We start from the raw sequence: 60,948 nt of genomic DNA, 5'->3' as shown, positions 1-60,948 counted from the left end.
GGACATTTTCTGGCAGAAGAACTGCCACGTCAGCGAGTTAACGGAGTTTTTGGACAGAAAGTAACGGAATGGAAACCACGTGGTGTGGTGTGTTGGTCGAATGGCCTAGTCTGGAACCCCTAGGTCTAGCGTTCGAATCCCAGCTCCATCCCGTGGCCAGCAGATTTGAGGGACCATTTGGGTTCGTGCGTCTGCGGTGCAGTAGATTAGTCTGGCTTTGCCAGGCTTTCGCCGCAATGTCGGTGCATGTGTCCTGGCGCTGGGATACCACTGCATGGGTGTGTGAGTTACTAACAACTAACCCGATCAAAAAAAAAAAGTAACGGAATGGACCTATTAGTTCAAAATTTAAGAGTACAAGGACTAAATATGTGGAATTAGAAGGCCAGGGACTGAAGTGTTTTTCAGGCAAAGTTCAAGGACTAAACAGTATTTAATCCTAAGCTAAAGGATTTGGCTTCTCTGCTATAACTATAATTTGCTAGAAAAAAAAGTGCATCATCTGGCCCTTAAAACTTCTTGATGTTTCTTGATGTGGCATCAGCTGGCCCTTAAAACTATATCTGACGGCTATGATGAAATCTAAGCAAATTATAGCAAAGTAAATTATAGCAGAGAAGCCAAGTCCTAAGCTAAAATACCAACCAATGCAATCTGTGTGTGAGTCATAAAAAATTATGGGTCTTTCTAAATGTACCCAACAAATTTCTACGTAGACCTAGCAAATTTATTTGTTTATAAATATTTTTAATTAAACCACCTAATTTCCCAAACTGCCCTTATCTTATCTTATCTTGTACCCAGCAAAAAAACGAAGTGATGGAAACTTCGCGTCGTCTTCCTCGTGATTCGCTTAACCCTAATTGCAGATTGCTTATCTGCTAATTCAGATACATAAATTTCAAGCTCAGTTTGATTAAAGAGGAAGAGAGAGGGTTGAGGAAGGGACCGGATGGTTTGCGAAGAAGGGCTTCACAACAAACATAAACAATTCAATTCTGAGACCAAATTTTGAATTTTGAATTTTGAATTGCAGAGAAAGAAGAAAAAAGAAGAGAGGTACCTCAGTGAAGGCGTCCGAAGCAGACGGGAGGGCAGAGGTATTGGAGGAGGTGGGTCGGGACGACTCAAACGGGGGAGGATGCTACTTTGTGCTCCATGCCGTCGTCGTCCGATGAGTTATGGTAATGGAGGCCATTTTGGCCTTCTTCTGCTTCTGCTTCTTCTTCTTCGGAGGAAGAATAGCCCTGGACGAGTGCTAAGCTCATTGTCTCCTATTCAAACTTTTACAAGAGAATCAATCAAATGGGTGCCAAATGATCAACGTGATCTTCCACACCAAAATGATGAGAACTATGCAAGCAACTCAAGATCTTAATGTAGAAAGGGTTGTCTGATCCAAAGGAAAAAAAAAAAAAAATTAGAGTGATTAAACAAAAATCTGCAGTTGGATCATGGCATAAAACCAAGAAATTGAGATCAGCCGCAAATAATAGCTGTACAAGAATGATTCCACATGCACATTACACTTGGACACAGATTGTGTTTCCCGCCAATTCACGGTAGCCAAACAAAAAGCAACTACAGAGAATAGCAATATTTCGAGAAACAGAGAGGAGAAAAACAGAGATTCATTTATGCATGCAAATGATTCTGAAGAAGTCGAACCCGATTCTTAGACCAAAGAATGGCTTGTTCTGGGTGTTATGGTGTATACAGGTGCCAAATGGGTTTCGATATGCTCTGGGGCATTGCAGCTCATCTTGTTGGGAAGAAGATTAATTGGTATGAAGCTGGGAAGTTTTCTATCGCCTTGTTGGCTGTTGTTTCTTTAGCTGGGTACAAGAAAAGGTTAGTATGGGAATTTAGGTGGTTTAATTAGAAATATTTATAAACAAATAAATTTGCTAGGTTTTTTTTTAATGAGAGAGGAAAATTCCCCCCAAATTTATTAATAAAAGAAGAAAGAAGAAATACTAACTAGATAGGGGGGGACATGAACCTAACCCCTCCAGTAAGAAAATTGAAAGACATCTGACCAAACAACCAAGCAAAAACTACCGAAAGCGAAAATTAGGAAGCCCCATAAAATCTCTATTGCAAAAAGAAGCAACAAAATCGGAGGGCGAGTCCCACCAAACCATAGTATCTGAAGTGAGACCAAAGTTTGCAAGAGCATCTGCAACTTGATTCCCTTCCCGAAATATATGAGAGCACCGGAATTGCATTTGAGAGATGCGGTGTAAGCAGTTACCCCATTCCACTCGAATTTGCCAAGGCACCAAATTGGGTGATTTAAGAAAATGAAGAACTAGAGTTGAGTCAACCTCCAACCACACATGTTTCCAATCTCGAATCCAAGCTAGCTCAATTGCTTTAATAACCGCCATTACCTCAGTTGCCACTGAACTTGGAATGTCAAGATTAGAACAAAAGCAACCAAGAAATGTACCCTTGAAATCCCGAAACACACCACCATAGCCAGCCTGACCTGAGGCACTCCTCCAAGAGCCATCTGTATTAATTTTCACCCAACCCATTATAGGAGGGATCCAATTAACCTCAATGATTGAAGGAGCTCTACGTGGCCTGCATGTAGCCCCAAACCTTTTCAAAACAATTAGCTCTTGCACATTATTAAACATAGTACCTGAACCAAGCTTACTGGAAGCTAAGATCTGTCCATTAATCAATTGATATGCCTTGGGTAGCTCGACAATAATTCCATCATATTTTACCTTGTTTCTGAAGTGCCAGATACACCATAGCACCACCACAAATGATGCAAGCCAAAGTTCACGTAGTTGGGGACTACGACCAGCCAACCCATGATGCAATATGTCCACAAGAGAACCATGAAGCCCACCCAAATCAAACAACTCTGCCATACGCCGCCAAATTGTTGTCGCGAAGGAACAAGACAAAAAAATATGATCAATGGACTCACCGTGATGATGACAAAGAACACATCTTGATGCAAGAGATACCCCACGTCTTTGAAGAAAATCCTCTGAAAGAACACGTCCTTTTAAAACTTTCCAAGCCAAGAGGGACATGCGGGGAGGAATAAATTTAGACCATATTAATTTTCCCCAACTTACTGTAGGAAATTTGTGACGCAAGAAACTATATGCATCACGAGCCGTTAGCTGCCCCGAAGGTTTAGCAGAGGAACATGCTCTTGAATAAAAGCACAGAGACCAGGAAAGTGAAGAAGAAGTAGCTGGGTTTGTTGCTGGGTACATTTAGAAAAACCCAAAATCATTTAAGTCGCTCTTTTGTCATTTTTGTTCCAGAATATGAATATGAACATCGCAAAAGATAAAAGACCTGGTAATAGCCATGTTGGGTGATCAGTACTCAATTAATTTGTGGGATTAATCAAATCAGTAAATCACTAGGGAGCTTTTGAAGTTCTATCACCTTCTTTGGTTCCTGGCTAGCTTTTTGTTTCCAGCAGAACACAGACCTCTAGTACCTATTGTTTTTTTCCCAAAGCTATATAACCATTTTCATTTCTGCAATTCTGCATTCTCTAATTTCCCATTTAGAGGTTACTTATTTACCAAGCAAGTGGGCCAGAAAATGAATGAATGCCCTTTGTTTTTTTGCAACTAAATAGTCAAGAGTGGAGGGTTATTGTCAATAATAAATATTCAAGCAAAGGCCATACCAGGCTGTTAACCTTTTAACTTTATGCATAAGCAGAGATGCTTCCTTTGAATCTGTCCAAGACCTTTGTATTACCCTTCCAAGTTTTCTTTGGTCCATTTCCCTTTTGGGTCAAGAATTACTTAAGCTTATCGATCAGAAGCAATATAATCCTTCCAGTAAAGTATGGAACATCTAAATTGAAGTATATATATATTAATTCACCAAAATCAAATATATATAGTTAGTAAGCTAAAATTTCATCAATCATTAGATAATCTACTAAAATCATTAAGACAATAAGACTGCCAACATGGGTATCTAAATCTATTTCGTGTGATCCACATGAAGGTTGACATTGAAAGCTAGCTTGACTTCGCAACACATATTTTCGTAATTTCCCACCTCTTTCATGAACTTGACCCCAGTCTCCAAGCTATTGGTCCTCAAAAAAAAAAAAAAAAAATACTTGGCCACCAACAACCCTTATGCTGTTTATAAAAAGATCATTTTCTTGATCCATAATTCAATAATAATAGAGTCATCGATCTCTAGCTCGATCAACATGTTAATCCTCAGTTGATCTTTGGTCAGCCTCCTCATCTTCTCTCTTTCTCCAGAAAATATGACCAGCCCAATAAGTTCAGTAGTACTTGGTTTCCTATGCCTTCTCTGTGTTCTGAATGACCAGGGAATATCGATAACAGTGGCCGCGGCTAAGACTAATAGCCGTGTATGTAATACATCATTATATATATATATATTTATCAACATCATATCTTCTTCTTAATTTAAGCCTGAATAGGGTGTCCTAATACCTGCATATGTTCTTTAACTAATTGCAGGTTCACATTGTTTATCTGGGAGAGAGGCAGCATGACAATCCCAAGTTGATCACGGATTCTCATCATGATTTGCTTGCCACCATAGTTGGAAGGTAATTAATTTACAGGTAGTTAATTATATATCCGATGAATTTGAGTTCTAGGATGCTTCAATTTATGAGTAACATGTATGTTGGTTCTTATGCTACAGTAAGAGCTTGGCCTCGGAATTGATGGTATACAGTTACAGACATGGTTTCTCTGGATTTGCAGCCAAGCTTACGGAGGCTCAAGCCCAAAAATGTGCAGGTATCTTTCTAACTTGATGAAATAAAGATATCTGAATTTGCAGTGATCAGAAAATTCATGAAATATTTTAACTTCAGCTCATGTACTGGTCATTAATATGTACTGTTCTAAACTTATTTTCATGAGCTTAATGAAATTATTCTAGAGTTGCCTGATGTTGTTCGAGTCATACCAAATACTCTATACAAGCTGCAAACTACTAGGAGTTGGGATTTTCTTGGCCTCTCTCCTCAGTCACCTTCAAGTAATATTCTTCCCAGTAGCAACATGGGTGATGGAGTTATCATAGGTGTCCTTGACACAGGTGACTTCTCTCTTCCTCTAGCTCTCTCATACGCACGCACACTCGCGCTCATATGAAAACGTACACCTACTTATGTAACACAATGACTTAAGCAGGTATATGGCCAGAGTCTAAATCTTTCAATGAAGAAGGCCTAGGGCCAGTTCCATCCCACTGGAAGGGTATCTGTGAATCTGGTGAAAAATTTAATGCCACATTGCATTGCAATAGAAAAATCATCGGAGCACGTTGGTTCAACGATGGAATACTTGCTGAGTATGGACAGCCGTTGAACACATCTGAAAGAACTGAATTCATGTCCCCAAGAGATGCACATGGACATGGCACTCACACTGCTAGCACTGCAGCTGGTTCTTTTGTGACTAATGTTAGTTACAAGGGCCTTGGTCATGGGACAGTTAGAGGGGGTGCCCCAAATGCTCGATTGGCTGTTTACAAGGTTTGCTGGAATGTGCTTGGCGGTCAATGCTCAGGAGCTGATATGCTCAAAGCTTTTGATGAAGCCATACATGATGGAGTTGATGTGTTGTCACTCTCGATTGGGGGTTCAGTTCCACTCTATTCGGATGTGGATGAACGTGATGGCATTGCAACTGGCTCCTTTCATGCTGTGGCCAGGGGAATTACTGTTGTTTGTGCAGCTTCAAATGATGGACCTTCGGCGCAGACAGTTCAGAACACATCACCTTGGATCATAACTGTTGCAGCAAGCACCACGGATCGAGCATTTCCTACTTCCATAACTTTAGGAAATAACAAAACTTTCCTGGTACTGTTTCTTTTCTTCGATTGTGTGGCAAGTTACATTTTTGGGATTTTGAACCATAGTAATGGATTTTCTACAGCAATTCATATACTTAATTGTTCTTCTAGGGTCAAGCTATGTTTACAGGACTTGAGATTGGTTTTACAAGCTTGATATATCCGGAGTCTGGAGGGCTTCAACCTACTGCTACAGGGTACCATGATCTGCCAAGTTCTGTTTACTTGCTTAAAACAATGTTTCATTCTGTTAATTAACTGCTTATAACATTTTGATGAAGTACCCTTTTGCAGTGTCTGTGAATCCCTCTCACTTAACAAAACCATGGTATCTGGAAAGGTGGTTCTATGCTTCACTTCACTCGGTCGTAGGAGAGCTGTAACAAGTGCTTCAGCTACTGTGAAAGAAGCTGGCGGTGTTGGCCTAATCGTAGGAAAGAATCCAACTGAAGGCTTGTATCCATGTAGTGATGACTTTCCTTGTATTGAAGTTGACTATGAGATAGGCACCCGAATAGCGTTTTATATCCGATCTACCAGGTAACACTTGGACATTCTCACCATTTTTGGCATTGATTAGTATTGAAAGGTTTATTTCTGACCCTCAAATTTTGAATGGGATGCAAAGATATCCTCTTGTGAAGTTGAACCGTTCTAAAACAATTGTGGGCAAGCCAATATTAGCCAAGGTTGCCTATTTTTCATCTCGGGGACCAAACTCCGCAGCACCAGCAATTCTCAAGGTATCCATTTCGATTTTGAGTATAGTTCACAGTGGAACTTCTGGCCTCTGCTTATAGTACATTTTCTTTCTTATTTCTTGGTGGACAGCCAGATATAGCTGCGCCTGGTGTGAACATATTAGCTGCAACTTCTCCACTTGATTCATTTGTGGATGCTGGATATGTCATGCACTCGGGAACATCGATGGCAACTCCTCATGTCTCAGGCATTGTGGCTCTCCTCAAAGCACTGCATCCTAACTGGTCTCCAGCAGCCATTCGATCAGCACTAGTCACAAGTGGTATACACATTTTCATGACTCTAAATCTTTAATACTGTGTCATTGTTTTTGACTTACAGTACATTTGCAAGTTAATTATATTCTCATATTTCCTGCAGCATGGAGGAATGGTCCATCTGGTTTACCAATTTTTGCCGAGGGATCTCCTCAAAAGTTGACCAATCCTTTCGACTTTGGAGGTGGCATTGTGCACCCGAATGCAGCAGCAAACCCGGGTCTTGTATATGACATGGGTGCAGCAGACTACATGCATTATCTATGTGCCATGGGCTACAACAACTCTGCCATATCAAGGCTCACAGGCCAGGCCACAACATGTCCCATAATGAGACCTTCTATTTTGGACATTAACCTACCTTCCATAACCATACCAAGCCTCAGAAATTCCATTACTGTAACAAGAACTGTCACAAATGTAGGAGACCCTAAATCCGTTTATGAAGCTACAATTGATCCTCCATTGGGAACAGTGGTATCTGTAAAACCCAATCCTTTGGTATTCAACTCCACGGTTCAGAAACTCACTTTCGAGATTACAATTTCCACAACCCACCAGATGAACACAGGGTACTACTTTGGAAGCCTTACATGGACTGATAGAGTGCATGCTGTGAGAATTCCCTTGTCTATGAGGACAGAGTTTTTACAACATTTTGCTGATGATCACTGAAGTGACTAGTGAAATATTCCCTATTACACTTTAGTTTTCAGATCTTTCTATTCATTCACATATATATGAAAATACGATTTTAATTATCAATTATTCATGGTTTTTTTTTGTCGTTCAATGTTAGCTGAAATAGGAATATTGTTCAGCACTTAAAACAACATTCTGCTATAGTTTTCGGATGGCATTGTTGTCAATCTCTGCAAAACAAATGACACATATCAAAGGTTTAAAAACATATGATTGGAGAAACCCACAGAAAGTCCCGCTCCAATGTTAGAGAGGCATCCAATACCAGAATAAGGTGGAGAAACCAACAAAGGATTGGAGGTAGTCTGGTGCACCCAAATGATATGGCAAGTGAGGCTAACGATGTCCATGACAAGTGAGGTTAACAATGTCCATGGTAAGTGAGGTTAACAATGCCAATGTCTAATGAAGCTAACAACGTCCACGACTAATGAGGGTAACACTAAACATGCTTAATGAGGCTAACGGTGCTCATGCATGCTCGGGCCTATGAAAGCTATGTTAACGGTGTCCATGAAACGAGACGTCATTTGTTTTTTCAACCTCATGGAATCTCTCAAATAAAAGTTTTTATTTGAAACCATGATTTTTCACCAAAAATTGTGAACTATACCACACGGTTTTTTGGCCTAAAATACATGTTCTTATTTTTTGATCAAAAAAATTTCCACCCCTTAGTCATGATTTTGAAGCAATTTTAGAACTGACAGAATTCGAAAAATCTAAACCCTGTTTAAGGATATCTCTATTTGTGTTTGGCCCAAACTCTAGGTTACTTGACCTAGTGGTAATAGGGTTAAATTAGAAGGATCTAGATTCCTATTCAATGTACGATTACTTTCCTTGTACGATTGAGATTCTATGCATTGTAATCCTCTATATAAAGAGGCCCCTATTATCAATGAGAATACACAGCAAATTCCTCTCAATTTCAGTTTCCCTACAACACGTTATCAGCACGAAGCCCTCCCTGAAACCTAATATTCGTAGCCTTCAAATCCTAGAAACCTCCGCCGCCCACCTTGAAGATCTTACCTCCAGAAGCCCAGAACCGGCGGCGCTGCCCCCAGAACCGGTCGGAAAATACCTGGACCGGCCCCTGGAAATACCGAAAACCTCTCTGCCCGGTTCGAAGTCTTCCTCATAGCCTACTGCCTCCATACTCCACCAGAAGCTGTAGCCTGACCCCAGATCACCAGAGCCGAAAATTCACCACCGGAACCGGCCGCCTGAAGCAACTGAACCACCGAACCGCCGCCTGCATCATCTGCCTCTGCTTCAGTCAACCGAGCCCATATCTGGTCAACCCTAGGCCCAGAACTCAGCTCGGCCCAACAGCAGGAGAAGACAGCTCGGCCCAGAAGACCTGAAGCCCAACCTCTCAGCCCACTGACGTCAGCCTGCCACGTCAGCGCTCACGCAAGCGTCCAGTCAGCAGCCCACGTCAGCGTCAGAGTGCCACATCAGCAACCGGCCGCCACGTCAGCACCTCGGTCAACGTCAGTCAACCCTCCGGTCAACGACCGGTCAACCTTTTTCCGGTCGATTTCTGGCAACTTTTCCGGCCACTTCCGGCAACTTTTCCGACCACTTTTTCCGGGCGACTTTTTCCGACCAAATTTCCCGGAGACTTATTTCGAGGTATTTTTTACTAAACGTTCCCGTTTTTTAGAGTTTTTAAATTCAATTTCTCTTCTTTTCTCGGGGACTTTCAACCTCCCTTCTTCTACCCCCCTTTCTTCTTCATAGGGGAGACCAAAAGCCGAACTGTGGGGGTTCGTGCTCACTCCAAGCTTGGAGCTTGTAGAGTCCTCCAAACTTAGAGTTTGTTGAGATAAAACGATCGACTGTAAACATCATCGTTTCGATCTAATCCAACCCATCTTGGAATCGAATTTCTTGGAAGCGACTACGCTCGGAAATTCCTAATTTCTTGGAAGCGAATACGTTCAGAAATTTTATATGTTTTCGTGGTAGCTTTTTCCGCTCCGAAACTAACCCTTTTCTTGTTCTCTTTCAGGATGAGTAACCTGAACAAATTGGACTTTGCTCCATTGGGAACAACTGACTCTGAATATCACAGGTGGGTTCGTGATATCCGCCAGCATCTCAAGGTCGATGGAATCTTGAATACGATTCTCGAGCCTAGCCAGGACGTGCTAACTGTTGAGCAAGCTCAAGCTTTGGAAGCAAATAGAGCAGCCTTAGAGGCAAATAAGGCGAAAGCCGTTATCCTAATGACTCGTCATATGGATGATTCGCTCCAGTACGAGTGTATGAATGAAGAAGACCCCAGAAGGTTGTGGGTCTCACTCGAAGAAAGATTTGGCAACGTCCGTGACTCCCTGCTTCCTGACCTAGAAGTGAGATGGCATAGCCTCCGCTCCTATGTTTTCAAGTCAGTTCTTGACTATAACTCGGAAGCACTTCGCATTAAATCCTTAATGGAATTCTGTGGTAAAGAGATCACAGATGCGATGTTGATTGAGAAGACTCTCTCTACCTTCCCCGTTTCTGTATTGATGGTTGCTAAGAACTATCGAATTGATGTTACTGCAGGACAGATCACAAGGTTTCATGAGCTTATTGGAGCTATGAATGTCGCTGAAAAGCATGACCATATCCTTGTGAAGAACTATAATTCGAGATCCGTGGAAACAGAACATATTCCAGAATCCAATTATAGTCGCGCCTCTAAGAGAAGGCGCCAAGAGCGAAACCCTAACATTAGGGATACTTCTGGACTTTCTGGTCCATATAATCGCTCTACTTGGGAAGGTAATCGCCGAAATAGGCGAACACGGAACCGAAGAGGTCAACGTGGAAAGAGAGAGGGAGGCAACGCCTCTGGCCATGTTGGTGTCGCCACCAACACTAAGAGCCATCTTAATGACGCTTTCAAAGCGCCTCAATCAATGAAGTTCGAGCAAAGAGATGTATGTTCTCGATGTGGAGTGTCTGATCATTGGGCACACATTTGTAAAGCTCGTGAAGAACTTGTCACCGCCTACAAAGCATATTTGTGAAGCAAGAGAAGCTCACTATGTAGAACAAGAAGATCAAGAAGATCAAGAAGATGATCTAGAGTGAAGGGTTGAAGACTACGAATCTGGCTGAGATCAATAGATCGTCAATTCTGTTTAAGTCTTTATTTTCCAAGAGATGTAGGCAATTGCCATATTATTTTTGTAGTAGATGCCTATGGTTTAGTCTTTCTTCAAAGTAGGCGTACTCAATGTAAATGTGATGTCTAGGAAGGTTTTGAGATAAGTGGTAATTAAGCGAGCTTTGCTCCACCGACATCTCCCTACTTACCTGGTCACATTTGCGTTGGAATTACCGAAAGAAGTTAGACGACTACCATTGTTTTGCATTAGCTAAGCATTTGGATTAGATTCTCCTAATGGTTAAGAGACAATGATGTACTCCGTTGTTTTGCATTAGCTAAGCATTTGGATTAGATTCTCCTAATGGTTAAGAGACAATGATGTACTCCGTTGGCTTATGAATAAAATTTTGAGTTCTTTTCATTATGACTCCATTTTGATTCATGAGCATGTTACCTTGTGACTACGATGGCTGGGCCATCAGTATTAATTCAAGGACATGGAATAGCCCAAGTTCTCTTTGCCAAATGGCACCTTGATTAATGTCACAGAAACTCTCTACGCTCCTAGGGCAACTCGCACCTATGGATAGCCAACAGATTCCATGCGAAAACGCATGTAGAGAACAGAAATGAGTTCCTTTGCAATGCTTCTAATGATTGCGAACGAAGGCGCATATTAGAGAAGTTTATGTGTCTCTCTAGTGGACTCTATGTCACTATTCGAGCTATTAAATCCAATAAAGTTATGAGAGAAGATCTCTTGGATTTAGACACATATTGACTTTGTCTCGACAGGATAAGTCACCCTGGTCATGATATGCTGATCCGTCTACTAAAGACTTCATATGGACACCCTCGAGCGAAATGAAGCAAGAATCAAAAATTGGTTCCTGGACTTAGCAATACCGCAACAATTGCAGCATCTGGCGCTGCAGCTGTCTTGGGGCGCCATATGGCCGCCCAAGTCCCTTGTTGTCATATATGGCGCTACCCATGGCCATGATGCCATGGATGTCAATCCCCATGGTTATAACGCCATGGATGCCACTTCCCATGGTCATGACACCATGATGGGTGATGTAGTCACAAACTTTGCTTCAATATGCGTTTCAAACGCTCAGGCCCAACCAAAACTCTCCTTGGTTGCTTCTAAGGCCTCTCGCTCATTTTACAAAGCCACTTCCTTAGGAAAATTAGGACTGAGACCGTCCTATGCAAATGATATGAAAATACTCATTATGTTCTTACATAGAATCCGTAGGGATTCTGTGGACTGATTCCACCAACTTGCCGACGTTTAAATATCTCATGATGTTGGTTGATATGCAAACACGCTGGTCACGTGTTGTGCCATTGTCCACTTGTAATGCTGCTTATGAAACACTCCTAGCACACATCATATGACAAGGCTCACTCCCCGAATCATCCTATTCAGTCAATTGGATTTGACTATGCTAGTGAGTTTACATCGAAGACTTTCGATAGTTATTGCATTTGGGACTGATGTTGGACATCATATTCCCATGAGCACACCCAAATGGTCTCGCGGAAATGACTACGATGGTAGTCCGGACATTGGTAATGCGCACCAATCTCCTTATATCCGCTTGGGGTGATGCAATATCGCATGCAGCAATGCTAATTCGTCTACGACCCACCGCCACTCAATGTACCTCTGCGTTACAGCTAGTGACTGGGTACAAGTATCGTACTTACGCGTATTTGAGTGAGCCATTTATGTGCCAATTGCGCAGCCACAGCGCTCTATGATGGGTCCTTACAGAAGAATGAGCAACTCAGTTGGATTTGAGACTCCAACAATCGTCCGCCACTTAATGCCCTTGCATGGCGATCTCCTTACCGCTAGATGTGCGGATGTCACTTTGATGAGACAGTCTTCCCGTCGTTAGGGGGAGATAAGAACACAGATGTTCAGCAGGAACGACAGGAATTGTCGTGGCCTGTCCCCACTATGTCTCATCTCGATCCCTACTAAAGTGACACAAATATGCTACAAACATGCCCGCAAGGATGGAAGTCCCTACACAGAGGTAGGCATGGCGCCAATGCCAAAGAGAGTGGTACTCTGGCGTTATAGGCCATGACCCTAGCTAGGATGCGTGGGAGGCCCGTGAGTTCGAAGGATACTTTGGCACATTCCAACCCTTTGATTATCGACACTCAAAATCCGTCTCATGAGAATCTTCCGGGTTATGGTTATCGTTGGGGGACGCCTCAACGTTAGAACCCTATTCCTGAGAATATAGAGCTCTATGAAAATTACACTAGTGTACATGAGATGTGGGATAGAAACTCCATCATAATTGATGATGTAGTCGCGCATTTCGTTGCGCATGAGTTTGTTGAGTCTGATGATATCGAACCACGCTCCGTTGATGAATGAATGCCAACGTAGAGAGATTTGGCCTAAATGGAAAGATGTGATCCAGGTTAAGATGGATTCTCTAACGAAGAGGAATGTTTTCTGAGCTAGTGATGCCAACACCTCCTGACATAAAACCTATTGACTAATGGGTCTTCGTTAGAAAGCGTGATGAGAAAATGAGATGGCAATCTCGCCTTATGGCGCAAGGCTTCTCACAAAACGCCCTGGAATCGACTACGATGAGACATATTCTCTCGTAATGGATGTCATTGCACTCCACTACCTTGTCAGTTTGGTAGTTTCTGAATAACTGAACATGCAGCTTACAAATGTGGTCACTACGTATCTCTATGGGGATCTAGATACGGAATATACATGAAGGTTCATGGTGAACTTCATTTACCCAAGTCAAGTGGCTCTAGACCACGGAGCGCGTTTACAAAGAGGTTGAAATGCTCACTAAAGTGACTACTTGATTGGGAAGGGATATGCCCACGCGTTTCCATAACAAGTTTCGGATTCTATCGCGGTTCATGTTGGACATGATCTTCATTGGAAGCCCTTAAAGAGTTAAGGGAAACCGCTGAACACTAGAAATCCGAGTTTGAGATGAAGGATTTTGGGAGAACACGATTATGTCTCGGTTTGGAACTTGAGCATCGTGTTGATAGATGCTTAGGCATTTTGACAAGGTCAAGCCTTCAAGCACCCCCATGATCGTTCGTAGTCTTGATCCTGAAAAGAATCCTCTTCGTCAAAAGGTTGATGACGAAGATGTGCTAGAGGCAGAAGTGCCTTACTTGAGTACAATAGGCGCATTATTGTACTTAGTTAAATGCACAAGACCGGACATCTCATTTGCAGTAAGCTTGTTAACTAAGATATAGCTTTGCGCCAACGCGACGCCATTAGGATTGGTGTAAAAGATATCTTTCAGTACTTGAGATGTACGATTGATATGGGCTTGTTCTATCCCTACAGAGAGATGATGGATTCAGTCCCATCACACACCAGGAACGCCGCCAACACTGGCCTGCGTCCTCTATCCCCATCCCAAAACAACATATGTTTTGGAAGGTTTTGCTGATGTTGGGTATCTCGCTGACCCACACAAAAGTCTTCCCAAACTGGTTAAGTGCTCACCATGGGTAAAGACCGTGATAACTCGGAGGTCTACAGAAATAGACCCTAGTCGCTATATCTTCGAACAATGCAGAGATCATTGCTCTTCACGAAGAGATTCGTGAATGTATATGGATTGGATCCATAATTACGCATGTTCGAACAATTGTGGTTTGAAGTCTACCATAGATGAGCCTACGAGCATTTAGGATAATGCAGCTTGTTTTGAACAAATGAAGCAAGGCTACATCAAAGCGACAACACCAAGCTTAATCAGCAACAACAGACTCTCCTCAAGATCAAAATGAACTAGGTTCGATCTGAGGACAGTGTGGCAGACTTGCTCACTAAGTCATTGCCTAAATTCCACTTTCGAGAGACATGTTGGTAGCATCGTTTGCGGAAGTTACCCGAACTCCCATAACCGTAGTCATCAGGGGGAGATGCAGACATCAGGGGGAGATGTCTACATGTATGGTCTCGAAACGTGAAGGGTGTGTTGTGCTCTTTTTCCCCTTCGACCGAGGTTATTTTTGTCCCACTGGGTTTTTGTTACTCGGCAAGGTTTTTAACGAGGCAACGAGAGAAGCACCGCGTTTGGACAACACAAGGGGGAGTGTTTAAGGATATCTCTATTTGTGTTTGGCCCAAACTCTAGGTTACTTGACCTAGTGGTAATAGGGTTAAATTAGAAGGATCTAGATTCCTATTCAATGTACGATTACTTTCCTTGTACGATTGAGATTCTATGCATTGTAATCCTCTATATAAAGAGGCCCCTATTATCAATGAGAATACACAGCAAGTTCCTCTCAATTTCAGTTTCCCTACAACAAACCCCACTTTTTCTTATGATTTTTCCAATTTTCCAAATTTAAAAAATAAAAGAAAATAATTTAAGAACTTCTGAATTTTTTCTCATGCTTTCTAATATTATTCTTAGTGTCTGTGAAAAAATAATTTCATTTTTTTACCTAATTTAGGCACACATGCATAAAGCCCAGCTCAAAATACCAAAGCAGCAAGCCACACATTAATGGTCCAACTCTCTAGTATCCAGGTCCATAATCCAAAGTGAGACCCCAGCCCAAAACAGTATCACACGCCACCAACCCCGACCCCAAACCATTTACCATTACCACTTCTACCAAATGGGCCTAAAGCCCTAAACCGTAAAACCTTAACTCCTAACTTTTACTCAATTCTCAACCTCTCACTACTTGGGCTAACCCCAAGAGATAGCCGTTAAACTGTTACATTTGAGTATTCTTCAAGCCATAATTCAAGGACTCTCTAGGAAGTTCATTGTTTACCAATTTACTATAAACCAAAGATGAGTTACTGTTCACTCAGGCCCGAAATGGAGTGACGGTTTTGCCCTCATTTGAAATTTGTTTTACGGCTCTGCCACTGACCCACTTTTGTTTTCCATCTCTCTTCCGCCGTGTTTTTGCTTTCTCTTTTCTTCCTTCTGCTTCCTAAAACCGCCTCCTTCACTCCCTCAGACAACTACCTCCTCAACTGCGGCTCTTCCTCCAAGGCCACCCTCTTCAACCGAGTCTTCATCGAAGATTCCAATTCCTGGTCGGATTTTGTCTCCACAGGCCGGTCTATTTCAGTCACCAACAACAAAAGCCCACCTCCAAAGTCCAAACTCACCCTCTCCTTACAACACAACAAGAGTTTTCATCACTGCTTCAAGCTATAGCTTCAGCATCAAGAAAATCGGAACTCACTTAGTACGTTTTCATTTCTCACTGTTTCCGGCTCAGGGTTTTGATTTGATTGAAAACCCTTTGTTTTCTTGGCTATTGCTTATGTATGTGTGGGAAAGTTTGAATCTTTGATGGGTTTTGATAGAGATGAGCTCGAACTTTGATTGAGATTGGAGATGGATGAGCTCGAAATGCAAAACCCAAAGCAGAGCACTCTGTTTTTTTCGTGGTTGCTTTATATAGCTGAAATAATTATAATACTGGGTTAACGGTGGAGGCTTTACTAAGGAAATGAAGGAAACAGTATTAGACATCGGTTTTTTGCTTTTTAAGCACTTCTGCTTTGTTTTCTTCAGTTTTGGTTATGGGGGGTTAAATGTTGTTCTTTTCTTCCCTGGTGAACAAATAATTAAATTAACCATGAATATTTGTTTAGATTGAGATGCTTAATTAGCAGACAGTATTGTGTAAACAAGAGTGATTAATTAATTTAGAAGCCTGCAGACAAAGAAGTGGGTCTTCTCTTGCTGAAGTGTCAAAATCTTGAAGGTAGTGGTAGGTCATGTGCTCTCTCTCTACTTATTTTTGCATCTTTTTGCAGTTTTTGTGCCCGTGAGGCATAAGCTCCTCCAGCGGTTGCTGCTTCGGATTATGAGAGAGAATAATTACTGTGCTTTTTGTTTAGGTAAAGATGGATGACCCTAATTGTGTTAGAGAAAAGAACAAGAGCTACTAGGGATTCCTTGCCAAACTATTGGCATCAATTGGCAATAGGTCCAGAAGAGAACGTAAGGAAACAATTAAGGAGGTGTATTGCAGCCTAGGTCCAAGTTATGGTTTGGGTTAGCTAAGAGGTCCAATGCAAATTCATGTCCAGTTTCGACTTCATGTTTGATTCCAGCTTTACAGAAAAAAAGCTCCTTGCAATCACAAGTTGGACTAGAATCTCTCATCTTTGATTATTATACATAGTGGAATAAATTTTCTTTTCTATTACTTATGTATGTGTGTGAAAACGTTTATGACTATCAAATGATTCACCTACAAGATCCACAAAAGTTGGAAGGAGTTCTTTCTCCTTCTCATTTAGAGGTATCTTCTTCCTGAACAATCATCGATGCATTTATGTTTCAACAGTACATCAACACCATTACTAATCTATAATAGTTCTGTTGCTATTCAGGACATGGAATTTGCTCAATCTCTAGGCAGAACAGAGTGAACATAAAGAAATGTCAGTTCATTTGCTGGGTTATTTTTAAGTTCTCTCAGTATGTGTGAGTAAGTATCTTCTTATTCTTGGTCAATTGTATGTCCAGTATTCCTACGAGCTTCTGCTACAATTTTTGCACAACTTATGTGTTTTTGTAACCAATTTCTGTATCGATGTTTCTATTCGTTTTGCAGTTTCTCCTGGACAACTTAGCTCAATTACCAATGATGCTGGGTTTCATTAAATAAACTTTTAGTTCAAGTCTCAACTGTGAAATGGTATTGTGATTGAGGTATAAAAGCTATTATAGCATCATTTTGCTAATACATCCCATCAGCCAATTTTTATTGAGGAAATCAGTTTCCTTATAGTTTAATGAGTTGTGCTTGAATTGATGGTTAGAGAACCGGCGGATTGAAAAATAGAACCAAAGTAGTTTAATGATTATTTTTCCCTCTCTCTCCATGCATTATCGTTACTGCAATCTGAGATTAGTGGCATGCATAACTTTATTCAAGAAAATATATATTAGTACTGCTGCTATAACTATTGATGGTTATTATAACTTCAAGTTTCTCATTGCAAACCCTTCTTTTTGTATTAAATACCAGTTTATCACTATTTCCTCAAGTATTTATCTATCCACCCGATCTAGAATTTCTGTTCTAAAGACCTATTTCTGGATTGGTAGCAGCATTAATCTTATTGCACGTTTTCGAGGCTATTTGCAATGGAGCAGTTCATCAGAATTGTAACATTTCGGTACTCATTCTGCAGGGTTTTGATAACATTCATCTAAGTTTTTCTGATGATTAGCTTTCTGAGATTTCATTTCTATCTTCTTAATTTCACCGTGCATCTGGATTTTCCAGGATATGAAGAAAAGGTACTTATGCTTTTACAAGGAAGGCTTCAATTCAGTTTCTGCTTTCAAGCTGAGATGTGTTACTCTATGACGTTGTCTTGGTTGCCATCAGTCGAATACCGCTAATCGAAGACAAAGTTCGGTTATGTGACTTATGTCAAGCTCTCATCCAAACTTTTCACATTTCACTTGGAATGTTGCAGCTTGGGCAGACAACGAAGTTAGCAGTACTTGCATTGTTGATGATCATGTACTATTTTTTATTCTAATTAGCAGTCTTGATAGGAAAATCTGTAGTTCACTTTTTCAACCACAAATCTGAAAGAAGGTTGTTGCGATAATGGCATCTGGTTGCTCTTTAAAATTTACGGGGAATACTGCTATGATAATGGCATCAATGTTTTAAGTGTAATCCAGCTATTAAAATGTAATGAGTAAATTGATCAGAGTAGACTCAGTTGATAAATTTCCTAAAATATTGTTGATTAAGTAAGGTTGTTGCTGGCCATGTTTGATGCATTCTAATAAACTGAAAACTAAAGACACCCGCAGCAAAGCGCGGGCTGTTTATCTAGTATTCATTAGTTTCTCACTTGATTCTCTTTACTTGTACATATTTTCATTTCTATATATAGTTAATGCACCTCATAAATTTTCCATTTCGTTTTGTCTACAGATTGACCATCTAGTGGAGAGGCATCTATTATTCTATAAAAGTTCTCTGAGTCAAATTCTTTATACATTCCTACATATACATTGGGTAATTCATCGTTTTTAAAGTAACCAATTAGTCTGAAAAGTAAAAAATCATATGGGATATACACAAAATGGAAAGTGATCTATATTGATGGAGCGCTTAAAATCTGGTCAATAATGATTTGGATCTAATATTAAACCTCTTACTAACTATGATAATGAAACTTTGAATAATATCTAAGCTTGGCTTAACATTCCGTCACTTTTTAGCTAGAATTTCATCATCCTTTCGATATGAAAGAAAGAAGAACGACCACATAGTGTTGATGAAGTATAAAGGTTCACGTTGTAGTCTATTGGAATTCATATATCAGTCTCTTTGGAAAAATGTCTAAGACTGTCCCTATTGAAATCCAGGGCGTTGCCATAACCGAAATTAGTGAAAGCAAGACTCCACCGAGGCTTGAGGTCTGTGCTTAGAGATTTCAACTCATGAATTTGAGGGATGATGTTGATTCTCCTGAGAATTTTGTTTTATGTTTTCAATTAAGAACTGATATCTGATATCTCCATCAACAAACAAGCAGGGACAATATAAAGCTATAGCAGTTTGTTGGGTTCTTGGACTAGGAACCCTATTTGCATGGAACAGTGTGGTCACTATAGGGGATTACTATTACACCTTGTTTCCGGTAAGTGGCTCGATCATGTCCAATTCTTTCCTCTTGCATGTAGTGGTAATACGACAAGGAGTTGGGTGGTCTACCACTAATATTTTAATGTACGAAGGGGATGCCTAGCTACAACTTACTAGACAGTTTTGCCTTGTTGATCTTTATCATTTGTAAGCATAGAATAATTCAAACAGAATTTCGTAAATTTATTAGCAGTAAAAATCTTTGTTATTTCCTGGCTTTTAGTTTTTTTGGTGTAAACTTGTTCCCCCTGTTCTTTTGATTGCAAAAACATATGACAATCAACCCTATGCAGATTAAAGTCTGATGTGCTTTTCTTTTCATTGCAGAAATACCATCCTTCGCGGGTTCTTACCCTGGTTTATCAACCATTTGCACTTATAGCAATGGCAGCACTAGCTTACAATGAAGCAAAGGTTAATACCCGAAAGCGGATCTTAGCTGGATACACTATCTTCTTCCTTGGTACCTTGATGCTAATTGTTGTGAGTATTATTGCAGTATTGCCTACACTTCCCTTCTTTTCGTGCTAAGTTCTGTTTGGCGTCACTTCGCAACATCTAATTCATCATGTAGAGTTCTATATATAAGTTTTCACTTTCGTGTTTGTAATAGGTGGATTTAGCTACGTCTGGTAGTGGAGGAATTGGACCTTATATTGGGATATGTGCCATTAATGGTGCATTAGGGGTTGCAGGTGCCCATGTCGAAGGTGGGATCGTTGGCGACCTATCTTTCATGTGCCCTGAATTCATCCAGGTTGGTCTTCTTCTCAAAGTTTTCTAGCATTTCTGGTTTTCTTCTCAAACTTATAATATTAGCCTTCTGACCTAAGTTACAGTACATTTAGTTGATGTTTTGCTTCTGCAGTCTTTCTTATCTGGATTGGCTGCAGCTGGTGCTTTAACCTCAGTCTTGAGGCTGATAACCAAGGCGGTCTTTGATAAATACAACAATGGTCTTCGCAAGGGGGCGAGTATGTGACTGTCACTGCTTCTTCACTGATATACCAATTGTTGGTTCACTTCAATCAATATATAACAATTTCCTGTATATGGGTATTGAATTGCAGTGCTATTCCTGTCAATTTCCACATTCATTCAGTTCGTGTGTATTCTTCTCTATGCAATTTACTTCCCTAGATTGCCTATAGTAAAGTACTACCGCTCAAAAGCGGCCTCGGAAGGCTCTAAAACTGTATCAGCTGATCTTGCAACTGCTGGAATCCAAACAAAAGCAGACATTGAAGTATACGTTACAACTCTATATAATATCGTAAGGTGTCTTGCACTCAAATATGTCTAACGTACTGCTAGCTAATGAGCTTCTCAAATTGTCACGTACAGGTCCAGAACGATGCTGCTCTTCCACAACGATTGAGCAATAAGCAATTGTTCAATCAGAATTTAGATTATGGACTTGGCTTGTTTTTGACATATGCTCTGACATTATCAATATTCCCTGGTTTCCTATATGAAAACACTCAAAACCACAAGCTCGGCTCATGGTAAGTTTAAATCCTTTTGTTTATGAGAGGTTGTTATATTAATGTGCATGCATTGCATTACATTACATTACATGTATATGTATATGTACTACTATAACATTGGTTTAACTTTTATCATTGAGTTGATCCTTATGATGTTATCTTGTGAACATTTGATCAGGTATCCGCTTGTTCTGATCGCAGTGTACAATGCGGTGGATTTAACATCGAGGTACATACCTCTTGTGAAATGTCTGAAGATGGAATCAAGAAAGGGTCTAATGATTGCAATTCTATTGCGAATGCTCTTCGTGCCAGCATTCTATTGCACAGCAAAATATGGTGACCTGGGATGGATGATGATGCTCACATCACTCCTAGGATTTTCGAATGGCTACTTCACTGTTTGTGTCATGATAGTGGCACCCAAAGGTTACCAGGTAAGAAGCCAATGTGCTTGTGTGATTTGTAAGTCTAGTCACTTTTTTCTTTTGGTGGATTCACATAAAAAAAATAAAAAAAAAAAAATAATAATAATAAATAATAAATAAAAAAATTCATTTGTTTGGTTTACAGGGATCTGAGCAGAATGCCTTGGGTAACTTGCTTGTACTGTGGCTTTTCTTCGGCGTATTTGCAGGGCTTTCCATTAACTGGTTATGGCTAGCTCATTAGTGAAGACACAAACTAATGGTTCTAGATTCATGCTTAGACGAAGATCACATAGCAAGTATCCAGTGCGACCTACTGGTTCTATGGTAATAAGTTGCCAGATTGATATGTGGAGCTGTACTCTTAGAATACAGATATTATGATCCAGATAAACTGATGTAATAAGTTGCAGATACCAATGAGAAAGTGGAACAGAGGTTAATTACAACAAAAACTGCATATGTCAAATATATCACATTTCTGTTCTAAAATCACAAGGGTATGTTCAAGGCAGTTCCAATGGTTGACGAAAATATTGAGTCATGTTTTGGTAGTCGATGAATGTTGTGCTCATCTGCCCTTGGATTTGAATTTAAGGGTGGAGAATAATGAGGCAAATAAACACATTGTGCGTCTTCAAGAACTCAAGTTTCCTTGCAGTGCAGAACGTGTGTATTATTATAATATTTAGATAGAAGTCCAGGTTTTATATTATCCAGTTTGGTTTGAGCATAGTGCACCAGTCTTTTCTGTGTTATTTCTTTGTTGGATAGCAAGATATATACAGGTGCAACTAACTGGTGTGGGCATGTTAGCTGGAACACCACCATTGACTTTGTGTCTACCAATGCTTGGCCTATGTTTAGTGTCAAGTTGCAGACTTGCAGATGTTGATGTAGTAAAAAATAAAAGATATCTCGCTGTCCTTGATTTATAATAAAAGAAAATGGCTTTGCAGTAGTTGATTTATTAAATAAAGACTTGCAGTAGTACATAGTGTGTGTGTGTGTGTGTGTGTGAGAGAGAGAGAGAGAGAGAGAGAGAGAGAGGAGAGAGAGAGAGAGAGAGAGAGAGAGAGAGATGGCAGCAGCAGAGGAAACCAGTAAGTCATCTGAAGCTTTTCCAATGAAAGGTGGAGATGGACCCAACAGCTATGTCAAAAACTCCATATATCAGGTTCCGTTCATCTCTGTATTCTGATCTAGTATTTCATTTTAAGCCCAAAATATTTTGTCTGAATTGTAGTCCGAAGCTGAAGTAACCAAGACCTTGGATCTATATGTAAAAACACTTCTAAAAGAAGGAAAAGACATATAAGAAACATTGGCAACCTCAACAATGATTCCATCTTTTTCTTGTGTCCCTTAAGCATTTGTAATTAGTGACTGCTATTTCTGCTTTAGTCTACTAACTAACATTCAATCATTTTACGTATTTACCATGGCCAAAAGCAAAATATATATTAGCTCAATTAGATATTTCTGTTGGCAGAAAAAATAAAAAGTTATGAATTCCCCATCTTGCTTTTGCAGAGAGGAGCTGTGGATGTAGCTAAGCAACTTTTAGACAAGGAAATTGCAGAGAAGCTTGACATAGAAATCTCGTTACTTTCGAACACCTTTAACATTGCAGATTTGGGTTGCTCAGTTGGGCCTAATACATTTTCTTCAGTTGAAAACATACTCGAAGCTGTGCAGCTCAAGTATCAATGTCAAGGGCTGGATTCCCAAATCCCTGAATTTCAAGTTTTCTTTAATGATCACATCCTAAATGATTTTAACATGCTGTTCAAATCCCTCCCTCCAAACCGGCAATACTATGCCGCGGGCGTGCCAGGTTCTTTTTATGGTCGTATATTTCCTAATAATTCCATTCACTTGGTTCACTCTTCTTCTTCCAACCATTGGCTTTCCAGGGTGCCGAAAGAGGTAGTTGACAAAAACTGTCCTGCTTGGAATAAAGGAGAAATTCATTACTCAAATTCCACAAATGAAGTAGTGAAGGCTTATGAAGCTCAATATGCCGAGGATATGGAGTGTTTCTTGAATGCCAGGTCACGAGAGATCGTGTCTGGAGGACTGATGGTACTAATCATTCCAGGCCGCCCCAATGGCACCCCTCATTCCAAAACTCTGCCAAATATGATGTTACAACTTTTGGGAACTTCCCTCATGGAAATGGCTAGAAAGGTAAGGTAAGCAATGATGTACTGCTATAAGTTTGAAACTAGTATACTTCAAGCTACATATAGCTAGTCTGCTATGATCTTGTTGTGTATTGTGAGTTATATAGAGTCATCTGTAAAAATCAGAAATGAGAGAATATTTTTCCATGACATATATGATTTTACAACAGAAGACAGACATCCTTATTCTGGTTAGGTGTTTTTTTCGTTTATGCAGGGAGTTGTTCTGGAAGAGAAAGTAGACTCGTTTAACATACCTATGTATTACATGTCTCCCCAAGAGTTGGAAGCTGCTGTAGAAGGAAATGGATGTTTTAGCATAGAGAAGATTGAAAACTTACCCAGTGCCTTGGCAGATGGCGCGTTCATTGAAACTCGAGTATTAGCATACCATATGAGAGCTGCTGCAGAAGCACTAATTAAGCAGCAATTTGGAGAAGAAATCTTGGATGAGCTGTTTGACTTGTACTGTAAGAAACTTGAAGAGAAGCCCTCCATCTTTGAGTCTGGGAAGGGAATTAACTTTCTTGCTGTTCTTAAACGCATGCCAAATTGATTGGGATTGCTTTTGTAATTTTTTTTCCTTCCAATATTAATATTTGGTTGAACGGTTGCTTTCTGCCATTTAAATTGCCACGTAGTGCCTACTTGGCAATTATTTTATTTATTTAGATAATGAAAATGTCTCACAATTGTCATATTATTCATTAATAATAAAAAGTTAAAAATTAACGGAGGAGGTCTAAATTGACAATTGATAGTTTGATACCAAGCTCGGGGCACCTTCGTTACAAGAAGAGATGATCACTACATTTTGGTGTTTCAACAATTATGCCATGTATGTATGTGTGTGTGTATATATATATATATATATATAGGCGGGTTCTGAAGCGGACGTCCACACTTGGCTAAAGTGCGGACGGCGACGCAGCGGCGGCCTTCCAGGCTACAACGGCAGCTCGGGGCTTGGCGGACGGTTCTGGGCAGCGTTCGAGGTCGGAGGAGGTCGGGCTTGCCGGTTTCTGGGCAGTCACCTCACCTGCAGTTGCAGGTTCTGTGCAGCACCGCAGAACCGTCGCCGGCGACTCCACCTGACCGCAGACCCCTCCGCACGACCCTCGACATCCCTCCGGCAAGCCACGCCACGCCTTCGCCGCTCGATCAAGGCCGGAGGCGCGACGTCCGCACTTTTTCTGGGTTGCGGACGTCCTCTTTAGAACATTTTCGTATATATATATATATATATATATATATATATATATATATATATATATATATATATATATATATATATAAGGGAAAATGATCATTTACCCAATTTTGGGGTTAATTAACCCCACTTACCCAAACACTCTAAGAGATCATTTCCCTAATACCCAATTAAGTTTTTTTTATTCTTTTTTATTTATTTTTGGGACAATTTTGCCCTCTCCTTCTTTGTCACTTAGAGAGAGAAGTCATCGGAGACCTTGCGGACTCCGGTGACCAGTGGCCGACCGCGGAATCCTGCGACCGGTCACCTGAATCTCGAATCCGGCTGCCGGATCGGTGACCGGATTCCGGCGTCCGAATTTATTGCCCCCTAATAATACCCAGTAATCATATTATTTCCCCCCGATAAACGTATTATTGCCCTCCGATAATCATATTATTGCCCGCAATAATAATATTATTGTCTCCCAATAATCATATTATTGTCCCTCAATAATCATATTATTAGCCCCCAATAATCATATTATTGCCCCGCAATAGACATGTATAACTACTCAATAAAACCTTTTTTTTCTCATTCTTCTTTCTTCTTTCCTTATAAGCCTTCTGCCAAATTTACCAAAAAAAAAAAAAACAGAACGACGCCTCAGTCCACCAGAACGACGCCGTCCAACAGAGTGACGTCGTCCGAGCCCTGCCAGCGAAGCCCAGACCCGAACTTGGAGCGTGGAGCTTCGGAGCTTCCCGGACCTCTGACGAACAAACCGGCATCGCCTCTGTCCAGATCGGCTCCGACGAAATGCCCTGTGCGTCTACTAACCTCCGCCGTTCTGCGTCTTTTGCACGGCGATCCAAAACCGAACGCAGTAGTCGCTGATCCGAATTCAACACTAAATTGGCACGAATCACCGACCGAATTCTATATTCGGAGCTCTAGGAGATGACCGTTTTCATCATTAATGGTCCAACCTATTGTCTCCGCCTCGATCTTGGAGATGCAAGACTCGTCAGGGGTACTCTTGGAGGCCACCAGAAATGGAGGAATTGTAGAGAGAGGTTGGGCAATTTAGGGTTTGTAGTTTGGGATATGAGTACGAAGCAGTGAGAGAGAGAGAGAGAGAGTTGCAGATCGGAGAGGGATGAGAGAGAGAGGATGGCATGAGGTAGTTTATTAATTAGTCTGTCACGCCCCTGATTTTTACACAAATAAAAATCGATATATAATCTCATAATTATACATGCGCGATCGTGCAGTCATCAATATAAAATACCTGGAACATCTTTTCCTTAAATCAAGTACATACTGATGCCCTGAACCCTCCAAGTTAATATACACTCGCTCCACAGAGTTATATATTACACAAACTTACGAATTAAATTGTCATCACAAAATAAAACGTAAATGCTCCTCAGAGCTTACTACATAGCGGAAGTCATACACTGACAAAGCCAACAAAATTTGCTTCCTACCCGTTCTGCTGCCAACAAGCTACCTCAGCTTCAGCCACAATCTCCACGACCTGCAGGATTAACCCCTACACCGTTTGAATGGTGCACCGGGTTGCCACACAACAAACCCGGTAAGCTTTTGCAAGCCCGTATGAGTAACTCATGAACATCAATCAACAACTCACACAAATCAGCTTAAGGAAAACATGTAACCATGATTCCTTCTAACATTCCATATCCTTTCCACCGAAAGGACAACATAAATCACCGCTGTGACAATGTTCTATTTGCTAACTTAACCATCAAGAAGCAATTCAAGTCTCATCTAGACAATAAAAGAAGAATATTCTCGGAACTCTCCTTTTAAACTACACTCTTATGAGTCTCCGGCAACCTCGACCGTTACTCCCATAAGCTATAATGGCAGACAGACTAGCACCCTAGCTGATCGTACCCACTTATCCGGCCAACTGCGTGATTCCCTATTTCATGTCTTGGTCACTATCTGCGACCTATCCCCATCTGTGACCTATAATCATTCAGACCCCGTCTGGTCTCGGAATCAACCTTTGGTCACCATCTGCGACCTATCACCATCTGTGACATTTGATCTTCAGACCCCATCTGGTCTCAGATCAACCAGTGGTCACCATCTGTGACTCTTGGTTTTCAGCCCCCGTCTGGTCTTAGAACCAACCGTTGGTCACCATCTGCGACCTATGCTTTTCAGACCCCATCTGGTCTCAAAATCAACCATCTATACTTTTCAAAACAATAGAAAACATCTTTTTCCACAATATTGTTTCTATGAAAAGTCGCATTTAACAATAATATGAACACCATCATGCATATTATTCATCATACATCATCCACAAGAATATATATATTTCACGTAAATATATATATACGTAGTCATTCGCTCAGGAATGCTACTAATACCAACTATAGTTTGCAGTTAAATACCAACTATAGTTTGCAGTTAAATAATTAACGCCAAAACAATAATGGTAATTCCGTTCATAATGAACCTTGTGAGATTACTCACCTCGAATTCCCGCTGCGTCTTCAACAAAGAACAAAGCGACCAATCCGCCAAATAACCGTCCAAATACTTCGTCAAGTACCTAATCACAAACGGTTTCCACTTAGTAACGATTCACATTTGATTTAAGTCCGAAACCCCTGTTTTGAACTAAAATCCCCAAAGTGGCGCCAATCGAGGCAAAACCACATCCGAGACCTCCCAAAGTCTCCTGAATACGTCCACGATCGATATGACCCAAACACAAGTCGATCGGACGCTCGAATCCTCACGGATCGAATAAATCGATCGGTATGAAACAGTAAAAATCATAACAATTCCATACGAACTCCAAAATTTGCATATTATATATTGAAACGCTCGTATCAACGAGTAGAACATATATAATACCAAAAACAGTCCCTTACATGGCCGAAACACCGCCGGAACGTCGCCACTGGGGGTGGCGCACCGCCGCCGGCTAAAACTCAATATTTCACAAAACTTCCAACATCAAAAAGCTTCATCTAAGCATGCTTGTGAATTCTCATAACTAGCTCGAAGTCAGAAAACAAGCATAAAGGGTCGAAAACTACCTCACAAGCCGTGAACAGTAATCCAAACCGAGTTGAACCGAGTTTCACGTGAATCGATCCAAACAACCACCAAGGATCGATCAAGGAGGCTGCTCTGAGCACAACCAAGAAGACTTGAAGCCTCGCTTACGTCGGAACAAGGATTTCTGACCGGGTCCGAAATCCTCAACTGCACCGTCTTGCTGCACTTCCTCCACCCCGAATCGCCGCAAGAGGCTGCCACAGAGACGACCGCACGAGAGAGGCGAATCGTTCTGTGCAGGTTTCATGGCTAGAGATCGCCGGAAAATCCAGGTCGGATCACCGGGTTCGGGTCGGGTCAGACGCGGGTGAGGAGAGAGAACGGAGGATTTATGATTTCCGGAAATGGTAAATGTGAAAATGGAAATAGTAAGTTTCCGAAAATGGAAATAGTAAGTTTCCGAAAATGGAAACTCCTATTTATAGAACTTTCCCAAAACTTCAAACGCTCATAACTTTCTCATACGAACTCCGATTCTCGCGTTCCACATGTCCACGAACTCGTATCGACGCACATTACAACTTTCGTGAAGGAAGTTTTCCGAGAATCCCAACGTATAAAAAGTCAAACTTCACACGACCCCTGAAACTGTGAAATTCGAATAATTACACATACGAAAACCATTACACTTCACAAACAACCTACGAATAAAGCACAATAACAATTATTCGTACAACTGGTCCATTAATAATTACTAAAATTAAATAACAGAAATCCAGGTCATCACAGTAGTCTGAGGGTGTAGATACATCTACTAGCAAGGCTAGTTTGCTACCTCACTAAGCATAAACAACACCCTCGTGGGATCCAACCGCTACTTGCATCTTGTAGCCCTATGTTCAAGCTACGCTACGGTATCCGGAAGTGGCAAATACGTCGCCGGGAAGCCACCTTTTCGGCCTTGCAAAGTTGCCTTCACAACATGGCTTCAAGACTAGAATAGTGGGTTCTTGTCCCACATCTAAGAAAATGTAAAGGAGAAGCATTCCTTCACCTATAAAAGGAATGCCTCCTCCCACTTAAACACTTTGTAATCCCATTACATCTCTTGTAATCCCCCCTTTGGGCCGCAAGGTTCGACACACTAGTACACATTCAAGTGGACGTAGTCTCCCGCTAAGGCGGGAGGTGAACCACTATACTTCGCTTGTATCGCTCTCTCTCTCTCTCTCTAAAGCTAACTAGAGACCCCTCGGTCACTAACGTTAACAGAGGGTAAAATTGTCATTTAGCTGTTAAATTGGGTTAGTGGGAATAAAAAACTGTTGTTTGAGTAAGTGGGATAATTTTGACTCATTTTTGTGCTTTCGGTCAAGGTCCCTTTAAAATTGATTGGTATCCTATCAGCAAAATTGACTTTTTTTTTTGGGCTAAAGTCTGTTTAGTCCCTGTACTATGTCTCTCTCATCGTTTCAGTCCCTGACATTCCAATTTAATCTGAAAAGTCTCTGAGGTCTCAATTTCTGTCTAATAGGTCCTTTCCGCGGGAAATTAGGAATTGGCCTTGGATGAAATGTCTAATATACCCCTCAGTTATTTCTTTTTTCTTTTTTTCCTTTTTAATTTATTTTTTTTCCTTTTTTTCTTTTTCCTTTTTAATTTCTTTTTTCTTTTTCTTTTTAATTTCATTTTTCCTTTTTTTATTTTTATTTTTTTCCTTTTTCCATTTTAATTTCTTTTTTTTCTTTTTTCTTTTTCCTTTTTAATTTATTTTTTTCCTCTTTTCTTTTTTCTTTTTCATTTCTTTTTTGCTTTTTAATTTCTTTTTTTCCTTTTTTATTTTTCTTTTTTAATTTCTTTTTTGCTATTTCTTCTTTTTTTCTTGTTCCTTCCTTTTTAATTTTTTTTCCTTTTTAAGTTCTTTTTTCTTTTTCGTTTTGCCTACTTTCTACTTCCTCAACCCACCAATCCCATTCCGATCAAACTCCACAATCCATCTGTTTCCCAATCAGCTTGGAAATTCGCCGCTAAACCACTCCTCTCTTGTTTTCACAGCCTACTTCTCTCTCTCCCACTCAAATCCCACTTTCTCTCTCCACATCAAGCCTCAATTTGGGAACTTTTCACTGAAAACTACCATTTTTTCAAACTCTGAGGTTTTTGGGTCTTGCTCAAAATGGTGATTTGGATTTTGGGTTTGGTTGAAATGGTGGTTTTTTATGGCCAAGTTGACAAAAACCAGAAGTGAAGAAGAAGAACAGTGATGAAAAAGAAAAATGGCTGCTGGTGTGGAGAACAAGAATTGGGGTTTCGGGTCGATCTGGATTGGTTCGCCGACGTGGCGCTACTGATGCAGCAGAATACGATGGTCATTAAAAAGGAAAAAGAAAAAAGAAAAAAGAAAAAAGAAAAAAAGAAAAAAAAGAAATTAAAAAGGAAAAAATAAAAATAAAAAAAAGGAAAAAAGAAATTAAAATGGAAAAAGGAAAAAAAGAAAAAAAAGAAATTAAAAAGGAAAAAGAAAATAGAAACAAGAAAAAAAAGAAATTAAAAAGGAAAAAGAAAAAAAATTAAAATGGAAAAAGGAAAAAGGAAAAAAAGAAAAAAAAAGGAAAAAGAAAAAAAAAGAAATTAAAAAGGAAAAAGAAAAAAAAGAAATTAAAAAGGAAAAAGAAAAAAAAAAAGAAAAGAAGGGCTAATGATAAAAGAGGTCATTTTAAAGTGCCTTATTATAATTCAGTTAACACAAATGTTTCCATGATAATTCAGGTCACCTCTTTACAACCTACCACTAGAGTTAAATTTAATTACAAAAACTGCCACTGACAGCTCTCCCTCTCTCCCGTTATCTAATCCCATCTAAACCTGTCTCTCTCTCTCTAAATTTCTCTCCCAATTTGATAATGCGATTGCAATCACCGCTATCTGAGTCACTGTTTCTGAATTCGTCGAGGTTTGATCGGACTAGGAGTTTATGACATCGCGGTGGCGACGGAGGAGAGGCTAGGTTAGGGTTTGAGTTTTCGGGAGCTATCTGCTCGAAATCGGTGACAATGGCGCCGAAGCTTGGTTCCAGCGACGCATCCGACTTCAAGTTCCTTCTCTTTCTGGTCGAAATTTACGATCTCATCGCTGTGCTTGTCCACTTGATTGTTCTTTAATCTCGCCGTGAGATTCACGCTTTGGTTTTCAGATCGACGCATGATAGATTTCAGATTCATTCTTTTCACGATTCGGCAATTTTTTTCGCGATATAAGTAGTGGTGAGAGAAATGAACGGCGGCGGAGAAGGGCTCGCGGCTCCGGCGATGGCGCCTCTCGACTGAAAGTTTTCTCAAGTTTTTGGAGAACAGACCGTCGGCGAGGAAGTTCAGGAAGGTACTCTTCTCGATTCTCTCCTTTCATTTTCGGTGGAGTTAGAGATTTCATTGTTTCTTGTCATTCTCATTCTCATTAATACTCATTGCAATTTTCACTTGTTGGATGATTAGCTTTAAATTGATATTAGGTGAGGTATTCATGTCTAGAATAAGAATTGTCGTACTCCAATGAAATTAAGATGAATAAAAGTGGGGTTTAGCTAGTTTGATTATAGACGGAAGCACTTAAACTTTAGTCTGCAGGGTTTATCATATATATGGTTTAGTTCATGGCTGTTTGCTCTGTTGGCTAATCATCGATGAAATATTTGGAGTTATCTACTTGGTGTGTTTTTCAAGCGCTGTATTGGTGCACTTGAAGTATATTGGGTTTGATTCTAAGAATTGTTGTAGACAAATTTCCTTTATACATATGTAGTTTCAGGCCTTTATGATTATTGACTCTTCAAATTGGTGACTAGCTTCTGAGTTGTCATGTGTTGTTATTTTGATCTTGTAGATAGATGTTTACTCGTTTAGGATTGTTATATGGGAACTACTTACTGGCGATGAACCTATACAGATATGCATTGTGCTTCTATAATTGGTAAGGACCAATGTTTTGGAGGCTTATGATCTATTTGTGTATTGTGAATAATTCCTTCCATTTTACATTTGATAGGTTCACTTATATAGGTTATTGTTGTCATTTTTTTAATATATGCACACCAATCTTAGAGAAGCTTCACCTTATGTGCAGATACAAATTTGATTTCAATTTCATTTATTGCTTGGAATTGTCGTCACTATCGTCTACTTCATATTTTTGTGTGTGTGTGTGTCAAATTATCTTTATGAAGTGTTAATTATGTGGCTCTTACTGGCAATGCTTCATGATACCCAATAGGAGCTATGATGGCATGACCGCAATGTGAGTTTAGCTATTTACTGATTTTACTCTACCAAACTTAATTATATCGTTGTTTTGTCTTTAGTAGTGTTGAACTGACTTTGGCTTCCTTTACAGGTTTTTCTTATTTTGGTTGGGGACTATGGTACTCTGATATCGAAGCTCAGCTTTCCTTTTGAAGACGTGTATATAAATTAATCGTGAGTACCATGGTGAAAGCTATGTCATGAGATATAGCTTTCTGCTTCCAAATTAGACTACTGCACCAGTTTTTGTTATTTTTCATTTTCAGCATATGCTTCTTTATGTCAGATGTTATAGCCAGGGACATCAGATTATATGCCCGGCTTATGCTTTCGTCAAATGTAAAAAGTGATTCATTATCTATAAAAACATCTTCATCATTTTATTTTGGCTATGTAGAGCACAGTAGCCTAATAAACCTCATACTGACAATTCCGCTACTGACAGTTACTTGGTTAGTGACATGTGATTAACAGTGACTTGGCTATTAACTTGTGACTTGGCTACTGACAGTTACTTGGTTAGTGACATGATCAGTTACTTAGTTAGTGACATGTGATTAACAGTGACTTGGCTACTGACAGTTACTTGCTTAGTGACATGGTCAGTTACTTAATTAGTGACATGTGATTAACAGTGACTTGGCTATTAACTTGTGACTTGGCTACTGACAGTTACTTGGTTAGTGACATGGTCAGTGACATGTGATTAACAGTGACATAGTTAGTGACTTGAGGTTAACAGTGACCTCACTAACTAGAGACCTGGCCAGTAACTTGGTCAGTGACATGGATATAACAGTGACATTGTCAGCGACTTGAGGTTAACAGTTACTTGGTCAGAGATTGATAGTGACTTGGTCAGTGACATGCAATATAACCTGCTAGTGACATGAATATAACAGTGACTTTACAAAAAAGTGTACAATCACCAACAAAATTCTAGTGATTTCTCTTTATTCCATCTATGAAAATGCACTAGAGATACAAAAGTGTTGCTTGACTCTATCCTTGTCTTAAAATAGATATAACCACTTTATTTGAAAAACAATTAGATGGAAATACATTACATTTGCAAAGAAAATACATGACATAGTTTCTGAAACTCATTAACTAAATTGCTGGAGACAAAATTCAGGCTATAAGATTACAGTAAACCTATTATATAATGTCTTAACTTCAACAAAGGAAATTACTGCGTCATGGAAGGCCAATTAAAAAGCCTATTACGTGTAAAAGTATTAAGTAACCGACAACTTCAAAGAATCCGAGAGACCACTTCAATTCTTGTGAGCTGGTGAATGTGATCTGCTACGGCATTTTGTCGAATATGTATGCGACTATTATATAAACTTTCTTCCTTTGGGACAAACGAAGACTCGGAAAAAGTAGGGCCTGTAGACCAAAAGATTGGGTGCTTACTGATAACCCGAGTGAAACTGCAAATGTGACTAGCCAAGTCACAAGCCTTTTGGTAGGAAATGCCCCCAATGTCATCATATGCAACAAGGTAAAATCCCAAGTTCATATCATCATAAATTCCCTGCAAACAGAGACAATTGACAAGGATTAAATTGAGTCACACTTGATATATATATCTCTTCTAAATCCACCATCGGGTAATAAGAAATCAAGAAAAGGAAGCAAGAATACAACAAAATCAATCAGTTAACCCTAGAGCTGCTATCTCAAAGTTAGCCGATTATGTTCCTAAATATGATTGATCCAACAATGCCCATTAGTTTGAAAATTCTACTAAACCAATTCAAAGAATGATAAGCATCAACAATAATTCTTCCAAGCACTAAAAAACAACGGCTTCATGTAGACAAACTTCCCTCATAACAAAAAACATAATTTTCAATTGAGCCACACTTCAAAACACTTTTAGGCCTGGCATGTATGTTCTAGTACCTAGTTTTGACAACGCCTAATATATGCTAAAGATGTGAAACAATCCATAATTTTGACAAGCCTATAAAGGAAAGAGATACTGCAACGTACTAATAAACCCCCTTGCATATAATTATCAAGAAAAGAAGTTGAACAATATATCAGCATCTCACACCAGACTTGAACCACCACAAACACATCATGTTAGGTTTGAAAATGAGCTAAATAAATGACATAGCTGGCAGCATCAAATACGACCTTTCCATTCCCTCTATGGTTACACAGTTTTGAAGCCACAATCTCAGAAAGTAACTAGCTTGGAGATTATGAGGCACAACATGCCAATACAAAGAAATTTATTGATGAATTATAACAAAAATCCCATCCACAAGGGAAGCAATACCATACAATTTTCATGCGTTACAGCTAAAATTCAATCATCTTAACACATATAACAGGGAAATCAATCATCATAAGATTCAATTAAACAATAATTAAATGAATTAATCTAATGACTCAATTAAGTAGCTAACGAATTCAAATTTCTGATCCAAAACACAACAATTCAGGATCGCGAAACCAGATCAAACAAGTTGAATCAAAATGGAGAGAGAAGTGAGCTTACCTTGATGTCATCGTCGACGGAGGAGATCTCCTTGGTGGCCTTCTGGCTGAACCAGTAGGACCTTGCCTTGTTCATAATCTGATCCCTACAATTTCAATCCTTCCATTCTCACCAAGGGCGACGTGTTTCGGCTTGATCACGGTGGAAGACGAAGAAGAAGAAAAAGTGACGTGATCAAGGCGAAGAGCGATGGTGCCAGAGATCGAGAAAAAGAGAACAAAGCTCTGGATTGAAGATCCAAAACTGAGATTTCAGATCGTCGTAGAGAGACCAAGATCAATTGGAAGCTGGCGGCGGAGAGAGAAACTCGAACAGAGAATCTCCGATCAAATCGAATCAAGCTTTCTGATCAAAAGAGAGAGAAAATTAGATATCTAAAATTTTGAATGAAAAGTTATAAACGGGGTATTGCCTTTAAGGGCATACTTGGAATCAAAAAAATTAAAAATTGACCTTTTTTAACATCACCTCATTATTTATAAGGACTATATTAATATTACTAACAATTTGTTATGGACCTTTTTATCAAGTGGGAAACTATGTGATTTTTTTATCATTTCATACTCTAATATGACCTTTTGCATCATTTCCCTAAAAAAGAAATTAAAATGGAAAAAGGAAAAAAATAAAAATAAAAAAAGGAAAAATGAAATTAAAAAGGAAAAAGAAAAAATAAAAAAAGAAATTAAAAAGGAAAAAGAAAAAAGAAAAAAAAGAAATTAAAAAGGAAAAAGAAAAAAAGGAAAAAAATAAATTAAAAAGGAAAAAAAAAAGAAAAAAAAAATAACTGAGGGGTATATTGGACATTTCATCCAAGGCCAATTCCTAATTTCCCTCGGAAAGGACCTATTAGACGGAAATTGAGACCTCAGGGACTTTTCAGATTAAATTGGAATGTCAGGGACTGAAACGATGAGAGAGACATAATACAGAGACTAAACAGACTTTAGCCTTTTTTTTTTTCATCATCTATTGAGCAATGTATTTGAAATTTCACAACCGCATAGAACAACAGTATATTAGAGCCACTAAATACACTAGATTTTTCTCTCTCTCCTTTTTTTTTTTTTTTTTTTTTTTTAAATATAGTTGTATTGAAGCCAAGAATGATTACATGCACTTGTGTAGAAGGGATCCCAAATGAACTCAGTGAGTAAGTACATGCAGATCAACCAGAATTGTTTGAATCTAAATTAGGGGGGTGAAATTTGCACACCCCATATTACAAACCACACACCCTTTTATTATTTTAATAATATTTTATCTAACATCGCTTTTCACTTCCTAAAATGCCCTTGAGTCAGATCCTTTTTTTTTTTTGGGTCTTCTTCTTCTTCTCTCTCTCTCTCTCCCTCCCCAGTCTCCCTCTCTCTCCTCCAAACCACGACAGAACCTTTCTTTTTATTTTTCTCTCTTTCTCCTCCAAACAACGACACTGTCTTCTCCATTGAAACTTTCTGGTTCCCCAACCTTTCGTCTCTCCAAACCAAGTCATAATAAGGTTCTAAAAATCGGCGTAGGAAACTAAACCCATAAATTCTATTCCCAGAAATTACATTGAGAAGAGAAAACGCAAGAAACTAAACCCAGAAATTCTATTCCCCAGAATGAACAATCAGAATCATATGTATGGAAAAGAGTAAACGCAGAAGAAACGGCGCTAGAGAATACCCGATGTGGGACTGTGGATAGCTTCGTCGGACTGCTGATTACCTTATTCAGAGTATCTGCTTCTCCACACTGGTCTCCGTCGAAGACCGGTGGAGGTCGCCGGGTGAGGGAAGTCGGATTCTTGGGCCGGGTTGGCTTGTTGTGCGGGTACTGGTTGTTGAGGCGGGTTCGGGTTGGGTTCTTGAACCGGATTGGGATTGGGGTTGGGGTGGCTTCGTCCCCTATTTCAAAGCCGGCGAACTCAGGGATGGGGTTGGGTTCATCGTCTGGTTCAAAGCCCGGGAACTCTGGTGGAATGATGGGATCCTCCGGCAGTGGAACGAAGTTTTGCTGTAGAGAGGGTGGAGTCGGAGGGCGGGTCGGAAGCTGAAAAGCCTGAAGGTCCTCGGATAGACCCGTGTCAAGTAACACGTATATGTGGATGTCGCCATCGCAAATCTTCCGGCGGCACAATAGACACACCAGGTTAAAGTGGTTCACGGCCGCGTAGCCGTTTTGGTAGCAGTCGTAGTGGAAGGCATGCTGACTGAATTGCAGAAAGAGAAAAGACCAAAAAAAAAAAGGGGAATCTGACTTAAGGGCATTTTAGGAAGTGAAAAGAGATGTTAGATAAAATATTATTAAAATAATAGAAGGGTGTGTGGTTTGTAATATGGGGTGTGCAAATTTCAACCCCCCCTAAATTAAAGGTGGAACAAGCCAATATATTTGTACTGAACCAATTAGATGTTTGATTACAATGGAAATGGCCTCTCTCACATTCGAAAAATCAATACAACTATCAAATCTCAGTATTACAAGAGATTTGAGCCTCTCTTAAATTGCTAGAAAAAGGTAGGAAGCTGGCTGACTGAGCCTGTCAAAACCTCAGTATTACAAAGACAATTACCAACAATGTAGTGAGTAGGTTTTAGAAAATTCATTTGATTTAACTTCATATTCATATAGGTTTCAGAGCAACAAAAAAGTTTTTTTTTTTTTTTTTTTTTTTTTTTTTTTTTTGAAATGGGGCTGGTGCGGCTGCCCTCAAGCCTTGATTAATGAAATTTCAGAATACATGGGGGGGACGTAGAGCCTGAACCCCAGATTACAATAAGCATAAAGAGAACATCCGGAAATAATACCAGGATTCTCCATAAAAACTATGTATTCTAACAAGCACCAATTAGCAAAGAGTGCACGAATGGCTACTCTATTTGCTTTGACATAGCGGTGACATACCGGAAAGATAACTCTATAACGAAGAAGCATCATTACAAATAACACAGTTTTCCCACTATGTTGCCGCACGGAAATAAATCCGGCGACACTCAATTTCATCCTGCCATTAGGAGGTTGCGTCCATTTGATCAAACAAACAGATCGCCGCCTCGCTAGGCCAGACAAGGCACACAGAGTGTGCATTCCGGGACAACGCCCATTTCTCCCTACCAAAAAATAGTAGGGACTTATTTCCGGCATATAGCCGCATTTAAATAGTAACAATAGAAAATAATAAAACATAAAACAAAAGGAAGTTGAGCCCAGAGTCCAAGCCCAGGCCCAACCCCTGCTCAGCCCAGTCCAAAAATACAAGCTGCTGCTGTCACCTCGACACCGACCCGCAAGTTGGAACCAGTCCGTCCAAACACCGGCATCCAAACCGCCGGCTTGAGCAAAACCAGACCATCCCATCCTCTCTCCGTCCTTCCCAAAACGCCAGCGTACATCACTGCCATCCCCAACAACCCCTCTCCACAGGGCGGCTCCAAACGACACACACCAGATCGAAAAACTCCGATCCGATCTGGGCCGCTCAAAAACCGTCCTCGCACCACCAAGCAACGTCACCGCCGGCAGTCCGCCTCCCTCTCCTTGTGAGATCGAACCTCGTCTTACCCAAATGCCGCCGAACCGGCTCTGGACTTCCCCGGCGATACCTCCTCGCGTTTTGGATGACGAAGCCGCCACAGAGCCTCCACTCCGACTGAGATTATTCCATTGACCAATACTGCCGGACACTAGGTCCAATCAACCCCGTCCGACGACGCCGCCACGAGGGCGAGCCGCCGGAAGGATCACTCTCTCGCTGGTTGTGCTTTCGGCTCTCTAGGGTTTTCAGACTGACAAAAAAAAAAAAAAAAAAAAAAAAGTCACCAAATCCAACGGATGTCATGGAAGTGTAGTCCCATATGAAAAAATGGAGACCCAAAAGAGTTCATAATAGGGAAGATGCCCAAACCGTTGTAAGCTATTTTACAAGGTCTTTCTATTCCAATGCGAGACAATACTCCACGTTCTCAAGCCATTAATATTATTTTTTAACTGAGTTCTCTACTGAAAAAATAAATTAGTGTATTAGGGTTTTCACTTTGCAGTACATTCATTTGGTGAGACCTTATGCTCATATGTCTATTACAGAAAACCTCGACATAGAAATCTTGTTATCTTCCAACACCTTTCACATTGCCGATTTGGCTAAAGTATTATTGCCAAGGGCAGGATTCCCAAATCCCTGAATTTCAACATGCTCTTCAAATCCCTCCCTAAACGATGGTCTTCAAATCCCTCCCCAAGGACTGGGGGATACTATGCAGTGGACGCCTGGTTCTTTCTATATATGGTGGTCTATTTCTTACTATGCTTCCATTTATTTTGTACACTCTTCTACTGCCATTCATTGGCTTTCTAGGTTACCACAAGAGGTAGTGGACAGAAATTGTCCTGCTTTACATAAAGGCCAAATTTATTATTCAAATTCAACAGATGTAGTAACTATTAAGGGTTTATGAAGCTCAATATTCTAATTTCCAAGGATATGGAGTGTTTCTTGCGTTCCAGGACACAAGAAATTGTGTATGGAGGACTAATGGAACTTATCATTCCAGGAATCTGGGCCACCCTGATGGTAACCCTCATTCTGATTCTCTGACAAATATGATGTTATACGGAATCTTGCTTGAGGTACACAATGATCCCCTTCTCTGAGTTCCATATTATACTACTAATTGCTAGTTCATTGTGATCCTGCTGTTGAGAATTGTGGAGCGCGCAAATACGATTGTCCTGCATCAGAGAGGAGACTGTCCATCATGGGGGCATATTAACTTAAAGCTCTCCTTTAACAGTTTAACTGCACCAGTGGTGACTGTTTCTGGTGGCTTTCTCCGGGTACCTCACACAGAATGCTATACCGTCTGGGGTACCAATGCACCTCCTAAATCCTGTACCAAGAACACACGCTTAGAGGGGTAAATCGTACCGGACGGTTTACACCTCTCCGATGCTTGAGTGAGAAGCTAATATGGATGTATAGTAAGTAAATAGTAGACAAAGGAGTTATTACCCGTAAAAGGTGGTTGTGCTAATGCCCTTATACTCGAGCATGTGAAGGAAGTCTCCCCCATCCTCGATGTGGGACACTAGTTGTTCTTCTGATGCCATATCAGTCCTCCTGTTGTGTAAATAGTTGGGCTGTGTTGGCCTTGCCCAGGGCCCTGGGTGCCCGGGGTGGCATCCCAAATGGGCCTCGCCATGGTGGGTCGTGAACCCGGCCCATGGTATAGTACATGGGAGTACCGATGGGGCCCAGCCGATAGTGCCAAACTTAGTTGAGACTTCCCTAGTATGTACAAGTCCCCCAAGTTCCCGTTCAAGATGTTTCTTGGGTGGGGACTTATTATTGTCTCGGAAGTTTGGCACTAGTGTGCCTATAGGGAGTCCCCCAAGTTCCCGTTCAAGGGATATCTTGAGCGGGTTACGCTGTAGGTAGCTAATCTACACGATGCGATAGGGTGAGGGTTGAGCCTCCGGTACCCAATGGGGTAGAGAGAGGACATGGCTCTGATACCCGATGGGGTAGAGAGAGAACTTGACTCTGATACCCGATGGGGTAGAGAGAGTACTTGACTCTGATACCCGATGGGGTAGAGAGAGTTGGATCCTCCGGTACCCAATGGGGTAGAGGATGTGAGTCTCCGGTACCCAATGGGGTAGAGAGAGGACATGGCTCTGATACCCGATGGGGTAGAGAGAGAACTTGACTCTGATACCCGATGGGGTAGAGAGAGTACTTGGCTCTGATACCCGATGGGGTAGAGAGAGTTGGATCCTCCGGTACCCAATGGGGTAGAGGATGTGAGTCTCCGGTACCCAATGGGGTAGAGAGAGGACATGGCTCTGATACCCGATGGGGTAGAGAGAGAACTTGACTCTGATACCCGATGGGGTAGAGAGAGTACTTGACTCTGATACCCGATGGGGTAGAGAGAGTTGGATCCTCCGGTACCCAATGGGGTAGAGGATGTGAGTCTCCGGTACCCAATGGGGTAGAGAGAGGACATGGCTCTGATACCCGATGGGGTAGAGAGAGAACTTGACTCTGATACCCGATGGGGTAGAGAGAGTACTTGGCTCTGATACCCGATGGGGTAGAGAGAGTTGGATCCTCCGGTACCCAATGGGGTAGAGGATGTGAGTCTCCGGTACCCAATGGGGTAGAGAGAGGACATGGCTCTGATACCCGATGGGGTGGAGAGAGTTGGATCCTCCGGTACCCAATGGGGTAGAGGATGTAATTCTCCGGTACCCAATGGGGTAGAGAGAGAACATGGCTCTGATACCTGATGGGGTAGAGAGAGGACTTGGCTCTGATACCCGATGGGGTAGAGAGAGAACTTGACTCTGATACCCGATGGGGTAGAGAGAGTCCTTGGCTCTGATACCCGATGGGGTGGAGAGAGTTGGATCCTCCGGTACCCAATGGGGTAGAGGATGTAATTCTCCGGTACCCAATGGGGTAGAGAGAGAACATGGCTCTGATACCCGATGGGGTAGAGAGAGGACTTGGCTTTGATACCCGATGGGGTAGAGAGAGAACTTGACTCTGATACCCGATGGGGTAGAGAGAGTACTTGGCTCTGATACCCGATGGGGTAGAGAGAGGACTTGGCTCTGATACCCGATGGGGTAGAGAGAGAACTTGACTCTGATACCCGATGGGGTAGAGAGAGTACTTGGCTCTGATACCCGATGGGGTGGAGAGAGTTGGATCCTCCGGTACCCAATGGGGTAGAGGATGTAATTCTCCGGTACCCAATGGGGTAGAGAGAGAACATGGCTCTGATACCCGATGGGGTAGAGAGAGGACTTGGCTCTGATACCCGATGGGGTAGAGAGAGAACTTGACTCTGATACCCGATGGGGTAGAGAGAGTACTTGGCTCTGATACCCGATGGGGTGGAGAGAGAACTTGACTCTGATACCCGATGGGGTGGAGAGAGTTGGATCCTCCGGTACCCAATGGGGTAGAGGATGTAATTCTCCGGTACCCAATGGGGTAGAGAGAGAACATGGCTCTGATACCCGATAGGGTAGAGAGAGGACTTGGCTCTGATACCCGATGGGGTAGAGAGAGAACTTGACTCTGATACCCGATGGGGTAGAGAGAGTACTTGGCTCTGATACCCGATGGGGTAGAGAGAGTTGGAGCCTCTTGGTACCCGATGGGGTAGGCGGTGCATGTCAGCCACGTGGGGCATACTGAGTTGTGCAATAAATGCCCGTCCCCTCAACTGACGGTTTTCGAGACGTGGGACACGTGTAGTGATCCTGTGGTTGTGGGCTTTTCGGCTTCAACGGCCCTGATGCTTTGGAGATTGAATTTAAGAGGGAAACAGACTGTTTCCCTTCTCACTTTCTCCGAAATTCTGAGAACTGAGCATTCGCGTTTTGCCCTCTCACTTCTTGTGCTTCTGTTGCTGTGGCTGTGAGGAGTGAAGACGAAAGCTTTAGCTAGATTAGCGACTGCCGGAAAAGAGGTAAGAGAATGTGGTTTGGTTTTTTTTTTTTTTTTTGTGTTTCTGTTTGGCGTCGGTTTTGGGCTGCTTCGATTTTGCTTGTGTTTCTGGGTTTTGCGTTGAATTTCTGGGTTTGCTTGAATTTCTGGGTTTGCTTTGAATTTCTGGGTTTGCTTTGAATTTCTGGGTTTTGCTTTGAATTTCTGGGTTTGCTTTGAAGTGGGGAGTGATCCGCGCTTCAACGTGGTCTTAGATCTGGTTAGGCTAACCCTTGTGCTTCTGATTCCAGATATAGCGAGTTTTGAGGTTTCCGGTATCGTGATTAGGATGGAATCAGAAACCAAGGGTGGGGATACGGGATCGTCATACCAGTCGTCTGCCAGGCAAGCTGAAGTGGATATCGATCGGTACCTAGCTTCAGTAGGTCAATTAGCGGAGAATACCGGGTCCTCGACGGGGGTGTTCTCGGAGAGCAGTGAGGAGTCCGACGAGGGTGAGAGCGAGGATGGATCTGTGGAGGCCCCCGTAGTCACGGTGGCAATCCCGGAGGGCATACCGAAGCCTAGGTATACGCTTACGGACGGGACCGTATGCGACGAACCCGGGAGAAGTATGACGATGAAGGAGATCATCGCCATGCGACTGAAGTGGGGAATACCGGACGCAGTAGAGCTTAGGCCCCTTAAGGAAGGAGAGATGGCCGCGAATCCTGCCCCGGGGTGGGTGGCGCTGCACGAGAACCAGTTCCACCAAGGGTTATCGCTACCGCTGCCCCGGTGCCTACAGTATCTGTTGCGGATGCTGAACCTGTCACCGGGGCAATTGACCCCGAATGCCATTCGCCAAATATATAGTATGATGGCCATGTGGGACTTGTGCCAACAAGGGTGGCCTTCCGTAAATGAATTCCGCGCGGTACACAGGATCCTGTACTCAAGGAAGCTGTCATGTGCGGGTACGGTGACATTTGCCGCTAGGGATTACGAACCATTAGTTACCGACATGCCCTCGTCGATGAGCAAAAGGTGGAGGAATAAAGTGTTTCTAGCTGGTGGGCGATGGCAGATTAAAAATAAGAAGTGGAATCTGACCGGTACTTTCCAAGCAATCGGGGACCAGGCCTACACTTTATCCGAGGTGGAAAGGAAGAGGATAGCCCGGGTATACGCTGTTTGGAATGAGAAAGAGAGGAGCTCTTATAGATTTATCCGGCACTCTATTCTTTATAGGCTAGGGCTAGGATGGCTCCCTGGTGAGGCTTTTTTTTTTTTTTTTTAAAAAAAAAAAAAAAACCTTTGGCTTCTTTTGTTTTTTTTTTTTACTAACTATGGAACTGATTGCAGTGAAAGCACCGAAGAGGAAACCTCGGAAAGGCAAAGAGGAGGACAGAATGGACGATAACCAATTGATGGATATGCTGATGAACCAGGGAGAAGACGCCCTGCACATTGAGGTCGACCTAGGGTCGAAGGCTACGGGTCGGTCCATTGAAGAGACCCTGCTAGAGATCACTGACGCGGGATATGGGGAACCTGATCCCAATGCTCCCGCGACTCCAGTCTAGCAGCCTTCTGCCGCTGACATCATCACAATAGCTGATCCCGGAAGGGAGAAGGTACCGCCCGCCGTGTCCATTTCTTCTCGGTCCACTGGGAGCGACGAGGCCCTGCTTCCAGGGGAGAAGAAGAGGTCACACAGGCACCGGCACCGAGGTGATAAACAGGAGGTTACCTATACCGGCCGGGATGTTAAAGGATCCGGTGCGAAGAGGCAGAAGAGAGAACTTCCGGTACCCGAAGCGTCGCCGTCACTTGGCCTACTGGCTCCTGCCATTCCGGTAATCCCCAAGAAGCCCATCAAGCAGCTGCTGAGTGAGTATGGGGTTGCTGATGAAAAATTCGTGCGGTCCATGCTTAGCGATCTGAAGGATATTGACCTCGACCGGGTGCGGGCCAAGGACAATACCCCCAAAGAGAATCGCCGTCTCGCCCGGGAATCTATGATGCGGGTATGGGTTTGCTTCACTCTTGCGATCGGTACTTACTGTATATATATTTTAACCGGTGTGTTTGCAGGCACTCTTCAATGTGTACGCGGTTGATGCCAGCGAGGAAGATACTCAACTGAAGGAGGAGGTTAGCAATCTCTCCGGGCAGGTGAAGTATCTGCATGGTGAGAAGGCCAAGCTGGAGAAGGAGCGGGACTCTTTGAGGCAAAAGATTGAGTCCTTGACTCCACTGGTTGCCGAGATGGACGCGGCAAAGCAGCGGATCGCGGAGCTTGAGGGTGAACTCACCGAGGCGCAGGATGAGGTAAAAAATGCTCGGGACTCTGAGAAGGATGCTGCAGAGTCTGCCACATCATGGAAGGAGAAGGCAGACTACCTGGAGGAGCGTCTTCCCGTGGAGAAGCGCGAGGCCGTGGAGGAGTACAAGGCTTCCGAAGAGCTTATTGCGATGCTAGCTGCTGCCCAAGACAAGGCTGTTATCATGAAGTTCAAGGAGTGGGTGGCGGCCGGGTACTTGGATGAAGCCAAATTCAGGCGGGGCCTTCTGGAGAAGAAGAAAGAGAAGGAGGTGGCAACCAAGTCCGGTGCTGGTGGATCCCAAAGTACCGGTGGCAAGCAGTAGTGGAAATTACCATTAACTACTTCTTTTTTTTTTTTTGAAATTATCCTTTTCTTGAACAATGGCGTGATTCCTGTGCTTGGTAGTCCAGGCTTTTTGTGAATGGAATTTTTTGAACTTGAATGGGAATTGGAAAGGGATTAAAATTTCTAGGATTTTATACCTTGCTTTAAGCGTTTATTTGCATCACTTATTACCGGAATAGAGTAATTGACAACAGCTATGTCCGGGAATGCCCGGCGTAGGTAAAAAAAAATGCTAGAAATGGTCTGAATAATTCATTTTTCCATTCAAGTACCACATGGTGGTTAATACAGAATGAGTACCCGATGGGTAGCTTGCCATAGCTGTATGGTCAAAAAGCAAAAGCTAGGACAAGATGCTCCCGGAGCTACTTGTAATAGTACCGCAGGCGCTGGGTATTCCATGGATGCCGGGATACGACTCCGTCCATGTCCCGGATAAAAAAGGTTGCGGGGCCTACCTCTTCAATGATCTCGTAAGGGCCTGTCCAGGATGGATCCAGTCCCCGGGGTTCTGGGTAGACCTGCTTCATGAACCAGTCCCCCAACTTCAGTGTGCGGGATTGTACCTTGGCATCGTAGTAGCGAGCTATCCTCCGCTTGTTAGCCAAGTTATGCATGTGTGCCACATCCCTTCGTTCCTCTAATAAATCGGCATCGAGTTGTAGGCCTTCCGAGTTGGTACCCGCATCGAAGTATTCGATCCGGGGACTCTGGACCTGTGTTTCAATAGGGAGTACCGCTTCTGTCCCGAAAGCCATGCAGAATGGGGTCTCTCCGGTGGCCTCTGTTGCCGTGGTCCTGATAGCCCACAACACCTCCAGGAGTTTAGCAGCCCAAAGTCCCTTGGCATCGTCGAGCTTCTTTTTCAGTATCTTCTTGATAATCTTGTTGACAGCCTCGACCTGACCGTTGGTCTGGGGGTGGGCCGGGGATGCATATAGAATTCTGGTGCCCAGGTTCTCTGTGTAAGCCCTCAACTCATCATTGTCAAACTGGGTACCATTGTCCGTGATTATGGTGTCCGGGACTCCAAACCTGCAGTAGATGTTCTTCCACAGGAAATTTTTTACCTTTTCCGTGGTGATGGCGACGAGGGGTTCGGCTTCAACCCACTTTGTTTGATAGTCCACAGCGACGATGGCGTATTTGAATTGTCCCACTGCAGTGGGAAGTTTACCAATTAAGTCCAAACCCCACTGACAGAACGGCCACGGTGCCAGGAGGATGGAGAGAGCAATGGGCGGTGCCCTTGGGATATTTGCATACATTTGGCACTTGTGGCAAGAGCTGGATATTGTTTGGGCTAGGGCCGACATGGTTGGCCAGAAATATCCTGCCCTTAGGGTCTTGTGTGCAAGAGACCGGGCTCCGGCATGGTTACCGCATACACCAGCATGTATGTCCTTCATTATCTTGTGACCTTCCTCCGGTGTTACACACCTCAGACTGGGGAAGCAGTGGCCTCTCCGGTATAACTTGTCATTCATGATCGTGTATCGAGCTGACCTTAACTGCAGTCTTCTGGCCTCGACCTTATCATCCGGTGCCAGGGCGTCGATCATGTACTTCAGAATTGGGTCCATCCACGAAGCTGTGTGATCCACAGCGAATATTTCTGACACCGTTTTAGAGGTGCTAGGTCTCTCGAGTATTTCGACTTTAGTGGCTCCATAGGTAGGACTTGGGGAAGTTGATGCGAGCTTAGCAAGGGCGTCTGCCTTGTCGTTTTCTGCCCTCGGTATTTGGGTAAAAATGTAGGAGGTAAACCTCTGCACTAATGCCCGAGCCAGAGCCTGGTAAGAGGACATGTGGGGCTCCTTTGCCTCGAAGTTACCGCTGACCTGGTTTACGACTAACTGGGAATCACTGAAAATACTAAGGTGCTGCACCCCTAGTTCCCGGGCGATCTGCAGACCTGCTATGAGTGCCTCGTACTCTGCGGTGTTGTTGGATGCATTGAAGGCAAATTTGAGGGCGTACTCGTACACTTGATCGTCCGGGCTAATTAGCAGGATACCGGCTCCACTTGTTTTCTTGTTGGATGCGCCATCAACATATAATCGCCAAGTGCTCGGTGGAGGCGGATCCGGGGCTGGTGGTTCAGGTGATTCCTGGGAAGGGTTATGGGAGGGAATCGCCTCAGAAATAAAATCTGCCGCTGCCTGGCCCTTTATAGCTGTCCGGGGTTGGTACTTGATATCGAACTCTCCCAGTTCGATGGCCCACTTAATTAACCTGCCCGATGTCTCCGGTTTCTACAAAACCTGCCTCAGCGGGTGATTAGTGAAAACGGTGATTGAATGTGCTTGGAAGTAATGCCTTAGCTTCCGGGCCGATACCAGGAGGGCCAGTGCTATTTTTTCAATGTCCGGGTACCTGGATTCTGCACCAGTGTACCCCTTTCCGGCATAGTACACCGGGTACTCGCAATCGGAGTCCTTCCTAATCAAAGCTGAGCTTACAGCCGTTGAAGATGCCGCCAGATATATGTAGAGCATTTCTCCTGGAACAGGTTAGTAAAGTAGAGGTACCGCTGATAAGTACGCCTTCAAGCCAATAAAAGCAGTCTCGTGCTCAGCTGTCCAGGCTATTACCTCGACGTGCTGGGTTTTTAGCAGTTTGAAGAAAGGAGTACACTTGTCCGTCAGCCTGGAGATGAACCTTGACAGGGCGGCCACCTTGCCTGTGAGAGATTGGACCTCGTTCCGGTAGGTTGGGGATACCATGTCTAATATAGCCTGCACCTTCTCCGGGTTGGCCTCGATTCCCCTGTGGCTAATGATGTACCCGAGAAACTTTCCTACCTCGACCCCGAAGATGCACTTCTGCGGGTTAAGCCGCATACCATTGCGTAATATGATGGTGAAGACGATTGACAAGTTGGTTACGTGGTCCTCCGGAGTTAAACTTTTTACCAGCATATCGTCCACGTAAACTTCCATGATAGTACCGATAACCTCTTCAAACATAGAGTTGACGAGTCGCTGATAAGTGGCACCTGCGTTCTTTAATCCGAAAGGCATGACCTGGTAACAATAGAGACCCTTGTCTGTGGTGAAGGCAGTGTGCTCCTCGTCTGCCGGGTTCATTCGAATTTGATTGTACCCACTGAACGCATCCATGAAACTGAGTAACCGGTACCCAGCAGTGGAGTCGATTAGTTGGTCAATTCGCGGGAGCGGGAAGCTATCCTTGGGGCATGCCCGGTTGAGGTTTGTGTAGTCCACACACATGCGCCATGATTCCTGAGATTTCTTTGGCACCATGACCACGTTGGCTAACCACCGGGGATACGTGACTTCCCTGACAAAGTTGATGGCCATCAACTTTTTTACTTCGGCTTGGATAGCCCGGTACTTATCATGTGTGAAGGCCCTCCTCTTTTGTCTTACCGGTGCTGAATAAGGGACAATACTAAGATTGTGCGTGGCTATCTCCATTGGTATACCGGGCATGTCCTCATATGACCAGGCGAATGCAGATGAGTTTGAGCGGAGGAACGAGATCAATCTTTCCCTGATAACCGGAGAGAGCTTAGTACCTATCTTCACAGTCCTGTCCGGGAACTGCTCTGATAGCACCACCTCCTCAATGTCCTCTACGGCACCAGGCCGTTCTTCGTCTGAATCGGTATCGTCCCTGGGATCCTCGTACCTTTCCGACAGAGGGTTAGTAGCCACGGGCAACATCTCAGACTTTCCCTTACCGCGAGATACGGTCAATGAATAACACTTCCTCGCTGCGGCCTGGTCACCCCGGATTGTAGCAATGCCGACCGGGGTTGGCACTTTCATCATCAGCATGTGACCTGCAATGAAGGTTTTCAGACGCCAAAGTGCCGGTCGGCCTAGGATAGCATTATAGGATGAGACGCAGTCCACCACGATGAACTCTGTTTTGATGGTTGAACAATTTGGGCTTTCGCCTACCGTGATCGATAGGTAATCTGATCCGAGTGGTTGGACGATATCCCCAGAAAAGCTAATGAGCGGCTCATTATCCTGCGACAGCTTGGCTCTCCCTCTGTTCAAAGCTTTGTACGCATCGCGAAATAATACGCTAACTGAGGCCCCGGTGTCCACGAGAACCCGGGACATTATATAATGGTCCATTTGGAGCGTGATTAAGAAGGGATCATCATGGGGCATTTTCAGATCGGCCTCCTCCCCCTGTAGGAATGTCACCGATGTCCATCCGGTACCTCCATCCTGCCGCGGGGCCTTGTGGAAGTTGAAAACTTCCGGATGACCGAAACTAGAATTTCGCCTCTTCCTCTGGGGATGTAATTCCTTCGGGCCCCCACCGTGGATCGTGAAGATTTGGCCGTACACGTCCACCGCTCCTATCTCCTTAGCAGGCAGGTACCGCTGAAGCTTGCCCCTCTGGATAAGGGACTCGATAGTATTTTTTAAAGCAACACAGAGATTGGTATTGTGTCCGGCATCCTCGTGATAAGTGCAGAACTTTCCGGTATCTTGCTGGGTAAGTTTACTCTTCGGGAACTTCCTTGGGGGTGGGCCCGGTATCTCATCCTTACTTTCGTTCCAAATAGTCTCGTATGAAGCGTTAAGGATTGTGAACACCTCATACCGGGGGGGGGGGGGGTGGTGGACGAGGACTCTTTGCTTCTTTTGCCCGAGGTATGGGGTGACCTGTCATGGTTATGGGCCCACTCCCTCTTTCGTGGCTCATCCCTGACAGTTGAAGCCGGGGTTGGCACCCTTAGCTCTGGTCTGGGGGTGTCCCCGTAGGTTTCGAATTCGGCCTGGGCGTGTCTGATGGCGGTGGCCATCAGCTCGTCGTAGTTGGCTGGAGGATTATGGTTAATCCCATAGAGAAATTCTCCGCGCCTTAAGCCCCTCCTGAAAGCCAGCTCGGCCAGTTCCTTATTAAGGTCCCGGCACTTGGCGGTAGCCGCCTGCCACCGGTTTACAAAAGACTTCAAAGTCTCATTCTCTCCTTGCTGGACCTTTACAGGCCCTTTGGTGTGTGTATCCCATCGGTGCGTAAGATGAATCGAGCTACAAACTTGTCAGCCAACTCCTTGAAGTTCCCTACAGAACCGACCGGCAGTTCGTAGAACCAACTCAAAGCTTCCCCTGACAAGGTTTCCTGGAACATATTACAACACACCTCATCCGTATATCCCTTGGCGCTTGTTTGCGAGCGGAAGGCCTGTAGATGCTGATAGGGGTCTCCAACCCCCGTGTAGTCAATCTTCAGCGGCTTCGACATATCCGCTCGAATGGCTCCTCTGACTTGTTGGGTGAAAGGACCCGGGCGGTCCTCGTAGGTGGCCAGGGCCCTCCATGTGTCCCTGTTTTCTGTGGCCTGCACCCTTGCCTGCAGAGCATGCAAAGAGTTGCTCATTTGCACAAGTAATGCCGTGTTTGCGTCGGTTACCGGGGGAATATTCGGTACTGGCTGTGGCAACGGTGGTGGTGGTAGATGCCTCAAGCTTTCCGGGAACAACTCTACCGGTACTTGGATTACCCGCTGGGCAGCGTTCACGCCCGTTGCTGGTTGGGATGCCCTAGCCAGGGCCTGGGTGAGCGCCTCGTTGTGCTGATGCCTCCTTTCCAGTGCTCGGGCCAGCGCTGTGTTTTCATCTTCCAGCTCCTGCATTTTCTGTTGCGTAAGGCGGTTTGTTTCCCTATCGGTACTTTGTTGTTCCCGATCGATCCTGGATTGTTCCCTGAAGGCTGCTATCTCCGCCCGCATGGATTCCAATTCCGATACCGGAGACACTTGGTCCGGGACATGCGGGTCGGAGGATCCGAGACCATGAATTTCTTCAATACCCGGCGCTTCTGCTGATGAAGTACCCGGAGAGAATATCAGTGCCCGGGCGACACTTCTACCCTTTCCTGCCGTTCCTTCCGGCTCAGTCATGATCACGTCCCCTATCTGGCGCGCCAATGTTTCTGGTGGCTTTCTCCGGGTACCTCACACAGAATGCTATACCGTCTGGGGTACCAATGCACCTCCTAAATCCTGTACCAAGAACACACGCTTAGAGGGGTAAACCGTACCGGACGGTTTACACCTCTCCGATGCTTGAGTGAGAAGCTAATATGGATGTATAGTAAGTAAATAGTAGACAAAGGAGTTATTACCCGTAAAAGGTGGTTGTGCTAATGCCCTTATACTCGAGCATGTGAAGGAAGTCTCCCCCATCCTCGATGTGGGACACTAGTTGTTCTTCTGATGCCATATCAGTCCTCCTGTTGTGTAAATAGTTGGGCTGTGTTGGCCTTGCCCAGGGCCCTGGGTGCCCGGGGTGGCATCCCAAATGGGCCTCGCCATGGTGGGTCGTGAACCCGGCCCATGGTATAGTACATGGGAGTACCGATGGGGCCCAGCCGATAGTGCCAAACTTAGTTGAGACTTCCCTAGTATGTACAGTGACAAAGTTGGTGCAATGCCAAAAGATAGAGAACCATGTAAAGTCAATTGGAGAATTTTTTTTTTTTTTCCTGTTACATATTTCATTTTACTATGTTATTGGTATATGTTCGATTGAAGAAGACATCTTTTGGCTGCTATAAGTTTTTCTGGTTCTTTCTTTTTTGCAGGGAGTTGTTGGCAAAGAGAGAAAATTCATTCAACAAACCTATGTGTTACCTCCCAAGGAAGCTGCTGTAGAAAGAAATGGATGTTTTAGCATTGAGAAGATGGAAGGTTTACCACATACCTTGGTATGTTAGCACTTCATATTAGAGCTTCCATGAAGGAACTTATCAAGTTGCAATTTGGAGAAGAAATCTTAGATGAGTTGTTTGACTTGTACTCCAAGAAAATTGAAGAGCAACGGTCAATCCTCGAATCAGGGAAGACGTACAATTAACTTTCTTGTTGTGCTTAAACAGATGGCAAATTGATTTGAACATGCATGCATGTTCTGATATTTTCTGTGAAACTACATTTGATCCTTTTGCCTCCACTCCTTATGCAAAATGCAATCAATTGACTAATGAAATTAACTTGTAAGATTTAGTTTCAAGAGCCTTCATTCACTTTGACCATTTAGGTGGTTTTGTTTCAGCAGGTCATTAAAAATATCCCAAAAGCATATTGTACTTAACAAGATGTGCTTAACAAGAAACATCATTAAAGAATTAACAAGGACTGACTTCTTATCGATCTTATTTGTTTATCTGGTACTTATCTTTATATTTCTTAGGCCCCAATCCTTCCAAACCCTTTTCTTTCTTTTTCTTTTTTTTTTTGGAAATTTGCCACCCATGTTATATCAATATACATATTGGACTGCAGATTAGTTAGATCATAGATAAATTTTCTTTTTGTTAGTCTTAGATTTTCAGGATCTCTTGCTTTCATACTTGTAGTCAAACATTGAAATTACAAGGCTATGATACAATTTTCTGTATCACAAGCGCATTCCTCTACTAATCGTTTGGATAAGAACCGATGACTGTAAGTCTTGGAATTTCCAGGACATCTGAAGCTTTCCTCCATCTTCAACAAGTTTATAATTAAATGAGAATATAACATTTATATATTTTAAAGTCAAATTTTGTTTGTTGAAGCATCATATTATGATGATGACATCAGATAGTTTACTAGCCTCCTAGACTTTTAAAGGTTTAATCAAACTATATATGGCAATGCCGCAAATGTTTTAGCATATCTATTTGTCACTTAAACACCATGGGATCTCGTCTAATGAAGAAGAGCAACAAAGTTCCACTGTTTGTGACGTTCAATCTTTTCTTAGTCCTCTGTAGCCAAACCATCATAATTAGGACAGTGGACGCCAAGAGTAAAGTAAGTAATCTAAAACTAGAAATCTCTGCATTTTACAGAACACATATATACTTGTGACTAGAACTAATTGGTGTTTTTAATAGGTTCACATAGTCTATATGGGTAAAAAGCACCACCATGATCCTGAGGTTGTAACCTGTTTGCATCACGACATGCTTGCCTCTGTTGTGGGGAGGTATATATATAAAATCTTCCTACATGACCAAAAATTATGATAGACTTGAGAAGCATTCATTAAGCTTATTCTTGTTCAAGTTGACTATACCTCATTGTGTCTATGCAGCAAAGAAGCAGCCACTGATGCTATGGTGTACAGTTACAAACATGGATTTTCTGGTTTTGCAGCTAAATTTTCAGAATCTCAAGCTAAGAAGATTGCAGGTAGTTTTAGGTTCAGTTTGGTGCAGCTCAACTAAGCCAATATATATATATATATATATATATATATATATATATATGTACGTCACTGATTAAGAAATTCTATGTCTATGTACTTAGACTTTCCTGGAGTTATTCGTGTTATACCAAATCACTTTCATTCGCTGCAAACAACTAGGAGCTGGGATTATCTAGGGCTCTCTCCTAATTCTCCCAATACCCTTTTAAATGACGCAAACTTAGGTGATGGAATTATCATTGGTCTACTGGACACAGGTAATTTTTCTAACCTTTCTATGTAAAACGTCTTTGAAAGTCTCGAGTGCTTGAAAATATGATGAAACAAAAAAACCTTCAAATGGTGGTAGGTATATGGCCAGAGTCTGAGGTGTTCAATGATGAGGATCTGGGGCCAATCCCAAGTCAATGGAAGGGTCAGTGTGTATCTGGACAGCAATTCAATGCCTCAACAGCTTGTAACAATAAGCTAATAGGAGCAAAATATTACATTGACGGTTTTCTTGCTGAGAATGAACAACCATTCAACACCACAGACAGCCCGGATTTCTTGTCCCCAAGAGATGTTGTTGGACATGGAACACACACATCTACAATTGCTGGTGGCTCCTTTGTGTACAATGCAAGCTACAAAGGGATTGCCCTTGGAATAGTCAGAGGAGGAGCTCCCCGTGCTCGTTTGGCTATGTACAAAGTGTGCTGGAATGTGCCAAGAGGACAGTGCTCAAATGCTGACATGCTGAAAGCTTTTGATGATGCAATTCATGATGGAGTTGATGTTATATCAGTATCTCTTGGCACTCAACTTCCACTGTTTTCAGAGGTTGATGACCGCGATGCAATTTCCATTGGTTCATTCCATGCTGTTGCTAAAGGCATACCTGTTGTTGGTGGAGCTGCAAATGAAGGCCCTTCTGCATACACTGTCGAAAACACAGCACCTTGGATCTTAACTGTAGCAGCTTCTACTATTGATCGGTCTTTTCCTACAAATATTACACTAGGGAACAACTCAACCATACTGGTAATTTTCAAACAATTTGTGGAAAACTTCATGTAGTTACTGAATACTTCTGAGGTGTTATATTGTCAGTCTGTCAATCTCGCAGCACGCATTAAAAGTAGAGTCCACATAATCATTACTCCACTAATTGTGGCAACAGAACATGTCATAATATTTCTACATATCTACGAAATTGGTTCCTTTTCTTATCTAGTTTTTCTTTTGCAGGGTCAAGCCCTGTTTGCAGGAACAGAAGTTGACTTTACTGGTTTGGTGTACCCGGAGAACCCAGGACTTATTCCTTCACTAGCCGGGTGATGGATTTTTTTCTCTTAATATCTACATGTCCTCTATATATTCCGACAAATTTGAACTAATTACATGATTGCTTGAGATCAATTCAGAAATTTGTCATTTTTATTCTTATATCTGGTTTTACACAATACATCCTAATTTAACAAAGATTCGATCACTTGCAGCGTCTGTGAGGCTCTTATACTCAATAACACACCTGTGGCTGGAAATGTAGTCCTTTGCTTTACATCAGTGACCAGAAGAACTCCGGTAGCACTTGCTGTATCTAGTGTCAGAGCAGCTGGTGGGGTTGGAGTAATTGTTGCCAAGAGTCCTGGTGATGTCTTGGGTCCATGTAGCAGTGACTTTCCATGCATTGAAGTAGACTACGAGCTTGGTACTCAGATACTATTCTACATTCGCTCCACCCGGTACGTTCAATTTAACCATCAGTCTATCAATTCACCATCAGTCTTCAACTAATTCATTGTGAACTATGAAACTTGGACTACTCCATGTGGTAAACAGTTCTCCTGTAGTAAAATTGAGTCCTTCTATGACACTGGTGGGGAAGCCTGTATCGACCAAGGTTGCCGCTTTCTCATCTAGAGGGCCTAACTCCATTTCTCCAGCCATACTAAAGGTACAAACTCCTACCTTTTTAGCTCTTTAATAAAATCCAGTTCCAAAGGAAATCATTTCCTTGAGAGCCAAGTTACTATGTATTTTCTGCTGCTACAGCCGGACATAGCTGCACCTGGTGTGAGCATATTAGCTGCCAGTTCTCCTTTTGATCCGTATATGAATGGAGGATTTGCCCTGCATTCAGGAACATCAATGGCAACTCCTCATGTTTCGGGGATTGTGGCACTTCTAAAAGCATTGCACTCCGATTGGTCCCCTGCTGCAATAAGATCAGCAATAACAACAACAGGTTGTTAATCCACTATTATTAGTTGCCACAATTTTCCATCTTATTCTCAGTGACAAATGAATAAATTTTATGACAGCATGGAAGACTGATCCATTTGGAGAGCCAATATTTGCTGAGGGGTCACCGCAAAAGCTTGCTGATCCATTTGATTATGGAGGTGGGATTGTGAACCCTAACAAGGCTGCAGACCCTGGTCTAATTTATGACATGGGCATTAATGACTACATAATTTACCTATGTGCTGTTGGGTACAACAACTCGGTCATTTCTCAACTTGTTGGGAATTCGACAACATGTTCTAGTACAAAGCCTTCTGTTCTTGATGTGAACCTGCCATCCATTACCATTCCAAATCTAAGAGAGAACATTACGCTCACCAGAAGTGTCACAAATGTTGGTCCAGTTAACTCAACGTACAGAGCTCGGATAAGCCCTCCATTGGGAATCAGTGTGGCTGTGAGGCCTGAAACCTTGGTTTTCAACTCGGACATTAAAACAATCTCTTTCACAGTTGCGGTTTCTACCACCCATGAAGTGAACACAGGGTACTACTTTGGAACCCTTGTTTGGACTGATGATGATGGGGGGCATTTGGTGACAATTCCCATATCTGTTAGGACACAAATCATTCAATATTATGCAGATGGCAATTGAAGATCTAATCATCTAGCTAAAAGGAAGCAGAGCTATGAAAATAAGCATGGAATGACTAATTACTATAGTAATAAGGGAAGGTTCAATAAAAGAATATATATGTAACTAGCTCTTGCATGTTTTGAAAGCAATATATGAGAGTGACTGCTTTACATATGCCTTGAATCTCAACGTGTGGGTTTAGTTAGTATCTGTTCAGCTTTAAATTGATACTGTTTACTTGCATTCAGTCATTAAGGCCAGTTTTTTTTTTTTTTTTGCCTCTCTTTCTTTTGGTTATCAATGAAGTTCTGCAACAGTCTGCAATTGGATTAGGTTTTGAGTTTTATCTACTACATGTGAATTGTTGTTTTACTTTACATAATCTCAGTAGTTTATCTAGAATTAATTAATTTCATGATTGATATGTATTGATGGCAAAAAAAGACCATTCCCTTATAACCTCATTTTCACCCAATGACACAGAATTATTTTCACCAAAAAAAAAAAAAACGACTCTAATGTCATCTGGTTGAACAAACCAACCAGAAATCTTGCATTTCCAATATCATATTCCAACCAAAGGCGGATTTCCGTTATCATATTCCAACCAAAGGCAATAACAACAGAGAGATAATCCCATCCAAAGCCAATAACAATAGAGAGATAATTGGTGAGTCAAATACTGGAAACTAAGTAACCTAAATACTAGAAACTAAGTAACCTAAACATTGTACTTGGTTTTTCTTCGAGCCAAGAAATCGCTGCTTGATGTGGGACTCGAAAGGCCTTGAGATCTTGTCTACCAATTAAGAAAATAAGATCTTAATCTTTTTAGTTTCATCCAATATCTCATCTTGTTAACAAGAAGAAAAGAATACGTAAACATATACATGCATCACAATGAAAGAAGAAATGATGGTGCACAGCTGCAATGAATGAAATCAATGGATTTATTATTGAAACTCCATCTCACTTTTATACCTACATTTCATGACCAGAAAATAGTTGAAAGTCATACAGTATTCATTCCCGATGTTGAAGAGAAGAAACGTGATTGTTTAAGTATGAAGATGGTTGCTTCACGCATTGGACCCAAAACCAATATCCGACTTTGATCGAATTTGCTACATTAATGTTCAATATTCATGCATGCTATATAAGCACTTTGAGACTACTTTCCATTAATGGCAACTGGATCATGGGTATCTCTGCATAAAATGGTTGAACTTCGATGTCAATTCTGGTCGACTACAATATTGTTCTGGCAGCATAATCTCTGAGGACTTTCTATAAGTTTATAATATCTAGTTACAAAACGACATAAAGTTTCATTTCAGTTGTCATGAAATTGAGTCAATCTTTATTATTGGGTATTGGCAACTCGGTCATGGCCTTATTGGTATCAGTATTTTCCAATAATCCAGGTCGAGTCAGCGCCGGTTTCATAGAATTCTTTGGAAGCTCTTCAAGTTATTAATGGTGTATATATATAACGTCATGCATGACATCAACCATAATATGTTGAAAACTGTTAGAGAGAATAACTCATTGGCTGCAATCAAGCCATAACTTAGCATCAGTTTCTGATTCACTGTATATTTGTTGTAAATGCATAACAGTTTCTGATTTGCTCTACATCTGTTGTAATTGCAATTTAATCTCTCTGTAACAGTAGCATTTGTGCTGCTATATAACTTGTATAATTGCAATAAGAAAGGTAATGAAAATCACTTTCTACATGGTATCAGCCTAGGTTTAGGGTCCTTACCTGTTCTGTCTTCTTTCTCTACCTTCTGTGTTTTTCCCTTCCCCCTTCAATCATCTTCTTCCCATGACTGCATCAAATTCCACTAATAGTCCATCTCAAAACACTGCCCAGTTCACCAAGTTAACAGAAACAAATTACTTAACTTGGCTTCGCCAAATCAAGCCTTACCTCAACGGCGCCGAACTCTGGGGCTATGTTGATGGTTCCATTCCCAAACCCTCTCCCACCATCCTCACCCCTGCCACAGATACCGAACCTGCAAAATCCGTCCCCAATCCTGCACACAAGAAATAGTTCACAACCGACCAACAAATCGTTAGCCTTCTTACCACATCTTTAACTGAGAGTGTCGCCCAGCTCACTATTGGCTTCGAAACGTCCAAATCAATCTGGGACTGCCTCGCCCGTCACTTCTCGCAGCGTTCTGCCGCCAGTGCCTCCAGTCTCAAGCTTCAACTTCTTGAACTTCACAAAGGCTCTCAATCAATTGACGACTATCTCCGTCATGCCAAGTCAATTGCAGACTCCCTAGCGGCCATCAACAAGCCCGTTTCTGATGATGATTTGATGCTTGCAACGCTTCATGGCCTTGGCCCCGACTACCTTATGCTCCGAACAGCTCTGACTCAAAATCCAACTCTTCCTAACTTCACCGACTTCCGTGCTCGTATCCTCTCTTTCGAGGCCCAGCAGACTCCTCCCTCTGAGCATGGATCGACCACCACCCTGTTCAACAGCAGCTCCTCTCGCCGCGACAATCGTCCATTCACCGGCCGGAATTTCCACTCTGGTGACCGCCGTGATCCCCGCTCCAGATGCGGTCGAAATTTCCAGCCGCAAGCCTCGTCTAATTCCCAGCACGGCAGCAGCAGCCAATGTACCACGCGCAACAGCAGCCCTACAATATGTTTGGGCCTTACACCTCTCCCACTTGGGCTGCCTGTCCCCCACCATCAAATGGACTTCTTGGCCCAGCTTCAGTGTGGTGTCCTAATTGTCACACAAATCAGCATGGGCTCAATCAATGCCCACACCGATTCTCTGGCCCATCCACTGTTGCGCCATTTGCTGGAGCCCATTTCGCTACTGATCCAAATTGGTACCCGAATACAGGAGCCACCCATCACATGACATCCCCGCCTGTCAACAATCCTCAATCATATGGTGGTCCTCATAATGTTTTTATGGGTAATGGGGACTCAATGCCCGTTTCCCATACTGGTAACCTTCCCTTGAATTTAGGCTCTTCCCACTTCTTCTTACACAATGTCTTTCGTATTCTGTCTATTCGTAAAAATCTCTTATCTGTCGCTCGTTTCACTAAGGACAATCAAGTCATTTTTCTATTTGCTCCTAATTATTATCAAATCTATTGCTTACGCTCTGGTCGTCTCTTGTTTCACGGCCCCTGTAATGATGGCCTATATCCACTTCATTTGTCTAGCATCTCCACCACTCCTCAAGCTCTTGCCTCTTTTCATTCTTCCATCTGGCACAACCGTATCGGTCACCCGTCCTCTAATATTTTGTCTCGTTTAGGTTCTTCTATCGGCTCAAAGTTGTCCTTCCATACCTTTTGTCGAGGTTGTGCACTTAGCAAATCTCATCAGTTGCCTTTTAATTCCAATAAAGATTCTGTTACTTCTCCATTTTATATTATTCATAGTGATGTATGGGTTTCATCCACTCTCTCAATTAGTGGCTACAAATACTATGTTCTCTTTACTGATGAATTTTCCCGTTTTACTTGGATTTATCCCATGCGTCGCAAAAATGAAGTTCTTACTCATTTCCAAACTTTAGTTGCCATGATTCAAAATCTCTTTCACACTACAATCAAATTTCTTCAAAGTGACAATGGGGCTGAATATGTCAATAATGCCTTCTCACAATATTGTAAATCATTAGGAATTCAACAAAGATTTTCTTGTCCTCATACCCCACAACAAAATGGTCTTGCCGAGCGTAAACACCGTCACATTGCCACCATGGCCCGAAATCTTCTTCTCACTTCTAGTGCCCCCCACACCCTTTGGGTTGAAGCCATCCTCACATCAATATATCTCATTAATCTTCTTCCTACTCCCATCCTCAATTGGGATGTTCCCCACACCCGTCTTTATGGTAGTCTGCGTTCTTATTCGTCTCTTCGGGTTTTTGGTTGTTCATGTTTTCCTCATCTTGGTCCTTATGTCTCTAACAAACTCTCGAGTCGTAATATAGAGTGTGTGTTTTTGGGTTACAGTCCTCAACATAAGGGTTACCGTTGTCTAGATCCCACCACCGATCGTGTTTATGTCTTTAGGCATGTTATATTTAACGAAACATCTTTTCCTTATAAAAATTTGCAGGTACAAGACTCTGGAGTCTGGCCCATTGGAATTCACACTTTTGCCCATCCCAGGCCCACTTGCTACCTCAACATCTTCTATTTCCAGCGGAGGCCCAAGTACCCAACCCAATGGCACAAGCTCACACTCTGATCAAAATCCACCGTTGGCATCTGTTGCCTCCGACCCGTCCCACACAACCAATCTCCTGCTTCCGCTTCCCGAGTCGCCGACCCAGCTACCTTCGTCAGTGACCGCCGATAGTGCTACTCCAGTCCTCACTTACCGCCGCCGCCACCGCCCAGCTGCACCCGACCCGCCTGCCCAATCCGTCGCGACTCCACCAGAGCCTGTCCCTATACAGCCTTTGATCGTCACCGATCCTCCGACGCCGGCTAATGTCCCACCTGCTACTCCAGCAATTCCGGCTCCTGCTCCTCCCGTACCTCCCCCAATCCATTCCATGACCACACGTCTTCGAGATGGCATTGTTAAGCAAAGAGTTTGCACTGATGGCACAGTAAAGTATCCTATTCCTCATGCTCTCCTTACTGCTCTTGATTCTATTGAACCTACATGTTATACTGAGGCATCCAGGAAGGAGGTGTGGCGTACTGCCATGGCCGAAGAAATTAATGCTCTGTTGAAAAACAATACTTGGACTTTGGTTCCTTCCTCCCCATCCCAGAATACAGTTGGCTGCAAATGGGTGTTTCGAGTCAAGTACAATTTGGATGGCACAGTAGAACGTCACAAAGCTCGTCTTGTGGCTAAAGGATTTCATCAACAACAAGGTATTGATTATGAAGAAACCTTTAGTCCTGTGATTAAACCTGCCACTATTCGTATTGTGTTATGTCTTGCTGTGTCTAGAGGATGGTCACTTCGTCAATTGGATGTAAAGAATGTCTTTCTTCATGGCTTTCTCAAAGAGGATGTATATATGACTCAACCACCAGGGTTCATTGATCCATCTCGGCCATCTCACATTTGCAAACTCAACAAGGCACTTTACGGTCTCAAGCAAGCTCCACGTGCTTGGTTTCACCGCATGACCTCTTTTCTATTGTTGGTTGGTTTTGTTCAAAGTTTGGCTGACCCTTCTTTTTTCATTTTTCGCCATGGGGTGCACACTATTTATTTTTTGCTGTTTGTTGATGATATTGTGGTTAC

General features: G+C 42.4%; 5 protein-coding genes and 1 long non-coding RNA gene across 15 annotated transcripts; 5 read left to right on the top strand and 1 right to left on the bottom strand.

Annotated features, from left to right (window-relative positions):
* The first annotated feature begins 4,102 nt into the window (after window positions 1-4,102).
* On the top strand, window positions 4,103-7,657 carry LOC133745495 (subtilisin-like protease SBT3.3). Its single transcript, XM_062173576.1, has 10 exons — window positions 4,103-4,384; window positions 4,497-4,588; window positions 4,687-4,784; window positions 4,930-5,088; window positions 5,184-5,857; window positions 5,962-6,047; window positions 6,145-6,390; window positions 6,479-6,593; window positions 6,682-6,874; window positions 6,973-7,657. The coding sequence occupies exons 1-10, from the start codon at window positions 4,277-4,279 to the stop codon at window positions 7,542-7,544; spliced, it is 2,343 nt and encodes a 780-aa protein (XP_062029560.1). The 5' UTR covers window positions 4,103-4,276; the 3' UTR covers window positions 7,545-7,657.
* Window positions 7,658-15,572: 7,915 nt separating this feature from the next.
* On the top strand, window positions 15,573-18,427 carry LOC133746012 (uncharacterized). 8 transcript variants are annotated; one of them, XR_009863901.1, is made up of 5 exons: window positions 15,574-16,995; window positions 17,087-17,184; window positions 17,311-17,408; window positions 17,811-17,894; window positions 17,989-18,427. It is a non-coding gene; the product is annotated as an uncharacterized LOC133746012 (long non-coding RNA). The 8 variants fall into 8 exon arrangements; XR_009863900.1 differs by having other exon boundaries at window positions 15,575-16,995; window positions 17,811-17,878; XR_009863902.1 differs by having other exon boundaries at window positions 15,573-16,995; window positions 17,311-17,878.
* Window positions 18,428-19,679: 1,252 nt separating this feature from the next.
* Window positions 19,680-21,776, top strand: LOC133707417 (equilibrative nucleotide transporter 3-like). The gene is made up of 7 exons (XM_062132981.1): window positions 19,680-19,857; window positions 19,988-20,131; window positions 20,243-20,348; window positions 20,445-20,620; window positions 20,719-20,879; window positions 21,040-21,298; window positions 21,435-21,776. The coding sequence occupies exons 1-7, from the start codon at window positions 19,759-19,761 to the stop codon at window positions 21,531-21,533; spliced, it is 1,044 nt and encodes a 347-aa protein (XP_061988965.1). The 5' UTR covers window positions 19,680-19,758; the 3' UTR covers window positions 21,534-21,776.
* A 569-nt stretch (window positions 21,777-22,345) lies between these two features.
* LOC133742031 (loganic acid O-methyltransferase-like) lies at window positions 22,346-24,155 on the top strand. Its single transcript, XM_062169728.1, has 3 exons — window positions 22,346-22,466; window positions 22,823-23,479; window positions 23,693-24,155. The coding sequence occupies exons 1-3, from the start codon at window positions 22,371-22,373 to the stop codon at window positions 24,029-24,031; spliced, it is 1,092 nt and encodes a 363-aa protein (XP_062025712.1). The 5' UTR covers window positions 22,346-22,370; the 3' UTR covers window positions 24,032-24,155.
* An 8,917-nt stretch (window positions 24,156-33,072) lies between these two features.
* LOC133742032 (F-box protein At3g12350-like) lies at window positions 33,073-34,869 on the bottom strand. Its single transcript, XM_062169729.1, has 2 exons — window positions 34,526-34,869; window positions 33,073-33,550 (listed from the first exon to the last, which is right to left on the bottom strand). The coding sequence occupies exons 1-2, from the start codon at window positions 34,598-34,600 to the stop codon at window positions 33,266-33,268; spliced, it is 360 nt and encodes a 119-aa protein (XP_062025713.1). The 5' UTR covers window positions 34,601-34,869; the 3' UTR covers window positions 33,073-33,265.
* Window positions 34,870-52,551: 17,682 nt separating this feature from the next.
* On the top strand, window positions 52,552-55,775 carry LOC133742030 (subtilisin-like protease SBT3.5). 3 transcript variants are annotated; one of them, XM_062169725.1, is made up of 9 exons: window positions 52,552-52,589; window positions 52,698-52,795; window positions 52,913-53,068; window positions 53,161-53,834; window positions 54,042-54,127; window positions 54,293-54,538; window positions 54,636-54,750; window positions 54,849-55,041; window positions 55,118-55,775. In XM_062169725.1, the coding sequence occupies exons 1-9, from the start codon at window positions 52,567-52,569 to the stop codon at window positions 55,693-55,695; spliced, it is 2,169 nt and encodes a 722-aa protein (XP_062025709.1). In that variant the 5' UTR covers window positions 52,552-52,566; the 3' UTR covers window positions 55,696-55,775. The 3 variants fall into 3 exon arrangements, with proteins under 3 accessions (XP_062025709.1, XP_062025711.1, XP_062025710.1); XM_062169727.1 differs by having other exon boundaries at window positions 54,636-54,778; window positions 54,904-55,041; XM_062169726.1 differs by having other exon boundaries at window positions 54,293-54,559.
* Window positions 55,776-60,948: the final 5,173 nt, after the last annotated feature.

The sequence above is a fragment of the Rosa rugosa genome, chromosome 4 (assembly GCF_958449725.1).
Source record: "Rosa rugosa chromosome 4, drRosRugo1.1, whole genome shotgun sequence".
NCBI classification, from domain to species: domain Eukaryota; kingdom Viridiplantae; phylum Streptophyta; class Magnoliopsida; order Rosales; family Rosaceae; genus Rosa; species Rosa rugosa.
Note: the sequence above shows the minus strand (reverse complement) of the source record. Positions and strands in the feature narration are given on the sequence as shown.

What these genes read in the sequence shown, in the direction of transcription:
- LOC133745495 (XM_062173576.1), top strand. Translation starts at nt 4,277, where the DNA reads ATGACCAGCCCAATAAGTTCAGTAGTACTTGGTTTCCTATGCCTTCTC. An exon ending in TCAAGCCCAAAAATGTGCAG is followed by an intron (nt 4,785 to 4,929) that starts GTATCTTTCTAA and finishes AAATTATTCTAG; the next exon opens with AGTTGCCTGATGTTGTTCGA. An exon ending in ATCAGCACTAGTCACAAGTG is followed by an intron (nt 6,875 to 6,972) that starts GTATACACATTT and finishes TATTTCCTGCAG; the next exon opens with CATGGAGGAATGGTCCATCT.
- LOC133707417 (XM_062132981.1), top strand. Translation starts at nt 19,759, where the DNA reads ATGGCAGCACTAGCTTACAATGAAGCAAAGGTTAATACCCGAAAGCGG. An exon ending in TGGTCTTCGCAAGGGGGCGA is followed by an intron (nt 20,349 to 20,444) that starts GTATGTGACTGT and finishes ATTGAATTGCAG; the next exon opens with TGCTATTCCTGTCAATTTCC. An exon ending in TGGCACCCAAAGGTTACCAG is followed by an intron (nt 21,299 to 21,434) that starts GTAAGAAGCCAA and finishes TTTGGTTTACAG; the next exon opens with GGATCTGAGCAGAATGCCTT.
- LOC133742031 (XM_062169728.1), top strand. Translation starts at nt 22,371, where the DNA reads ATGGCAGCAGCAGAGGAAACCAGTAAGTCATCTGAAGCTTTTCCAATG. An exon ending in TCAAAAACTCCATATATCAG is followed by an intron (nt 22,467 to 22,822) that starts GTTCCGTTCATC and finishes TTGCTTTTGCAG; the next exon opens with AGAGGAGCTGTGGATGTAGC. An exon ending in TCATGGAAATGGCTAGAAAG is followed by an intron (nt 23,480 to 23,692) that starts GTAAGGTAAGCA and finishes TCGTTTATGCAG; the next exon opens with GGAGTTGTTCTGGAAGAGAA.
- LOC133742032 (XM_062169729.1), bottom strand. Translation starts at nt 34,600, where the DNA reads ATGAACAAGGCAAGGTCCTACTGGTTCAGCCAGAAGGCCACCAAGGAG. An exon ending in CCGTCGACGATGACATCAAG is followed by an intron (nt 33,551 to 34,525) that starts GTAAGCTCACTT and finishes CTCTGTTTGCAG; the next exon opens with GGAATTTATGATGATATGAA.
- LOC133742030 (XM_062169726.1), top strand. Translation starts at nt 52,567, where the DNA reads ATGCTTGCCTCTGTTGTGGGGAG. An exon ending in CTTGCCTCTGTTGTGGGGAG is followed by an intron (nt 52,590 to 52,697) that starts GTATATATATAA and finishes GTGTCTATGCAG; the next exon opens with CAAAGAAGCAGCCACTGATG. An exon ending in TCAAGCTAAGAAGATTGCAG is followed by an intron (nt 52,796 to 52,912) that starts GTAGTTTTAGGT and finishes CTATGTACTTAG; the next exon opens with ACTTTCCTGGAGTTATTCGT.